This window comes from Ranitomeya imitator, chromosome 8 (genome assembly GCF_032444005.1).
Source record: "Ranitomeya imitator isolate aRanImi1 chromosome 8, aRanImi1.pri, whole genome shotgun sequence".
Lineage (NCBI taxonomy): Eukaryota > Metazoa > Chordata > Amphibia > Anura > Dendrobatidae > Ranitomeya > Ranitomeya imitator.
In genome coordinates, this window is record NC_091289.1 from 57,614,541 (window position 1) to 57,686,629 (window position 72,089).

The 72,089-nt window shown below is 44.6% G+C and overlaps 1 protein-coding gene across 1 annotated transcript; it reads right to left on the reverse strand.

The window, feature by feature from the left end:
- Positions 1 to 1,176: 1,176 nt before the first annotated feature.
- GCAT (glycine C-acetyltransferase) lies at positions 1,177 to 36,131 on the reverse strand. Its single transcript, XM_069736981.1, has 9 exons — positions 35,905 to 36,131; positions 25,685 to 25,815; positions 13,971 to 14,072; positions 13,536 to 13,682; positions 10,391 to 10,545; positions 6,212 to 6,294; positions 5,288 to 5,459; positions 2,380 to 2,501; positions 1,177 to 1,592 (listed from the first exon to the last, which is right to left on the reverse strand). Exons 1-9 carry the CDS (start codon positions 36,086 to 36,088, stop codon positions 1,441 to 1,443), a joined length of 1,248 nt encoding a protein of 415 aa, XP_069593082.1. The 5' UTR covers positions 36,089 to 36,131; the 3' UTR covers positions 1,177 to 1,440.
- Positions 36,132 to 72,089: the final 35,958 nt, after the last annotated feature.

Sequence of the window (72,089 nt, forward strand, 5' to 3'; positions counted from 1 at the left end):
GAGGAGATCTGCATGGAGGAATGGGCCAACATACCAACAACAGTGTGTGGCAACCTTGTGAAGACTTACAGAAAACGTTTGACCTCTGTCATTGCCAACAAAGGATATATTACAAAGTATTGAGATGAAATTTTGTTTCTGACAAAATACTTATTTTCCACCATAATATGCAAATAAAATGTTAAAAAAAACAGACAATGTGATTTTCTGGATTTTTTTTTCTCAGTTTGTCTCCCATAGTTGAGGTCTACCTATGATGTAAATTACAGACGCTTCTCATCTTTTTAAGTGGTGGAACTTGCACTATTGCTGACTGACTAAATACTTTTTTGCCCCACTGTATATATATATATATTACTTTAAAAGGATTCATGTCAAACTAATCCTGAAAGAAAGCAGTGACTCTTTGTGTAATCGGACAGTTGCACATGTCTGGGGTACATTCACATTCAGAGGCACATTTCACAGGTATGAATGCTGAACATGGAGCCCGATTGATATTCGAGTCATAGGACGCAGTCAGACATCTGTACAAATCAGTCGAGACTCGTGGCCAGTCCGTGCATTGGGGTTCGATCTTGCACAGCATGATAAAGGGGCAGGGATCCCAATTCTACAGCTTTATCACTTATTGAGCTACTTGCTTCAGCTTTGGATAAAAACTTAGGAGGATTTTTGCTGCAGATCGACCAGTTTTCTGAATGTGGAGCTCTGTGTAACACCGACCACAACGCTGATTGGTGTACACTGTGCATAGGCAGAAAGCTGCCAGTCAGTGGTGGGGGCCAAGTTGCACTACATAGCAGCTGGTTTACTAGCCCTCTAATGATAATCTCATGATGATAACAGTGATTTTAGTACAGCAAGCAGCCCAGTATGTGACATATCGCTGGAATCAGTGTCTGTGCCTCTAAATCATGGTGCTCTTAAATTAGTTAGCCAAAAATCTGGTGAAAGATTCCTTTTAATAAAAACACTGTTTCTAAGTGGAGAAGCCCTCAAAAGGTTTCCCCCATGCTAATAGTTGCTGTGAGTCAGTAGACAAGCGGTTGGCGTACAATGAGGGAGAGGACACACCCTGCGTTATTCTAGAACAGCTCCGACAGGTTTGGAGCAATTAAATAAAACATGTAAAGATCACATTATAAATCCAAAAAGCCATTAAAACACACGTCATAGAACAGATCTGCTTTTATTGAGGTCACTTTGATAGTAATGACTTGTCAAATGACTCCTGCGTCAAACTGCATGGCGCTGTGCTGCAGGGAGCTACACATGTACGAGGTGTTGGAGAGAGTTGGCTGTTGAGGCACTGTTTGCTTTGGCACAGAGTCACAAAATGGCCTATAAAGCTTTTTCATCAAATCTTGTTCTTCTGCACACAGCAACTTCTTTCTAGATAACATCACAGTTGAGTTGGTCAGGGATGTTCTTTGGTCCTTAGGGCACAACCCCAAATTTGCGGCCCACCTCTGTAAATGCCTGCACGCAATTGTCAATGTCCTCGTCACTGTGAGCTGCAGAAATCTGGACACGGATGCGAGCTTTCCCCTTAGGGACCACTGGGAAGCTAAATCCGATTACATAAATGCCTAAAGGGTAAAAAAATAAAATAAAAAATAAAACACAGAAGTACATTTACTATACCTTACTGGATATAGTGATGGCACACAGGACTGGGTGACATTCTGGGCAGTCACTTGTCCACCATATCATGTCCTGATGGCTGGATCTTCTGCACATGGTCCTTATTTAAGAAAAGGTCACACGAGTCATAAGGACCTAATTCTTTAATTGACTCTCCTTGTATGTAACAAAAAAACACAGACTTTTCCATTTAGAATATACGAAATGTATACCCAAACAGCCCACACTCCTGACCGGCAGCTTGCTTTGTACAATGCTCAATATCAGCAAGCTGCTAACCAGTAGTGGAGGCGGAGTTAATCAGATTAGCTGGACTACCTGGCACGTGACACCTAGTCCTATGATGATAATCTTCTGCTGATAAAACACTGATTGTATTGAAACTACAGCAAGCTACTAGGCAAGTGACATCCTTGGAACCAAGCTGTCTGCAACTATATAATACCGCTTTCAGATTAAATATCAGTGAAACTGCTGAAATTTTTCTTTTATATAGTATGCATCATCTCCGCATAACAAAGTGTTACGTTACAAATTCTAAAATGGGAAAAAAAAAAAAAAAGCATCCATACAATGTCATGTTCACACATACAAAAGAGGACGCAAGTTTTTCTTTTATACCCCTCAATTGTTTTACATCTACTCTGATGGCAAAAGTGTACATTAAAAACTGCCCTGTGAGCCAGACCCGTCACCATGCCCACTAGGTTTATTGCTACCAACGTCACTAACCTCTATCTAACATCTCATCCGCCATAGATGAAGCCAGTCTGGCATCACCAAGCATTACTGGACAGATTGGATGATCCTTCCCAGAAATGGTGAAGCCTGCAGCCGTCATCTTGGTACGGAACCTAAAAAGCACAAATAGGCACTGACAGACTCATATTGTAATTAACAGTCTAAAAAGTTAGAAGTATAGGAATGCCTGACCCGATTAAGCCGTAAAAAAATAAAACATTCTGGTGACTCTAATACCAAGGATTGTCTGTCTGCTGTCTCTAACATCATGTCCTCCCTCTATCTGAAACTAAATCTCTCCAAAACTGAACTACTTGTGTTTCTCCCTTCTACTAACCTCACTCTACCCAACATCGAAATTACCCTGGAGGGTTCAACCATAACTCCCAAGCAGCATGCCTGCTGTCTTGGGGTCATATTCGACACCGAACTTTCCTTTACTCCACATATCCGATCACACACTTGCTCCTGTCACCTGCATCTTAAAAACATCTCCAGAATCCGACCTTTTCTCACCTTTGAAACTGCTAAGACTCTTACTGTCGCTCTTATTCATTCCCGTCTGGACTACTGCAACTCTCTTCTGATCGGTCTCCCTCTTACCAAACTTTCTCCTCTCCAATCCATCTTGAATGCAGCAGCCGGGGTCATATTTCTGTCCAGCCACTTCACCGATGCCTCCATCTTGTGCCAGTCATTACACTGGCTACCCATTCGCTACAGGGTCTAGTATAAACTCATCTCTCTCACCCACAACACTCTCCACAGTTCTGCACCGCCTTATATCTCCTCTCTCATCTCCGTCTATCGCCCTACACGTGCCCTCCGTTCTACAAATGACCTAAGACTAACATCCCCCGTAATCCGAACCTTGCACCTCCGTCTGCAAGACTTCTCTCTTGCTGCGCCAGCTCTCTGGAATGCACTTCCCCAGACGATCAGACTGATACCTAGCCCCGACCTATTCAAGTGCGCTTTAAAAACCCATCTCTTCAAACAAGTCTACCACATCAACTACTCAGTAAACTAACTTGGTCCTGTTCCCTCCTTCCAAATATTATTTGCATCTGAATCTGCACCCTACTATTCATCTGTCTCCACACCCTCCATGCACATGATAACTGCACTTGATACTTGACTATTGCACTTAAACACACAGGCTGATGACCGGATCATGCAGCTTTATATGAAAATCCCTATTTTTTATAATTGCCAGACCTGAAATAACAAGCACTTTTCACCTATTGTGTCCCCCCATTTCCTTGTAGATTGTAAGCTTGCGAGCAGGGACCTCACCCCTAATATCACTGTTTAAATTGTCTTAACTTGTACTGAATTTATTGTCTGTACATGTCCCCACTAATTGTAAAGTGCTGCGGAATATGTTGGCACTATATAAATAAAAATTATTATTATTATTAGGTCACCTGCACCAACATCCAAAAAGAAGAAATATAGAGCAATGGATATTGAAGCTTTAGCACAATGTTTGCGAAAGGAAACCAAGAACATCTTTACACAAATATCAATCTGCATGAAATAAAACCATGAAAAATGGGGTGATAAGACTGATAGCTCTTCAACATACACGTGGATTCTAGGTCATTAATGCAGGGTCATAAATTGAAGAGCATGGGGCTGTCTATTCCAGATAAATTCTTTTCCATAGGGCATATTACGATATTATGAGAATTAAAGGTCCCCAGTTAGATTTAGCCAGGGCAGAGGGACACATATATACATATAAAGCACCCATTATGTTCTAGACCTTTGCCTTACGTTTGAGCACATTGGTTGTAAAAAGTATATTATATACGGTATATACTAGATGGTGGCCCGATTCTAACGCATCGGGTATTCTAGAATATGTATTTATGTATGTATATAGCAGCCACATAGTATATAGCACAGGCCACATAGTATATAGGAGCCATGTAGTGTATAGCAGACAAGTACTACATGGCCTGTGCTATATACTGTGTGGCTGCTATATACATACATATTGTAGAATACCCGATGCATTAATACAGGCCACGCAATATATTACAGTGGCCACGCAGTATATAACACAGCCACGTACTATATAACAGCCCACGCAGTATATAGCAGCCACACGGTATATAACACAGCCCACATAGTATACAGCAGTGTGTGCACCATATCCCTGTTAAAAAAGTAATTAAAATAAAAAATAGTTATATACTCACCCCCTGGGATCCACCGAAGCTCCGGCGATACGCGCGCGGCTGCCGCCATCTTCCGTTCCCGGCGATGCATTGCAAAATTACCCAGATGACTTAGCGGTCTCGCAATGCATCGCTGGGAACGGAAGATGGCGGCCGGCGCGAGCGGCTCGGCGGACTACGGAGGGTGAGAATCGCAGGTTTTTTGTTTTTTTATTATTTTTAACATTACATTTTTTTTTACTATTGATGCCGCATAGGCAGCATCAATAGTAAAAAGTTGGGGACACACAGGGTTAATAGCAGTGGTTACGGAGTGCGTTACCGCCGGCATTAACCCTGTGTGAGCGCTGACTGGAGGGGAGTATGCGGGTGCCGGGCACTGACTGCGGGGAGTAAGGAGCGGCCATTTTCTTCCGGACTGTGCCCGTCGCTGATTGGTCGTGGCTGTTTTCCCGTGACCAATCAGCGACTTGGATTTCCATGACAGACAGAGGCAGCGACCAATGAATATCCGTGACAGAAAGACAGACAGAAGGACAGACAGAAAGACGGAAGTGACCCTTAGGCAATTATATAGTATAGTATAATATATATATACTTGTAAGCAACAGTCATTATTTTCCAGTCCGTTGCCAAAAATCTAAAGGCTATTCCTATTATAGTGGCTATATGTTCTACCTGCAGCCATAATTTCTCCAAAGCTGTGTCCTTACCGTGTAGTTTTTGCAGCCATAGATTGTGCAATTTCATTGCTTTCCATCAGGAGGTCTAGTGCTTTGGAGGCGCTGCCAACCACAGCGGGAGGAAGAGTATTCGAGAATAGATAAGGTCGTGAGCGTTGACGTAGCAGGTCAATTAAAGGCTTTGGTCCAGTTGTATAACCACCTAGAAGGATAAAGCCGTATGTTACAGAAGATTGGACAAAGATATTGATAGTATGTAAACTACAAACTGAGAACTAACCTAAATAAAATGGATTGGCATACAACCAGAAAGGACAAGGCTGTCCATGCACATGGTTATGTAATTGGGCAGATGGGAAAAGTCCATGGCCAATAAGCTGATATCAGAGCATCCAGCAGACTTTAGGATGTCCGCTCAGCTTAGGGCTCATACAGACGAGCGTATCGGACTTGTGCTTTTTCATCAGACCGCATACTGACCAATGCTATTCAATAGGGCTGTTCAGTTGGTTGAGCCTTCTCTCGGCTTGACTGTCCATGTGGACAAAGATTGGCAGCATACACCACTTTCTTGTGTAGATCGGATGAGATTCACCCATTCAAGTCTATGGGTGTGTAAAAAAAAAAAAAAACAGATCCCTCGCAGAACATCGGTGTAACCTCTGATTTTTACAAAAAGACACTTTTCTATTATAAACCTAGGAATTTATTTGATCATATACATTTTTTTCCATGAAGATTTATGAAAACTGATCACACACGGAAGTGAGAAACAAGCACAAGGATGAAAATGAGTTGAAAGTCGTCCGAGCCAAGTATTGAAATTCGGACAATTTTTCACTCGCTCGTCTGCAGATAGCCTTACTTTCAGTCAATGTCAATGTGTTGTCCATGTGCAAGGGCAAACAGTACAAGGTACATTCCTGACAAAATGGAAGATTTAGGAGTGCTGACCTGCAGCTCCACCGAGCGCTTTCCCAAGAGTAGAGTTTACAATTGTCACCTGGTCCATGACACCCAAAAGCTCATCTGTGCCCCTGTCAATGAGAAAGGATGGATGAGTAAAAAGTGAAGATAACGCATCAGTGCTTCAATTTGTGGACTTCTCCTTGTGGCTGTTCAAACTAGGACACCCCTGTATGGCGAGAACCTGTTTGTTCAGTGGACATTGGGAATCTCATAAAGTACTTGAGTTGGGGTCCTCGGCGTCACTTGACCCTACAGCAGCGTCCTGGGTGGCTATCGGGGTACGGATGTGACTTGTATACGGGCTGCTGTCTACATAAATAGAAGGGCAAAAGGTAAAATGTTCCCACTGAAAATCTTCCTTCTCAGAAGAAGGCAAGTATAAGTTTTGAGAACATCGAATGCCATGTTGGATTATTCCAGGCCCGGGTGTAGAACACAACGACAGCTCTCTTGGGCATAGCTGCCAGGGTTTATTCTTAATCTGTAGTTGCTCCATCTAAATGTTATTTTATTGTGTAAATGCTGACCTGGAAAAGCCCGGAATAGCCAATGCCTCTGGCGGCCATCAGCAACGCTGCTGTTATCCTGCATTGGATATTGTAGATGATCCTTCCCCTTCACTATAGCTCATGCTGAATGCCGGAAGTCTACAGAGATGCAGATGGCTGCTGTCTGCTACAATTAGCTCACAGTCCTTTGAGGGAGGACATATTGGGCTGTGTTCCCACGATGGGTATTTGGTGACTTTTTGATGTTGCAGATTTTATGCACTTATTATTAGTTTATTTTTAGGTGCATTTTCGTCTCTTTTTGGTGCGTTATGCCTTTAAAAACAAAGCAGTTTTATTTTTGGCTTTGACAAAACTTTGATACAGTCATCTTCAGCAAACGTATGTTTTTAGTGCATTTCCGCAACATAAAGGCGTATCGTAATTTATCTGCAGATTTTCAGCATCTGATGCAATTATATGGGGAAAATCTGCATAGAAATGCTGTATATTCACAAGAGAAATTGACATGTTGCGGATTTCAAAACACGAATTAAAAAGGAAAAGAAAAAAAACATAAACCCCATCCACTTTGCTGGAACTGTGAGAAGCAAGAAATACACAGCGTCAAAAACTCACCAAAAATACTGCGCATAAACTTAGGCAATCCGGAAATTGAGGTTATTTCTACTTTGTAGCCTGTGAATGAAAATGTACGGATGGGAGAGAGCGCACTGCACTCACAGTACGGCTTAGGCGTTAGATAGAACACAATAAAATGATGATAAAGAGGTGATGAGCAGATCTGGCATATAGAAGGCCAAAGGGAGACTGCAATATTAGGCTGGGGCTAAACTGCGATTTCGGCTGTCGCACCAGTTACGTGGCCAAAAATCACTCTGCACTGCTGCAATAAAACAGCATAATGCAGGAGAATGGGGGTCACATTGTGACTCAAAAAGGTACTGAACCCGCAACAAGCAATTTACAGAAAGTCAGAATCAGCTGAAATATTTTCAACCAGCTTGTCGCAGTACCGTGTGGGTCCCGATGTGACCCCCATTCACCTGCATTACACTGTGAGGTAGTGAGTCGCCCAGCCAGGGTAGTAGGGTACTCGGTACCGGTTCTTAAAAGGGATATCATGGTGGCTGCGACCTAGTCCGTGGCCCTGGGACTCAATTAAAGGGGTTTGGTATGATGTAGTCTATTTGTGACGCCACCTGTGGTTTTCGGTCATTAGTGGGACAGACGCTGCATTGAAGGGGTGCCCCAGGGGATGTTGAGGCAGCATGGGTGTTACGTTTCCCACAGGTGAATCGGGGTCCCCAGGGGTCCTATTGTGTGTGGCCAAGATGATGGTATGTGCCAATGAATAAATAGAGGAGACAGTTGTAAGTCTTTACCTGGTTTACTGTAGTTGGCTGGCCACAGTCCAGGGCACCAGGCACAGGTCTGGTATGGCCCATCCAGCCCAGAGGCAACGGAGAGTCCCCTTCTCCAGGTGAGGTCCGTGAGCCTTTCCTCGAGCGCTGTTAAAGGTGAGGTCCCTGCTGCCTGAAGCTTCCTACAGGATCCTCCAGTTTCCCCCTGTCCTGGTACAGATACCTGAACGACGGGCAGCTTCAGCCTTTTTACAGGAACTCCATCATGCCCCGGGCTCCTTAGTTGCTGCTGCGTCTCAGGCGTGGTGTGGAGCAATTTCATACAGTCCTCGGCCCTCCAGTTCTGCTCTGTGTCCTAGAGTCGCACAAAAGCCTCGGGCTCCCGGTACCGGTCCTGCGCTTTGGCTCTGAGGGTGCCCGGTCACAGTTCCCCTCTGAGCCCTGTTCCTCTCATTTGCTCCTTCCCTTTCCGGCTACTCCACATACAACCCTTCCAGGTTATTTCTCCTTTCCCAGAGGCTGCAGCTCCCTCGTGGCTGCCAGGCTTCTCACGTCTGCTCCAGACATCCTTCCACTTCAGTGTCTCTCTCACTACACTCCCCCTCCTCCAGACCAGCACATATATCCATATTTGAGGGAAGCTCCCCTGAATCCAGTTCTATAGCTTCCCCTCCTGGCCTGGATTCAGAATGTGTTGCATGTGTGTTCCTTACCTGGTGAAGAGAACTCCATTGCCTCTAAGCATGACATTACCTTCCTCGAAGGAAAAGCAACATCACTGCAGCAACCGGTCACCTGGGGTGCTACAGTAGTGGCTAGAGTGATTATTGTCTGTGCAACCTGTGTCACATTACAATTTTTTCAATTTCTCCAGTGAGCATGCTGCCAGCTCTATATATCTATATTGTAGGGATTCACAATCTCTGATACCATTTGGAACACAAAGCCACTGGTTTTTTTTTTAATCATAAATGGAATAGTGTTTAGTTCCATGGGTTTTACAGTATTAAAACCATGTATAACACGTATTCCTATAATTCAATAATAAAGCCTCAAAAAATATGAAAAAAAACACAATTCCCATATATGAACATGGAAAAAATAAAGGCAAAATGAAGAAAATAAAATATAATATTCTATTACATCAAACAAACAGTAATTTTTGAACATGACCACAACAACTATTAAAAACAAGGTGAATCTCCATAAAAACAATGGAGGCGGCTACAGGGCGATAATAGATGAACACCAAATATGTCTAAACAAGGTTTTGCTCATGAAGTTGAAAAAAGTACTGGTATATATATATCTAGCGCCAAATAATAATGAATGCACAAAAAAGGTGCCGAAAAACTGGCTACCATTGATGAAAAATAATAGGGCAGCAAATATATGGAGCCATCCATACAGAGACTATTGGTAAGGTGCAAAAGTGCTAAAGACACATAGCCATATGAAAATAAAAACCCAAAAAGAATAGGAGCAAAATGAACCTATCAAATAACTTCCAAAGTAAGACCCAAGCGGACAACTAAACATAAATAAAAAAGAACCACTTGAAAGAATAATAAATCCAAAAACCATAATGTACAAATATCAATATTTTTATTAGAGACACCAATCCAGACTAACACAAAGACATAATAAAAAACATATAAACGATATCGTTTATATGTTTATGTCTTTGTGTTAATCTGGATTGGTGTCTCTAATAAAAATATTGATATTTGTACATTATGGTTTTTGGATTTATTATTTATTATTCTTTCAAGTGGTTCTTTTTTATTTACATAGCCATATGAAGGCTAAATGGCCACCAAAACGTTAAGCTCTCTGTGCATGCGCCTACAAAAACAGCCCCACAATACACTGCTGTGCAAACATTAATGCAATGAAGACACTAACAAGGCAAGAAATGAAGCATAAAAAAAAACAAATGATACTTACATAGTAAAAGGCACTTGCCCCCATTTGGAAGAAGCCTGGTAGGCGAAATGGCGCTGTCGAGTTGGCGGCACGGGCGGTATATAGAACCTTTTACTATGTAAGCTCAAGACAACTAGTCCTGTGTGATAATCTCCTGCTGATAAAATACTGATTTTATTGAAACAGCAACACAGTCTATTAAGTGATACATCCCTGGAATCAGGGTCTCTTCCTCTATATCATACTGCTCTGAGGTTACATACAAAAACCGGTTGACAGATTCCTTTTAATGTGCCTGCAAATAGCACTCTGGTCATGTTCAACAAACCCAAGAAAACGCTCTTTGCGTATTATCAGTGCCTTACCGTCCATTTGGTCCCATAAAGCCAGTGGCATGGCACTCATCGATGAATACTAAGGCATTATATCGCTTCGCAAGGTCACAAATCTCACGAAGAGGAGCGATATCTCCATCCATAGAGAAGACGCCGTCTGTGACTATGAGACGCAGCCGGTGTTTCTGGAAACAAATGAGAGGTTAGTGTGTAGAGACATGGAACCGAGAGTGGAGCGTGCGTTGTACTGACCCCAAGTATGGACGGAGCCGCTATAACAGAGCCGCAGTGCACAGCATGCTGCAAATGGGAAAAAGTGTCATCTACAAGGCGTGGAGAAAAGGAATCGTGCCGACCCTGAAAGCAGAGAGCCTGCAGGAAATCTCCACTTCAGCGCATACGTGCGACTGCAGAACTCTATAGATTACATGTCTAACAATTCATACACTGAGCAAACGGCATTTTCCATTGCTAGACAGAAAAATACCAGAAAGCGAGAATTGTTTTTCTAAACTATAGGTGCAGTAGTTATTCGGCATATGTCCACGTTATAAAGCGGCAGCACCTTGCACTGTGACTTCACCATTTGTGATGGTGTTTGTCACATTAATTTATATTGTTATTTATTGTTTATATTATGCATTTTTTATATTGTTAATTTAGATTGTTATTTATTGTTTATATTATGTATTATTTCTATTGTTATTTAGATTATGTATTTTTATATAATGTATTGTTTATACTGTTAATTTATATTGTTAACCAGATACTGATCACAAAATATCAAGGCTATGTGCACACGTTGCAGATTCTCTGCGGATCCGCAGCGTTTTTTCCGTGCAGAAACGCTGCAGAACCGCAAGTGATTTACAGTACAATGTAAATCAATGGGAAAATAAAAATGCCGCGCTAATGGTGCGGAAAATTCAGCACGGAATCCGCAGCGGATTAAAAAAAAGGACCATGTCAATTCTTTGTGCGTTTCTGCACCCATTCCATTATAGGAAGATGCAGGGGTAAAAACGCATGAAATCCGCAGTAACAACACACAAAATCCGCATAAAAAACGCACAGATTCTGACCTGCGTTTTCTGCCAAGAGATGCAGAATACGCACAGAAAATACCACAGGCAAATCCGCAACGTGGGCACATAGCCCAAAAAGAAAATGCAAAAATGTCCATTATGGATCCCTGCGATTCCACTAAGCTTAATGTAAGTCACCCCTGTAGTCACGGCTAAGCCGGCCGCGGCAGATTTCTGCCCATACCTGAATGCAGAAATAAAATTAAGGGCAAGATCACACCAGAGTATAAAAAAAAAATCTTCAGAATTACATCCAGATTAGTAAGATGATTTTCTGGTCACTTGTCGTCCATCCCTGTGCAGCCCGGTTTTCTACAGCAGCAGTTATTAATCAGAACCAATTTTCATTTTTCTAGGTTATAGAATTGTAATGTATCTGTAAAAATCAGATGTTGTATTGTGTCTGCGTGACATCTGATTTTTTTTTCTTGCACCCATGAACTTGAATGGGGAGTCACATCTGATTTCCGGGATCAAATCATGCATGCTGCAATTTTTTTATTTATTTTTTTCCCCCACACGCCGAGTCGGCATTAATAATGCTGTCTTCATAGCAATAATGACTTCCCCCTAATTCTAGCTGCCCTCTACAAGTATCTAATTTTACTACAGAGAGGAGCTGCCTCTTACAGAAAATCTGCCACCTAATCTGAGAGCAGTTGAGGCTACATGCGCACGTTGCGGATTTTGTTGCGGATCCGCAGCAGCTTTCCATGCATTTACAGTACAATGTAAACCTATGGAAAATGCAATCCGAAGTGCCCATGGTGCGGAAAAAAAACGCGCGGAAACGCTGTGGTTTACATTCTGCAGCATGTCAATTCTATAAGCGGATTCCGCATTGGTTTACACCTGTTCCATAATAGGAATCCGCAGGTGTAAAACCGCAGGTGGAATCCGCACAAAATCCGCGGTAAATCCGCAGGTAAAACGCAGTGCCTTTTACCTGCGGACTTATGAAATCCGCTGCTGAAAAATCCGCAGAGCTCAAAACTACATGTGCACAGACCCTGAATGTAGAGACAGAGACCCTGATTCCTGCAATGTGCCACTTACTGTGCTGCTTGCTGCAGTTTGAATAACTCACTGACTTATTAGCAGGTTATTATCACTAGAGGACTAGTAAAACTGCTGCCAGGTAGTCCTCCATATTCATAAGCTCTGTACAGTTCTGCCACCACCAATGAATTTCAGCTCTCGTTGTGCACTGTGCATAGGCAGAAAGATGCCAATCAGTGGTGGGGGTAGGGTTATACAGAGTTCATTACTCCGAGAACTGCTATATTTGTATCATATAAAACAGGGATTTTTTCAAAACTGCAGCAAACAGCTCATTAAGTGACACATCAATGGAATCAGGGTCTCTGCCCCTACATCACGCTGCTCTCAGATGGAGTAGCAAAAACCTGATGACAGATTCCCATTAATTAGTTCTCAGAATAGTCTATTATTACCTATCCAAATAGGTGATAACTGTATGATTTATGAAGCACTGAAATCTGGGAGCCTCAGCGATCACCAGATGATTGGTAACAACTAAGCGTCATGATTATAGTCATCCGATAAATTAAATATAAGTAGTTTGTGACAAAACAAAGTATTATCCATCACCAAAACATCAGAGACTTGTTTCCAGAGTCATCCCACAATGAATAAGGAGCACTAACCACTGTGCTGCATTATTGCATGGACGCTGTATGGCGGCATTATATGTACTAGCTGTGACTGGTAAGTACTAGAAGATGCCTAATTTTTAGGCCATCATAAAAGATTCAACCAAACTATGAGATTTTCACTGACGCCATGTTTCGGCTCTGTTCACACATAGTCCTGAGCCGCTGTGATCTTTCTGCCGTTTCCTGCCCAATCATTTACCCTTGCAGAGAAACGGCCGTTTTATTTGCAGGGCCAGGCGGACCATCGTACTGACCAGGCAGTCTGGGAAAACAGCAGTTTCTCTGCAAAATTAAGTGACCGTGCGAGGATCACAGCATTGTAGTGTTCAAGGATTAGCAAAAACCTCACTAATGATCGTATACGGCACACGGCTACAGCCAGGGGCTAATCAAGTGGCCGGATATCATTGCTACCTGCGCTTCTTTCAGTTTGGCCTCTAGATCCTCCAAGTCCATGTGTCTGTACCGGTACTTGTTGGCCTTGCAGAGGCGGATGCCATCGATGATGGAGGCATGGTTCAGCTCGTCTGATAGCACTGCATCTTCAGGGGTCAGCATGGCCTGGAGAGGAAGCGGAAAGAAAAAAAATAAGATACCGCATAACCAATAATATCCTTATGTCAACTATGTCCATCAGCGCCATACACATTGCATGAAGCAGCAGCTCTATTTCTGCACAGAATCTGCACGGATTTTCCCCACGGCACATAGAGGAGATTTGGTCAAATCTTAACCACTTTATTGGGACTTCAAGCTGCCATTTGTCAGCACCATGTGAACAAACCAAAAAGCGATTATATCCACTGGGAAGCGCATGATGAAAACCAGATTCCTACTGCAATCACTCACCTCAAATAGGCCAGCGTTGGCGTCAAAGCAGCTTATATACAAGATGGCGTCTTCTCTTTGGTGGAACCGTGCAATCTTCTCCTCAAGGCGTTTGTGTATGTTCTGGGGAATGAAGGCAACACTCATAAGACAATTCAAGTAGAGCGCACCCGGCCATGGATTTTATCACACATCTGTGTGCGGTCCTTTACACCACGGACCCATTCATATCAGGTATACTCTTGGTCTGCGAATACGACCAAACTGGGACAGGGTTTGGGGCTTTTTTGCAGACCATCAGTCCTTAAAATGTAAATAAATACAAAAAAATGTCAATCTGTATGTCTACACTATAATGGGTACCTGTGTTATCAGTGAAAAGCACAAACAGGACAAATATGCAAAACATGGATGCAGTGTCGGACTGGGGTGCCAGGGGCCCACCAGAAACCAAGTCCTGGGCCCAACTTATTATCCACATGTAAATGTGGCATTATCCTCAATCACAGCTTTATATAGCAATGAGCTGGGTAGATTGGTAAATTAGCAAGATGCCGCCTGTGTCTGTATATAATGATTCCAGTGTATTGTGCCAAGTGCTGCTCATACTAGAGGGTGGTGGCCACTCCTGCACAGGGGCCCACCAGAGGATTCTCCTGTATTCCTGTGGGCCAGTCCGAGGCTGCATGGATGTGCGAATGGGGGCTTTTTTTAACAACATCCCCAATATTGTAGATTTTCACCTTTAACCTTTTTTTCCCTTTTTTGAGGTCTGATAGAATAAAACAAGAAAAGAAAAAAAAAAAAACAACAACTGAGACATGACAGTTTCTGATCTGCTCTGTGGACCAAATTTTCCCATCCAAGTGAATGAGTCTATAAAATAAAAACAAAAACAATATGTGGATGGATCATCCTAGTGTCACGGTTTTTCACTGAGCAATTGATAGAAACTTTGAAAAAAAAAATAATTGCATATACAGTGTGTAGATATAGATATAGATATAGATAGATAGGAAAAAAATGAGTGCAGCACAACGCTCACCAATGGGTGCCAGGCCTCCTGGAAAAGACCATCCTCATGTCCATCCAAGTAATATACCAAACAAAAAACGGAAGGCAGCACTCCAATGGATAATGAAGGTGAAAAAAGCTGTGAAGTTTATTTCAGACCCACATCTCGCGACGTTTCGGCTCGCACTGAGCCTTTCTCAAGCCAAAAAGAAAGGCTCAGTGCGAGCCGAAACGTCGCGAGATGTGGGTCTGAAATAAACTTCACAGCTTTTTTCACCTTCATTATCCATTGGAGTGCTGCCTTCCGTTTTTTGTTTGGTGTATATATGTATATATATATATATATATATATATATATATATATATATATATATATATATATATATATATATACACACACACACACACACATATATATTACACACACACACACACACTGTGTGCAGAATTATTAGGCAAGTTGTAAGTTAGAGGATTATTATTATTGATCAACAACTATGTTCTCAATCAACCCAAAAAATCAAATATCAAAGCTTAACCCCTTCATGACCTTGGGATTTTTTGTTTTTCCGTGTTCGTTTTTCACTCCCCTCCTTCCCAGAGCCATAACTTTTTTATTTTTCTGTCAATATGGTCATGTGAGGGCTTATTTTTTGCGGGACGAGTTGTACTTTTGAACGACATCATTGGTTTTAGCATGTCGTGTAATAGAAAATGGGAAAAAAATTCCAAGTGCGGTGAAATTGCAAAAAAAAGTGCAGTCCCACACTTGTTTTTTGTTTGGCTTTTTTGCTAGGTTCACTAAATGCTAAAACTGACTTGACATTATGATTCTCCAGGTCAGAACGAGTTCGTAGACACCAAACATGACTAGACTATTTTTTATCTAAGTGGTGAAAAAAAATTCCAAACTTTGCTAAAAAAAAAAAAAGAAAAAAAAGCGTCATTTTCCGATACTCGTAGCGTCTCCATTTTTCATGATCTGGGGTCGGTTGAGGGCTTATGTTTTGCGTGCCGAGATGATGTTTTTAATGATAGCATTTCGGTGCAGATACGTTCTTTTGATCGCCCGTTATTGCATTTTAATGCAATGTCGCGTCGACCAAAAAAACGTAATTCTGGCGTTTCGAATTTTTTTACCACTATGCTGTTTAGCGATCAGGTTAATGCTTTTTTTTATTTGATAGATCGGGCGATTCTGAGCGCGGCCATATCAAATATGTGTAGATTTGATATTTTCTTTATTGATTTATTTTGATTGGGGCGAAAGGGGGGTGATTTAAACTTTTTTATTTTTTTTATTTTTTTCACATTTTTTTCAACTTTTTTTTTTTACTTCTGTCATGCTTCTATAGCCTCCATGGGAGGCTAGAAGCAGGCACAACTTGATCGCCTCTGCTACATAGCAGCGATCTGCTGATCGCTGCTATGTAGCAGAAATGCAGGTGTGCTGTGAGCGCCGACCACAGGGTGGCGCTCACAGCCACCGGCGATCAGTAACCATAGAGGTCTCAAGGACCTCTATGGTTACAATGGAGACGCATCGCCGACCCCCGATCATGTGACGGGGGTCGGCGATGACGTCATTTCGGGCCGCCCGGCCGGAAGCGGTAGTTAAATGCCGCTGTCTGCGTTTGACAGCAGCATTTAACTAGTTAATAGCGATTCTGCCCGCGCCTATTACGGGCACATGTCAGCTGTTCAAAACAGCTGACATGTCCCGGCTTTGATGCGGGCTCACCGCGGAGCCCTGCATCAAAGCAGGGGATCTGACCTCGGACGTACTATCACGTCCGAGGTCAGAAAGGGGTTAATATTTTTGGAAGTTGGAGTGTTTTTTTTTTTTAGATTTGGCTATCTTAGGAGGATATCTGTTTGTGCAGGTAACTATTACTGTGCAGAATTATTAGGCAACTTAATAACAACTAAATATATTCTCATCTCACTTGTTTATTTATTTTCACCAGGTAAACCAATATCACTGCACAAAATTTAGAAATAAACATTTCTTGGAGTAGGACAACATATAGAAAAAGTATCATGTGATCAAAATACAACTTGCTTAATAATTCTACACAGTGTATATATTTACAGCTTCTGTAAATTTTTGGCACAAAGATCCACAGAAGATTTATTGTTAGTGACACAAAATACATAATAGCAACAATGGTGACATTTTCTGCCAACTTCACAAAATGGTGAACAATAACAATAATTGTTATTATTGTAAAATATATATATTTTACACTGTCGATTTTGCAAGTTTTCCCACCTACAAAGAATGGAGAGGTCTGTCATTTTTTATTGTAAGCACACTTCAACTCTGAGAGACTGTTAACAACTAACTAATTCTAGTGTGCACACCTATGCATGAAGGGAGGGAATGTACGGGTGCCGTCATGGAATCAGAGAAATACCGTTATCGGTAAGTAACTATGATTTTCTCTTTCCCCCATAACAGCAACAGATTTACATAGATTGTACATTAGGGGGGACCACCGCTTCCAGAACCCTTTTCCGGAAGGTGAGGTCTGAAGAGGAGGTCAGGTCTAGACGGTAGTGCTTAAAGAATGCAGAGGGAGAAGACCAAGTGGCAGCTCTACATATCTGCTCTATTGAAGCGCCAGCTCTCTCCGCCCAGGATGATGCCACCGCTCTGGTTGAATGGGCCCTTATCTCCTCCAGGACGGCTGCTCCACAGGAGGAATAGGATAGGGTGATGGTGTCTCTTATCCATCTCGCCACTGTGGCCTTTGATACTTTTTGTCCCTTTCGTGGACCCTGAAAACAGACAAACAGAGCCCTATCCTTTCTACACTCCCTAGTAGCCATCAGGTATTGGACCAGGCATCTCCTTACATCTAAAGTATGTGATACTTCTTCCCCTTCACTTTTGGGATTGGGGCATAAGGAGGGTAAAGAGATTTCCTGGGTTCTATGGAATTGTGATGCTACTTTCGGGAGGTAAGCTGGGTCGGTTCTAAGAATGACCCTATCATCCAGTATTTGCGTAAAGGGTGGGTATGCTGACAAGGCTTGCATATCACTAACGCGACGGGCTGAGGTCAAAGCTACCAGAAGGGAGGGCTTAAGGGATAAGATTTTTAAAGGGACCTCAGGTAGGGGTTCAAAAGGAGTTTTAGTGCATTCAGGACTAAGTTTAGGTCCCAGGGAGGAGTATTATGTAGAGAGATAGGCCTAGATCTACTTGAGGCTCTAATGAATCTTGCTATCCAACGATTTCTAGCTAGATCATGGTTGTACAATGCTCTCAAGGCCGCCACCTGGACTTTTAAAGGTGCTGGTGGACAGACCCTGCTCCAACCCTTTCTGTAAAAACTCCAAGATTTTGTTTATTGGAATTTCCCCAGTCAAGTCAGAACCGGATACTGACATGAATCTTTTCCATACCTTCCTGTATGCTTCAGTGGTTACAAGTTTTCTACTCTGCCGTAGAGTGGATACTAAGTTTGAAGAAAACACCCTACTGCTTAGGAGTTCCCTCTCAAAAGCCAAGCTGTCATGTGTAAATTTTTTTAAGAGTGGGTGATACACTGGTCCTTGGGACAAAAGATCTGTAATGTCCGGCAGGACCCACGGGTCTGAGATAGACATCACCCTTAGCCATGAGAACCATATTCTCCGAGGCCAGAAGGGCACTAATACAATCACCCTTGCTTTGTCTTCTCGAATCTTCCTCAATACTAAGGGGATTAGGGCTATTGGTGGAAAAGCATAAGCAAGATGATGATTCCAGGGTACTGTGAAGGCGTCTAGAGCTACTGGGCCCCCCCAAGGGTCGATTGAACAGAAGGTTTCTATTTTCCGATTCCGACTCTTCGCAAATAAGGCTACTTTCACACTAGCGTTGTGTGACGTACGTCGCAATGCGTCATTTTGGAGAAAACGATCTAAGATCTCCCATTGTAGATCCTGTGTATAGGCTTGAGCCCACTGCACTGCCGGCATGCAGGCTGTCATTGATCCCAGCAAGGGCATGGCCTTTCTTAGTGTAGTGATCGGGGAATCTCTCAGATGCGATACCATCTGTATCATATTCTGAATCTTCCCTGGTGGAAGATTGCATTTTTGGTCATTCGAGTCTAGAATTATCCCCAAGGACTCCTGTACCTGATTCGGTACCATTTTGGATTTGGGTAAATTCAATATCCACCCTAGACTCGTTAGAGATCTCATGACCGCATCCAACTGTTTGCAGTGATTGGAGGAGACGCCTATTACCAAGAGATCGTCCAGATATGGGACTATTAAGATGTTCTGTTCTCGTATGTGGGCCATCACTTCCGCCATAATCTTTGTAAATACTTTCAGAGCTATGGCAAAGGCCGAAGGGGACTGCTTTGAATTGGTAGTGTTTCACCTCCCCCTGTATTGTTACTGCAACTCTGAGAAATGTCCGATGGCTCTTGTGGATGGGAACATGATAGTACGCGTCTCTTAAGTCTAGTACAGTCATGAAACATGATGGAAAGAGCATTTTTACACAAGATTTTATTGTTTTCATTTAGAATGTTGGACCTCCAGAAACTTGTTCAGTTTATTTAAATTTATTATTGTCCTGTATGACCCGTCTGGCTTTCTGCGCAAGAAGAGAGGGGAGTAGAAACCTTTGCCTTTCTCCAGATAAGGGACTTCTTGTAAGACGCCTTTCCCCACCAGACTCAAGATTTCCCCTTGAAGTGCCAACTGCTCGTCCAATGTTTTCTTGGGAGTTATTATGAAAAGAATGATTTGGAAAAGTATGGAATTTTAATTTTAGGCTTTACCTTATTATGTCTAATACCCAAGAGCTCCAGGATATTTTTTCCCAGGCCAGGAGAAAGTCGGTCAATCTTCCTCCGACCCGGGGGAACACCTTCTTTATGGCTTTTTATTATCAGGGGTTTTATTGAAGATAAATTCTTTGTTTTTATTTTTTTTATCTTCCCATCCGTCTTTGTTTCCCTTTGGGGTCTTTCGTCGCATAAACCTTTTGTTCCGAAAAGGCCGCCTGTATGATTGATTGGGGAAACAGGGAAAGGATTTTTTCTTGTCCCCTGCTTTGTCTAAGATGTCATCCAAGGTCGAACCAAACAAGAACTCGCCTTCACACGGAATTGAGCACAATTAGTCTTAAGGTACCTTCACACATAACGATATCGTTAACGATATCGTTGCTTTTTGTGACGTAGCAACGATATAGTTAAGGAAATCGTTATGTGTGACAGCGACCAACGATCAGGCCCCTGCTGGGAGATCGTTGGTCGCTGAACAAAGTCCAGAACTTTATTTCGTCGCTGGATCTCCCGTGGACATCGCTGGATCGGCGCGTGTGACACCGATCCAGCGATGTCTTCACTGGTAACCAGGGTAAACATCGGGTAACTAAGCGCAGGGCCGCACTTAGTAACCCGATGTTTACCCTGGTTACCAGCGTAAAAGTGAAAAAAACAAACAAACACTACATACTTACCTACCGCTGTCTGTCCCCGGCGCTGTGCTTCTCTGCACTCCTCCTGTACTGGCTGTGAGTGTCGGTCAGCCGGAAAGCAGAGCGGTGACGTCACCGCTCTGCTTTCCGGCCGCTGTGCTCACAGCCAGTACAGGAGGAGTGCAGAGAAGCAGAGCGCCGGGGACAGACAGCTGTAGGTAAGTATGTAGTGTTTGTTTTTTTTTACTTTTACGCTGGTAACCAGGGTAAACATCGGGTTACTAAGCGCGGCCCTGCGCTTAGTAACCCGATGTTTACCCTGGTTACCCGGGGACTTCGGGATCGTTGGTCGCTGGAGAGCTGTCTGTGTGACAGCTCTCCAGCGACGCTGCAGCGATCCGGATCGTTGTCGGTATCGCTGCAGCGTCGCTAAATGTGAAGGGGCCTTTAGTCTGTAGGTCTCCTGGCCAACACTTCAGCCATAAGGCTCGCCTTGCAGCATTTGAGAAGGAGACAGATCTGTCGGCCAACCTGGCCGAGTCTACTTATGCATCCGCCAAAAAAGCTGCTGCCCCTTTCATTACAGAAACAGATTTTTGTATTGTTTCTCTGGAGACCTTCTCCTTTAGTTGGGAATCTAAATGATCCAACCAAACCATTAAGGCCCGGGCAATACATGTGGCCGCTATGGCTGGCTTCAATCCTCCCCGTGCCGCTTCCCAGGGGCTCTTTAAAAAAGTTTCTGCTTTTTTATCCATGGGGTCTTTTAATTACCCCATGTCTTCAAAGGGCAGGGCAAATTTTTTTAGAGGCCTTTGCTATAGCTACATCTAATTTTGGCTCTTTACTCCATGAGGAGCATGCTGGGTCGTCAAAGGGGTACTTTCTTTTAGGGGTTAGGAGAACTTTATCTGCTTTTTTCCATTCCTTTTTAATAAGGAAGTGGATTCTCTTGTTTATCGGGAAAGCTCGCAGTTTTTTTCTGTTCTAGGCCACTGAACATTAGATCTTGTGCTGTTTTCTTAGGCCGTTCGTCTACTAGCCCTGACAGCTTTTACAAGGGCATCTGTCTCTTCGATTGGGAACCAGCTACGACCCCCCTCAGAGGATGATGAAGAGGACTCGGAACATGACGATTTACTTGAGTCAGATAGTTCACTCTCTGACTCATTAAAGGCCCCGTCACACATAGCGACGCTTAAGCGATACCGACAACGATACGACCTGTCAGGGATCGTTGCTGCGTCGCTATGTGGTCGCTGGTGAGATGTCAAACAGTGAGATCTCCCCAACGACGCAGCAGCGATGCGGCGACCTGTAGCGACCTGTAGAACGATGCTATTTCATGACGATTCAATGGGACGTCCTGTCAACGAGGTCGTTGGTAAGGTGTCAAACACAGCGATGTGTGCTACCCAGCGGGACCTCAACGATCAAAAAATGGGCCAGGCCATTCCGACACGACCAGCGATCTCACAGCAGGGGCCTGGTCGCTGCTACGTGTCACACATAGCGAGATCGCTACTGAGGTCGCTGTTGCGTCACAAAACTTGTGACTCAGCAGCGATCTCGCTAGCGATCTCGCTATGTGTGACGGGGGCTTAAGGCTAGATTACAGAGACCTATGTCTGGGTTTACGCTTTTTCTTTGAGGTTTTAATGCCTTTAAGGGCGTCTTCTACCTGACTTGTTATCAGTGTCTTGAGGTCTAAGGCAAAATTTGGGGATTCTTCCTGGATAGTTTGTTCTATACATGTGCCACAGAACTTTTTCTCCCATGTAGTGGGCAGCTCTTCAGTACATATAGCGCAAGCCTTTGTTTGGATTTTGTTACACATTTCCTTCCCTGGGAAAAAAAAGATGATAACCCCTCATTAAAAAAAGCTTACTTTCACGGAGATCAATCACCCTCCTGTAGAAACAGCGGTACAGTCTCTGGCCTAGGGATTATATCCACCACTGGATCCGCAACTGTCCGTAACGTTTTGGTGGAGCTTCGGCTCCGCTGCGATCCTGAGCGACCGCTGCGGCTACGTTGCAGAGAAGAGGTGTCTCCTCTGCGCGGACGCTGTGGATGCTGGCACTGCTGGCGCTGTATCTGCCCCTGCTTAGGGGACTGCTGTACAGCCTCCTGTACGACTTGCTCCTCCTGGTCACTCATCATGACCCTAGACGCTTCTGATACCTTTCAGGGAGTTTAAATAGAGCTGTTCCCGCCTTATTGCCTGCTCAGGAAGCGCGACGGGGTGTATCCCAGCCATGCACCGCGCCACCGGCGGAAATGACGCTTCGCGCATGCGCACTGTGTCCCGGCAGAGTCCTGCGCTGCTCATTCTGTTGGGGGAAAGCGCGTGCACGCACGCGCGGTGTGTGTCAGTGTTTCTGCTCTGTCTGCCTCAGGGTTTGTCGAGAAAGACCGCGTTAATTGAATATAGAGGCCGCCGCCCCCGTTATGCTGAGCGGTCTGACAGTCCGCGCAAATTCCGGCGTCTCCCGCCCCCTCTCCGGTTCCAGGTATCTGCAGCGCTGAGTACCTGTGCCGCACGAATGCAGTGGCCGCTGTCACTCTTACGCTGTGCGGATGCTACGGAGGGCCCCTTTCAAGTGACCGCCGCCACTATGGGGAAAAGGTTTTTTTTTCTTCTTTCTCGGGAGAGGCAGACTTGTTCCTCCTTCACTGCCTCTTCCCACTCACCCTAAAGGTCCGCCGACCCCAGCGATGGTGCTTCAGGGGAAAGAAAGCTGCTGACCCAGCCAAAGCAGGGAGCCCCACTGCTTGTAACCGCACTGGATCGGCCCCCGGCATCCCACGAAGATTCCCAAGGTACGTGCTGTAGGTTCCCCATCAGGGACAGGAAACCAACTGATGTGGAAGAGAGGTACCGCCTTTTTCACTTGTAGGTTTCCTGTCCCTGAGGGCGGATCCCTCTCTCTCTCCGTGGTGCCGTCATGGGGGAAAGAGAAAATCACATTGTATGATTTTTACTAAATTATATTGAAAGAAATGAGCATTTGATCACCTACCAATCAAAAAAACACCAAAAAAGGACACATTCAAGAAAAAACACCAAAAAAACAGGCAAAGATGCTTACCTGTCTAAATAGGCCTCAATACAAATGCACAAGCAGGGTGCAGCGGAACCCAAACAAAATAGCAAGCGCACAGGTGCAATACCTAATGAAACAGCCAGCCTTCAATAAGGGTTTGGCCGTGTGGTACACCAATGCACTAAGATAAAATACTCTGTATGTGGCGTGTTCACACAAGGAATACAAAGCGTCTGGCTACAGCCTATTAATGACGCCATATGGCGGGCTGCCCAGTGCTAAAATGCATCCTGTGCGAACAGAGGCCACAGTGTACACAGTGTATTTTGTTTGGGTCCGCTGCACCCTGCTTGTGCATTTGTATTGAGGCCTATTTAGACAGGTAAGCATCTTTGCCTGTTTTTTTGGCGTTTTTTCACCTACCAATCAGCAAGAATTCTGTCTCTCACAGACCTGTTAGTTTTTCTTTACGAAGCCCTCCTACTCTGCACTCATTACCTGTATTAATTGCACTTGTTTGAACTCATTACCTGTATAAAAGACTCCTGTCCACAACCTCAATCACACTCCAACCTCTCCACCATTGCCAAGACCAAAGAGCTGCCTAAGGACACTAGGGACAAAATTGTAGGCCTGCACAAGGCTGGGATGGGCTACAGGACAACAGGCAAGCGGCTTAATGAGAAGGCAACAACTGTTGGCACAATTATTAGAAAATGGAAGAAAGATAAGATGACTGTCAATCTTCCTCAGTCTGGGGCTTCATGCAAGATCTTGCCTCGTGGGGTAAGGATGATTCTGAGAAAGGTCAGGAATCAGCCCAGAACTACATGGGAGAACCTGGTCAATAACCTGAAGAGAGCTAGGACCACAGTCTCAAACAATACCGTTAGTAACACACTACGCCATCATGGATTAAAATCCTGCAGTTCACGTAAGGTCCCTCTGCTCACACCAGCACATATCCAGGCCCATTTGAAGTTTGCCAATAACCATATGGATGATACTGAGGAGGTACAGAAGAATGTCATGTGCTCAGTTGAGATTAAAATAGTAATAGTATCAACTCCACTGGCGATATTTGGAGGAAGGATGAGGATGACTACAACCTCAAGAACACCATCCCAACCGTGAAGCATGGTGGGGGAAACATCATACTTTGTGGGTGCTTTTCTGCAAAGACGACTGCACTGTATTGAAGGGAGGATGGATGGGGTATTGTATAGCAATATTTTGGCCAACAACCTCCTTCCCCCAGTAAGAGCATTGAAGATGGGTCGTGGCTGGGCCTTCCAGCTTGACAATGACTCAAAACACACAACGAGTGCAACTAAGGAGTGGCTCTGTAAGAAGCAGAAGCCTAGCCAGTCTCCAGACCTGAACCCAATAGAAAATCTTTGAAGGGAGCTGAAACTCAATGTTGCTCAGCAACATCCCCAAAACCTGAAAGATCTGGAGAAGATCTGCATGGAGGAGTGGGCCACAATCCCTGCTGCTGTGTGTGCAAATTTGGTCCAGAACTACAGGAAATGTCTGACCTCTGTAATTGCAAACAAAGGTTTCTGTACCAAACATTAAGTTCTGTTTTTCTATTGTATCAAACACTTATTCCGTGCAATAAAATGGAAATTATGTAAAACTCATGCAATGTCATTTTCTGGCTTTTATTTTACGAATCTGTCTCTCACAGTTGACTTGTGCCTACGATAAAAATTACAGACCTCCACATTCTTTGTAGGGGGAAAACTTGCAAAAAAAAATATATATATATACATATAAATATATTTTATACACACACACACCTACACACACACACGATATATGGATTAAAAACAGATCCATTAAAATGAAGGGGGGGGGGGCTTTGTCTCTCTGGATTGTATTTAATCTCAAAATGACAAAATCTTGGAAATGGAGATTTTTTTTCTCCATCTATCAATGTTCTAAAAAAAAATTGTAATAAAGTGAAGGATGACTACCACTTTTGTAGCAGAATTTTGAAGTTTGCATTCAGCACCAGATCAAAGTGATTTCTACAATACTAAAGGGATAAAAATAGAAAGACAATTACCAAGAGATTTCTTGGAGAATGAATTCAGGATTGTTTACTCACCATGAACCATTTTCCTTTGTAATAGCTTCAACATATCCATCCCATCTCTCACCACCAGACAAAATAAAACAAAACAAAGTAAAAGGAACCTTACTGATACAAAAAGGATATTTTCATTCAATGCACTCACCTGGGTGCCACAGATAAACCTAACAGAGCTTAACCCAGCGCCATAACTATGCAGGGCCTCATGTCCTGCACGAATGACCTCAGGGTGACTGGAGAAACCAAGGTAGTTATTGGCACAAAAGTTTAAGATGCCTAAAAAAAAAAGTTTAGAATTAGAACAATTAAATGTATACATAAAATAAAAATAACTCAAACCTCCCACTTGTGTCCTCATAGCTTGCAAAAAAAGAAGGCTAAGGAGGAATCTTAACCCCTTCATGACCCAGCCTATTTTGACCTTAAAGACCTTGCCGTTTTTTGCAATTCTGACCAGTGTCCCTTTATGAGGTAATAACTCACGAACGCTTCAACGGATCCTAGCGGTTCTGAGATTGTTTTTTCGTGACATATTGGGCTTCATGTTAGTGGTAAATTTAGGTCAATAAATTCTGCGTTTATTTGTGATAAAAACGGAAATTTGTCGAAAATTTTGAAAATTTCGCAATTTTCACATTTTAAATTTTTATTCTGTTAAACCAGAGAGATATGTGACACAAAATAGTTAATAAATAACATTTCCCACATGTTTACTTTACATCAGCACAGTTTTGGAAACAAAAATTTTTTTTGTTAGGAAGTTATAAGGGTTAAAATTTGACCAGCGATTTCTCATTTTTACAACGAAATTTACAAAACCATTTTTTTTAGGGACCACCTCAAATTTGAAGTCAGTTTGAGGGGTCTATATGGCTGAAAATACCCAAAAGTGACACCATTCTAAAAACTGCACCCCTCAAGGTACTCAAAACCACATTCAAGAAGTTTATTAACCCTTCAGGTGCTTCACAGCAGCAGAAGCAACATGGAAGGAAAAAATGAACATTTAACTTTTTAGTCACAAAAATTATCTTTTAACAACAATTTTTTTATTTTCCCAATGGTAAAAGGAGAAACTGAACAACGAAAGTTGTTGTCCAATTTGTCCTGAGTACGCTGATACCTCATATGTGGGGGTAAACCACTGTTTGGGCACACAGCAGGGCTTGGAAGGGAAGGAGCGCCATTTGACTTTTTGAATCAAAAATTGGCTCCACTCTTTAGCGGACACCATGTCACGTTTGGAGAGCCCCCGTGTGCCTAAAAATTGGAGCTCCCCCACAAGTGACCCCATTTTGGAAACAAGACGCCCCAAGGAACTTATCTAGATGCATAGTGAGCACTTTGAACCCCCAGGTGCTTCACAAATTGATCCGTAAAAATGAAAAAGTACTTTTTTTTCACAAAAAAATTCTTTTAGCCTCAATAGTTTCATTTTCACATGGGCAACAGGATAAAATGGATCCTAAAATGTGTTGGGCAATTTCTCCTGAGTACACCAATACCTCACATGTGGGGGTAAACCACTGTTTGGGCACATGGTAAGGCTCGGAAGGGAAGGAGCGCCATTTGACTTTTTGAATGAAAAATTATTTCCATCGTTAGCGGACACCATGTCGCGTTTGGATAGCTCCTGTGTGCCTAAACATTGGCGCTCCCCCACAAGTGACCCCATTTTGGAAACTAGACCCCCCAAGGAACTTATTTAGATGCCTAGTGAGCACTTTAAACCCTCAGGTGCTTCACAAATTGATCTGTAAAAATGAAAAAGTACTTTTTTTTCACAAAAAAATTATTTTCGCCTCAATTTTTTCATTTTCACATGGGCAGTAGGATAAAATGGATCATAAGATTTGTTGGGCAATTTCTCCCGAGTACGCCGATACCTCATATGTGGGGGTAAACCACTGTTTGGGCACTCGGCAGGGCTCGGAAGGGAAGGCGCGCAATTTGACTTTTTGAATGGAAAATTAGCTCCAATTGTTAGCGGGCACCATGTCGCGTTTGGAGAGCCCCTATGTGCCAAAACATTGGAGCTCCCCCACAAGTGACCCCATTTTGGAAACTAGACCCCCCAAGGAACTTATCTAAATGCATATTGAGCACTTTAAACCCCCAGATGCTTCACAGAAGTTTATAACGCAGAGCCATGAAAATAAAAAATAATTTTTCTTTCCTCAAAAATGATTTTTTAGCCTGGAATTTCCTATTTTGCCAAGGATAATAGGAGAAATTGGACCCCAAATATTGTTGTCCAGTTTGTCCTGAGTAGGCTGATACCCCATATGTGGGGGTAAACCACTGTTTGGGCGCACGGCAGGACTCGGAAGGGATGGCACGCCATTTGGCTTTTTAAATGGAAAATTAGCTCCAATCATTAGCGGACACCATGTCACGTTTGGAGAGCCCCTGTGTGCCTAAACATTGGAGATCCCCCAGAAATGACCCCATTTTGGAAACTAGACCCCCAAAGGAACTAATCTAGATGTGTGGTGAGGACTTTGAACCCCCAAGTGCTTCACAGAAGTTTATAACGCAGAGCCATGAAAATAAAAAAAAAAAATTATTTTCTCAAAAATGATCTTTTAGCCTGCAATTTTTTATTTTCCCAAGGGTAACAGGAGAAATTTGACCCCAAAAGTTGTTGTCCAGTTTCTCCTGAGTACGCTGATACCCCATATATGGGGGTAAATCAGTGTTTGGGCACATGCCGGGGCTCGGAAGTGAAGTAGTGACGTTTTGAAATGCAGACTTTGATGGAATGCTCTGTGGGCGTCACGTTGCGTTTGCAGAGCCCCTGATGTGGCTTAACAGTAGAAACCCCCCACAAGTGACCCCATTTTGGAAACTAGACCCCGAAAGGAACTTATCTAGATGTGTGGTGAGCACTTTGAACCCCCAAGTGCTTCATAGAAGTTTATAATGCAGAGCCGTGAAAATAATAAATACGTTTTCTTTCCTCAAAAATAATTATTTAGCCCAGATTTTTTTATTTTCCCAAGGGTTACAGGAGAAATTGGACCCCAAAAGTTGTTGTCCAGTTTCTCCTGAGTACGCTGATACCCCATGTGTGGGGGTAAACCACTGTTTGGGCACACGTCGGGGCTCAGAAGGGAAGTAGTGACTTTTGAAATGCAGACTTTGATGGAATGGTCTGCGGGCGTCACATTGCGTTTGCAGAGCCCCTGGTGTGCCTAAACAGTAGAAACCCCCCACAAGTGACCCCATTTTAGAAACTAGACCCCCCAAGGAACTTATCTAGATATGTGGTGAGCACTTTGAACCCCCAAGTGCTTCACAGACGTTTACAACGCAGAGCCGTGAAAATAAAAAATCATTTTTCTTTCCTCAAAAATTTTGTTTTAGCAAGCATTTTTTTAGATTCACAAGGGTAACAGGAGAAATTGGACCCCAGTAATTGTTGCGCAGTTTATCCTGAGTATGCTGGTACCCCATATGTGGGGGTAAACCACTGTTTGGGCACACGTCAGGGCTCGGAAGTGAGGGAGCACCATTTGACTTTTTGAATACGAGATTGGCTGGAATCAATGGTGGCGCCATGTTGCGTTTGGAGACCCCTGATGTGCCTAAACAGTGGTAACCCCTCAATTCTACCTCCAACACTAACCCCCCCACACCCCTAACCCTAATCCCAACTGTAGCCATAACCCTAATCACAACCCTAATCACAACCCTAATTCCAACCCTAACCCTAAGGCTATGTGCCCACGTTGCGGATTCGTGTGAGATATTTCCGCACCATTTTTGAAAAATCCGCGGGTAATAGGCACTGCGTTTTACCTGCGGGTTTTCTGCGGATTTCCAGTGTTTTTTGTGCGGATTTCACCTGCGGATTCCTATTGAGGAACAGGTGTAAAACGCTGCGGAATCCGCACAAAGAATTGACATGCTGCGGAAAATACAAAGCAGCGTTTCCGCGCTGTATTTTCCGCACCATGGACACAGCGGATTTGGTTTTTCATATGTTTACATGGTACTGTACACCTGATGGAACACTGCTGCGAATCTGCAGCGGCCAATCCGCAGCCAAATCCGCACCGTGTGCACATGGCCTAATTCTAAAGGTATGTGCACATGCTGCGGAAAAGCAGCAGTTTCCCATGAGCTTACAGTTCAATGTAAACCTACGGGAAACAAAAATCGCGGCATACATGCTGCGGAAAAACTGCACGGAAACGCAGCAGTTTACATTCCGCAGCATGTCACTTCTTTGTGCGGATTCCGCAGCGGTTTTACAACTGCTCCAATAGAAAATCGCAATTGTAAAACCGCAGTGAAATGTGCAGAAAAAACGCGGTAAATCCGCCATAAATCCGCAGCGGTTTAGCACTGCGGATTTATCAAATCCGCAGCGGAAAAATCCGCAGAGGACCAGAATACGTGTGCACATGCCGAAACCCTAACCCTAGCCCTAACCCTAACCCTAGCCCTAACCCTACCCCTAACCCTACCCCTACCCCTATTCTAACATTAGTGGAAAAAAAAAATTTCTTTATTTTTTTATTGTCCCTACCTATGGGGGTGACAAAGGGGGGGGGGTCATTTATTATTTTTTTTATTTTGATCACTGAGATATAATCTATCTCAGTGATCAAAATGCACTTTGGAACGAATCTGCCGGCCGGCAGATTCGGCGGGCGCACTGCGCATGCGCCCGCCATTTTGGAAGATGGCGGCGCCCAGGGAGAAGACGGACGGGACCCCGGCAGGATTGGTAAGTATGATGGGGTGGGGGGGACCGCGGGGGGGGGGGGGGATCGGAGCACGGGGGGGGGAAATCGGAGCACGGCAGGCGTGGAACGGAGCACGGGGGGGCTGGAACGGAGCACGGGGGGGGGGGGTGGAACGGAGCACGGGGGGTGGAACGGAGTGCAGGGGGGGTGATTGGAGCACGGGGGGGTGATTGGAGCACGGGGGGAGCGGACAAGAGCACGGGGGGGAGCGGAGCACAGGACGGAGGGGAGCCGGAGCAGTGTACCGGCCAGATCGGGGGGCTGGGGGGGGGCGATCGGTGGGGTGGGGTGGGGTGGGGGCACACTAGTATTTCCAGCCATGGCCGATGATATTGCAGCATCGGCCATGGCTGGATTGTAATATTTCACCCGTTATAATGGGTGAAATATTACAAATCGCTCTGATTGGCAGTTTCACTTTCAACAGCCAATCAGAGCGATCGTAGCCACGAGGGGGTGAAGCCACCCCCCCTGGGCTAAACTACCACTCCCCCTGTCCCTGCAGATCGGGTGAAATGGGAGTTAACCCTTTCACCCGGCCTGCAGGGACGCGATCTTTCCATGACGCCACATAGGCGTCATGGGTCGGATAGGCACCGACTTTCATGACGCCTACGTGGCGTCATGGGTCAGGAAGGGGTTAATATCTGAAGGGATGTAACAGTGTAGAGGGATCATCATTATTCTCATTTGCACATGGCAACACGAGAAGCAATGGAATGAAACTGAAAAGGGAGAAGATACAGATTAGATATAAGAAAAAACTTTTTGACAGTGAGGGTGATCAGTAAGTGGAACAGGCGGCCACGAGAGGTGGTGAGTTCTCCTTCAATGGAAGTCTTCAGACAGAGGCTGGACAGTCATCTGTCTGAGATGGTTTAGCGAGTCGTGCATTGAGCAGGAGGTTGGACACGATGATCCTGGAGGTTCTTTTCAACTCTAGAATTCTATGATTCTATCATCCCCACCCCGATTATATGTGAGATAGTCCCACCCCGCAATCATTTAGTAGACAGCATTAAATAAAGAGTTGTGTCGACTGAGAGAAGAGGGAGTCCAAGTGCTTCCAGCCCTGCTGTACCCAGCACCCCTCTGGGCAGAAATCTAGCAATTACCGTAATTTCACAGTGGGTATACAGTGCACCCACGCTCTATGATGACCCCCACAGTAGTCCTCTTGCTGTATAATGGCCCCCACAGTAGTCCTCTTGCTGTACAATGGCCCCACACAGTAGTCCTCTTGCTGTACAATGGCCCCCACAGTAGTCCTCTTGCTGTACAATGGCCCCCACAGTAGTCCTCTTGCTGTACAATGGCCCCCACAGTAGTCCTCTTGCTGTACAATGGCCCCCACAGTAGTCCTCTTGCTGTACAATGGCCCCCACAGTAGTCCTCTTGCTGTACAATGGCCCCCACAGTAGTCCTCTTGCAGTATAATGGACATCTGATTAGCCCTCCTGCAATGTATGATGGATCCCATAAGTACTATTAAAATAAAAATCTCATATACTAACCTAACCCCGGATCCTGGTGAATCCACCTGCAAGCAACGAAAAAGCAGGAGCAGACCAATCTGGTGATGTCAGTGCACCAGGGCAAGCGCAGGACATCAGAGTCCCGGTGAGATTACATCGTTCCATCTTGGGTCCATCCCAACAGTGAAAATTTTGGAGCTTAAATAACATTTTGATTAAAAAAAAATATATATATGTAAATTTGCATTGTATTGTTTCACAAAAAAAAAAAAAAGTTTTGTAAATATCCTTAAAAGAACAATAGCTTCTAAACTTTGGAGCATTCTAGCATCTAAACAAAAGGATGTTTGAAAACCGATGTCAACGTCAATGGGTTTTTTGAGGCATGACTATATCGTTTAAGGGCATAAAATATTAAAGGTTTTAAAATTGTTATTTTAGTTACATAGAACTATATATTTTTTTCCCAACCTATCAAGTTCAGACTTTCTCCACCAGTTATGCCTTTTCTACTGCTAGATTATTGATAACCCAAAGTGCCATTTGTTTTGAGAAAAGCCTTCAGTCCTTTTTAAAATGCCGATATAGGTTCTGCTGTCACTACCTCTTGCAGTCAGGCATACTACAGTCTGGCTGCTCTAACTGTAAAGAACCCGTTCCTAGTTAGCTGCTGGAATCGGCCTTCTTCCATACTTGAAAATTTCTCATGGTTCTTACACAAAGCAGGATGACTACGTTGCATGAGAGAACTAGTCCACTTGTGATAATCTCCTGTCAATAAAACACTGATTGTAATGAAGCAACAGCGCAGTAAGTGACACATCGCTGGAATCGGGGGGGGGGGGGCTCTGCTTCTACATCATGATGCTCATAGATTACACAACAAGAACCTGCTGACAAATTCCCTTGAAGAGGCTCCCGATTCATAAGGATCTGTGACCTTTTGTCCCAATCATGTCCCTGTCCCACCCCAGCAAAATTGTTGAAACTGGTGTGAAAAAGTTGGTAAAAAGTTTGCACAGCGCTACATGGCACAAAAACTTTGACACAGGCGAGTCCTCAGAGCACGCAGTGCGCACGATGTGAGGATTCACAAGTCTGCAGTCACATAGACTGACTGCAGACTTGTCGTTTTAGACCGGACAACACTGTAAATAATGTTGGTTGTTAAATCAATAGGAAAATATGAGACGATTGCAGTGGGCTTTTTGCCACATTTTTGTTGCATTTTTTTGAAGTCTAATGGTTGTTTTAGGTCTGTTTTTTTGTTCCCGTCTTTGGCTGGTTTCACACTTGCGTTTCAAAACGCATGCGTTTAAAAAAAAAAAAAACGCATGGTGAAAAAACGCATGTAAATGCTGCGTTTTTTTGACGCATGCGTTTTTGCATGTGGTGAAAAAACGCGGCGTTTTGACGCGTTTACATGCGTTTTTTCATGCGTTTGCGTTTTTTAAACGCATGCTGAGAAATGTGTGACAGCTGCCAATCATCAAAATAAAGTAAAAAACCCACTATAAAACAGAAATAGTTAGGGTTAGGGGTAGGGTTAGGGGTCATAACCCTAACGGGATCCTAACCGTAACCCTAACCCTAAAGGGATCCTAACCCTAACCCTAAAGGGATTAGGGTTAGGGGTAGGGATAGGGATAGGGTTAGGATCCCTTTAGGGTTAGGGTTAGGATCCCGTTAGGGTTAGGATCCCTTTATCACCTTTATGGTGGGGGGTGGCATATCAGTGTGTTTTCTGTTTTTTTTAATAAAAAACGCATGCGTTTTTAATGCAAACAAACGCATGTGCTTAAAAACGCATGCGTTTACATAGACATCAATAGGTTTTTTGCGGCAAAAAAAAAAAGCCGCAAAAATTACTACATGTTGCATTTCTGCAACACAACGCATGCAGAGAAAAAACGCATGCAGAGAAAAAACGCATGCGTTGCAAAAACGCATCAAAACGCATGCAAAAAAAGCATGCATTTTTAATGTTAAATATAGGGGAAAAAACGCATGCGCTTTTTTGCGTTTTTCACCGCAAAAACACACAAAAAAAAAAAACGCAAATGTGAAACCAGCCTTATAGGGCTCATATAAATTAACATGGGCACAGGCCTTATGCTATGGTCGAACAGAATGAGGGCGATTCATCAAAGTGTTTTCCACAGAAAACTGGAGTAAGAAAACTTGGAAAAAAAGTCACACCAATTTTTGTTGCGCAAAAATTCAGAAAATTTTTGCATTTTCATGCCCATCAAAATGGATGGAGCTGGACGGGGCATAGCTACACCCGCTAGACAAATATGCTGGCGATTTGTATACTAGAAATGAGTCCTTGCAGATGTTCTGTCCCACGAGACAACTTCAGCCAACGATAAGGTGTTGTGGTCACAGGGGAACGGAAGGATGGCGCAGGAGGCCGGGAATCACATACGCTACTCCTCCCTAAGTAAGTCTGCAGCCGGATCCACACAGTTTTGCGCAGGTGGACAATGCTGACTTTACTGCGGATCCTTGCGGACATACTCCAGAATGCGTGAGCAGAACATTTGGACTGGGTAAACGTCCCTATAGTGCGTATTCACACAAGGCAGGTTTTTTTCAAACATTTCTTCCACTGAAATGTCTGCTAAGTACATCTGAATGAGGTTTCTGAGACAGGTGTATCTCTGAAAAGCTTATACTTATGTATTGGGTAGCTGTAGAAATCTCTGCTGCAAATCGTATCAGTGTGCACAAGTTCTAACAGCAATGCATATTTCACTTGTAAGAAAAGTATAAAAATTGTAAGTTCACCACATACAAGTCTGCAGAGATTCCGCTTCCATAAAGTGCTGTAAAACCTCCCCCAGATGACAGCAGAGAGGTGAACTGGTGAGAAAAATGGCTTCTGGTATCTAAGTTTCCATTGCAAAACACAAGTTTTACCAGCTGAGTGCGAGTTCACATGTGGGAAAATGTTTTCCAGGTTTTTGGACTCATTGAGACATCCGTGCAAATCGGTCCAAGCACGGACCGGCCGCGGCTCTCCTGACCGAATCATGACACCTTTGTGTATTTCTATGAGGCTGCCACACTCTGGTCAGTCTGTGCATTGTGATAAGACCAGTCTGAATGAGCCCTTAGGAAGTTACAGGAGACTATACCCCAAGGCTGCATTTCCCCTGTGCGGCTGCAGAATTTCCATTGTTTCCCTGTATAATCACTTTATCTTGCAAGGAAACAGCAGTTTCACCTGTAAAACTGAAGGACAATGTTGATCATTTGTTCAGTTCACAAGAGAAACTGGAAATATCACAGCGGCACAGGACTGTTGCAGTTTTCAGCTGCAGTGTGAACAAAGCCTAGGGGCTCACAGTCATCTGCATTTAATACATAGTTTCCATGCTAATCCCGAAAAGCAGGACGAGTGTCATGGGAGTACAATGTGATTTTTCTCACCTAGCATCTGTATGACATCTATATCAGGGGTGTCAAACTGCATTCCTCGAGGGCTGCAAACAGGTCATGTTTTCAGGATTTCCTTGTACTGCACAGGTGATAATTTAATCACCAACTCATTATTTGTGTAGGTGATTAAATTATCACCTGTGCAGTACAAGGAAATCCTGAAAACATGACCTGTTTGCAGCCCTCGAGGAATGCAGTTTGACACCCCTGATCTATATCACTTGCTTATGCAATGCGTTTTTTTTTTCTCTGCAACTATTATTCTACAATCATTTACAGTGTTCTATGCTACAGAATGGTAATGTATTCATAAAAATCGGACATTTTTTTCTCGCACCCGTTGACCTTTATATACGTGCCCTTTTTCTCTGCGATCATCAGTGCCATTGCCCAGATTATGTTTTTCTGCGTTGTGTGTTTAGCACAGCAGAACATCAATATTTGGCTATGACAATTCCACTATTAATATTCACATGACCATAACCCCATTTTTCAGCCGTGCGTTCACATTGTGCTCGTTCTGCAGCCAGGATCACAACAGAGCAGCGATAAGTCACTAGTGCAGACGTGTATTGTACAAGTAACCTCACACGTCGTACGCAGAGACAGGGTCACATTTTGTGCTGGTGGCTTTTGAGGACACACCGTGCCCGGGGATTGTATAGTCAGACATGCTGTGTGTTTTGGGATACCTGTGTTCTTGCCATCTACTGTGATGTGCGCTCCTTGCATTGAGGTGATGATCCTCTCGCTCTTCCATGTCCCAGCTTCCTTTATGGTCTCAATCTCCTTCTTCAAAATCCCTCTAAAGTGGGCAACAGTGGACTGTGCACGTCCTGGCCCGAGGGGCAACCTGGAAAGCCATGTAGTCCACATCACTGCAGCTCCTCAGTACAGACAGTCACATCATGTGGACAGGAGGTGTGTACCGCTGCAGCCAATCAACAGCCAGACCATCTAGTGTGCCTCCCATTACTGCTCTCCTCTGACAGCGCCTCCTGCTTAACCCCATACTGTCCAGTGCAGCCCACGTCATGCAGGAATGGAGACAAATGCTCTGAATTCGGGCTCATACTCACTTGCGAGAAACTCGGATGAGTCTTGCACAGCAATACGCTGTCCTGGATCTGATTTTCATCAGTATTTGGTCAAAGGGGCCAATTTTTGCCGTGAGTGATTGCAAAGAAAAAAAAATAGCAAAGTTTCTCCTACCTACAGTTTTAAAAATGGATAGCACCCATGTGCTGTTCGTGATTTTCACGGACCCGTAGGCTTGTATGGGTAAGTTTCAGCCTTGACTCTGATAACTCTGTGATATTTTTGAAGACTGACGGTCTGCAAATAAAACAGGGACGTGTAAACCACACCATAGACTATAATGGGTATGTGGTCTATCCATCCAAAACACAGGGAGAGCTCGTACATGACTCAGACGTCTGACTGAGACACTTTTGTGGCATAGAAAAAAAATCACTGACAGCAAAAACAGACACTGTCCAAACCCTGGTGAGAATCTGATCCAGCACACTGATAAGGGCATCTGAATGAGACCGTAGGCAAACAGGATCATGAAACTCCTGGTCCAGCATGCAGTCCGCTGCTCCTCTGTGCCCAGCATCCTCGGCACCGCAGGCACCGACCAGGCCCCGCTGTGTTATTACCAGACACCAGGGCCCGGACAGTGTGAATCAAATTGCTCATTTCTATTACATACATGCTAGCCACCTTAGGGAGAGACCCAAGTTGGGCTAAATGTAGCGGGACGAAAGAGACCGAAAAGCCCTCTACTTAAAGGAAATACATAGTGGATGCTTTCCTGAAACGGAAAGTACTTGCAAGCAGCATAATACAAAGAATAGCAGGTTTACCCAGAATCCTTTGCAGTAGGCGGAGCTATGCAAATCATCTCTTTCCACCCCTGTCTAATCCACAGCGCTTGGAATCGCCAAGCGTGCAATGCTGCGGATTAGTTTCTAAATTTACACAGCCAACCAATTCCTACCTGTGGACACGTGTTTCGGGCTTTAGGCCCTCATCAGCACAGGGCTGGAATTGGTTGGCTGTATGGAGTGGGGCTCGGTGAGCAAGCGATACATACATGCTAGCCACCTTAGGGAGAGACCCAAGTTGGGCTAAATGTAGCGGGACGAAAGAGACCGAAAAGCCCTCTACTTAAAGGAAATACATAGTGGATGCTTTCCTGAAACGGAAAGTACTTGCAAGCAGCATAATACAAAGAATAGCAGGTTTACCCAGAATCCTTTGCAGTAGGCGGAGCTATGCAAATCATCTCTTTCCACCCCTGTCTAATCCACAGCGCTTGGAATCGCCAAGCGTGCAATGCTGCGGATTAGTTTCTAAATTTACACAGCCAACCAATTCCTACCTGTGGACACGTGTTTCGGGCTTTAGGCCCTCATCAGCACAGGGCTGGAATTGGTTGGCTGTATGGAGTGGGGCTCGGTGAGCAAGCGATACATACATGCTAGCCACCTTAGGGAGAGACCCAAGTTGGGCTAAATGTAGCGGGACGAAAGAGACCGAAAAGCCCTCTACTTAAAGGAAATACATAGTGGATGCTTTCCTGAAACGGAAAGTACTTGCAAGCAGCATAATACAAAGAATAGCAGGTTTACCCAGAATCCTTTGCAGTAGGCGGAGCTATGCAAATCATCTCTTTCCACCCCTGTCTAATCCACAGCGCTTGGAATCGCCAAGCGTGCAATGCTGCGGATTAGTTTCTAAATTTACACAGCCAACCAATTCCTACCTGTGGACACGTGTTTCGGGCTTTAGGCCCTCATCAGCACAGGGCTGGAATTGGTTGGCTGTATGGAGTGGGGCTCGGTGAGCAAGCGATACATACATGCTAGCCACCTTAGGGAGAGACCCAAGTTGGGCTAAATGTAGCGGGACGAAAGAGACCGAAAAGCCCTCTACTTAAAGGAAATACATAGTGGATGCTTTCCTGAAACGGAAAGTACTTGCAAGCAGCATAATACAAAGAATAGCAGGTTTACCCAGAATCCTTTGCAGTAGGCGGAGCTATGCAAATCATCTCTTTCCACCCCTGTCTAATCCACAGCGCTTGGAATCGCCAAGCGTGCAATGCTGCGGATTAGTTTCTAAATTTACACAGCCAACCAATTCCTACCTGTGGACACGTGTTTCGGGCTTTAGGCCCTCATCAGCACAGGGCTGGAATTGGTTGGCTGTATGGAGTGGGGCTCGGTGAGCAAGCGATACATACATGCTAGCCACCTTAGGGAGAGACCCAAGTTGGGCTAAATGTAGCGGGACGAAAGAGACCGAAAAGCCCTCTACTTAAAGGAAATACATAGTGGATGCTTTCCTGAAACGGAAAGTACTTGCAAGCAGCATAATACAAAGAATAGCAGGTTTACCCAGAATCCTTTGCAGTAGGCGGAGCTATGCAAATCATCTCTTTCCACCCCTGTCTAATCCACAGCGCTTGGAATCGCCAAGCGTGCAATGCTGCGGATTAGTTTCTAAATTTACACAGCCAACCAATTCCTACCTGTGGACACGTGTTTCGGGCTTTAGGCCCTCATCAGCACAGGGCTGGAATTGGTTGGCTGTATGGAGTGGGGCTCGGTGAGCAAGCGATACATACATGCTAGCCACCTTAGGGAGAGACCCAAGTTGGGCTAAATGTAGCGGGACGAAAGAGACCGAAAAGCCCTCTACTTAAAGGAAATACATAGTGGATGCTTTCCTGAAACGGAAAGTACTTGCAAGCAGCATAATACAAAGAATAGCAGGTTTACCCAGAATCCTTTGCAGTAGGCGGAGCTATGCAAATCATCTCTTTCCACCCCTGTCTAATCCACAGCGCTTGGAATCGCCAAGCGTGCAATGCTGCGGATTAGTTTCTAAATTTACACAGCCAACCAATTCCTACCTGTGGACACGTGTTTCGGGCTTTAGGCCCTCATCAGCACAGGGCTGGAATTGGTTGGCTGTATGGAGTGGGGCTCGGTGAGCAAGCGATACATACATGCTAGCCACCTTAGGGAGAGACCCAAGTTGGGCTAAATGTAGCGGGACGAAAGAGACCGAAAAGCCCTCTACTTAAAGGAAATACATAGTGGATGCTTTCCTGAAACGGAAAGTACTTGCAAGCAGCATAATACAAAGAATAGCAGGTTTACCCAGAATCCTTTGCAGTAGGCGGAGCTATGCAAATCATCTCTTTCCACCCCTGTCTAATCCACAGCGCTTGGAATCGCCAAGCGTGCAATGCTGCGGATTAGTTTCTAAATTTACACAGCCAACCAATTCCTACCTGTGGACACGTGTTTCGGGCTTTAGGCCCTCATCAGCACAGGGCTGGAATTGGTTGGCTGTATGGAGTGGGGCTCGGTGAGCAAGCGATACATACATGCTAGCCACCTTAGGGAGAGACCCAAGTTGGGCTAAATGTAGCGGGACGAAAGAGACCGAAAAGCCCTCTACTTAAAGGAAATACATAGTGGATGCTTTCCTGAAACGGAAAGTACTTGCAAGCAGCATAATACAAAGAATAGCAGGTTTACCCAGAATCCTTTGCAGTAGGCGGAGCTATGCAAATCATCTCTTTCCACCCCTGTCTAATCCACAGCGCTTGGAATCGCCAAGCGTGCAATGCTGCGGATTAGTTTCTAAATTTACACAGCCAACCAATTCCTACCTGTGGACACGTGTTTCGGGCTTTAGGCCCTCATCAGCACAGGGCTGGAATTGGTTGGCTGTATGGAGTGGGGCTCGGTGAGCAAGCGATACATACATGCTAGCCACCTTAGGGAGAGACCCAAGTTGGGCTAAATGTAGCGGGACGAAAGAGACCGAAAAGCCCTCTACTTAAAGGAAATACATAGTGGATGCTTTCCTGAAACGGAAAGTACTTGCAAGCAGCATAATACAAAGAATAGCAGGTTTACCCAGAATCCTTTGCAGTAGGCGGAGCTATGCAAATCATCTCTTTCCACCCCTGTCTAATCCACAGCGCTTGGAATCGCCAAGCGTGCAATGCTGCGGATTAGTTTCTAAATTTACACAGCCAACCAATTCCTACCTGTGGACACGTGTTTCGGGCTTTAGGCCCTCATCAGCACAGGGCTGGAATTGGTTGGCTGTATGGAGTGGGGCTCGGTGAGCAAGCGATACATACATGCTAGCCACCTTAGGGAGAGACCCAAGTTGGGCTAAATGTAGCGGGACGAAAGAGACCGAAAAGCCCTCTACTTAAAGGAAATACATAGTGGATGCTTTCCTGAAACGGAAAGTACTTGCAAGCAGCATAATACAAAGAATAGCAGGTTTACCCAGAATCCTTTGCAGTAGGCGGAGCTATGCAAATCATCTCTTTCCACCCCTGTCTAATCCACAGCGCTTGGAATCGCCAAGCGTGCAATGCTGCGGATTAGTTTCTAAATTTACACAGCCAACCAATTCCTACCTGTGGACACGTGTTTCGGGCTTTAGGCCCTCATCAGCACAGGGCTGGAATTGGTTGGCTGTATGGAGTGGGGCTCGGTGAGCAAGCGATACATACATGCTAGCCACCTTAGGGAGAGACCCAAGTTGGGCTAAATGTAGCGGGACGAAAGAGACCGAAAAGCCCTCTACTTAAAGGAAATACATAGTGGATGCTTTCCTGAAACGGAAAGTACTTGCAAGCAGCATAATACAAAGAATAGCAGGTTTACCCAGAATCCTTTGCAGTAGGCGGAGCTATGCAAATCATCTCTTTCCACCCCTGTCTAATCCACAGCGCTTGGAATCGCCAAGCGTGCAATGCTGCGGATTAGTTTCTAAATTTACACAGCCAACCAATTCCTACCTGTGGACACGTGTTTCGGGCTTTAGGCCCTCATCAGCACAGGGCTGGAATTGGTTGGCTGTATGGAGTGGGGCTCGGTGAGCAAGCGATACATACATGCTAGCCACCTTAGGGAGAGACCCAAGTTGGGCTAAATGTAGCGGGACGAAAGAGACCGAAAAGCCCTCTACTTAAAGGAAATACATAGTGGATGCTTTCCTGAAACGGAAAGTACTTGCAAGCAGCATAATACAAAGAATAGCAGGTTTACCCAGAATCCTTTGCAGTAGGCGGAGCTATGCAAATCATCTCTTTCCACCCCTGTCTAATCCACAGCGCTTGGAATCGCCAAGCGTGCAATGCTGCGGATTAGTTTCTAAATTTACACAGCCAACCAATTCCTACCTGTGGACACGTGTTTCGGGCTTTAGGCCCTCATCAGCACAGGGCTGGAATTGGTTGGCTGTATGGAGTGGGGCTCGGTGAGCAAGCGATACATACATGCTAGCCACCTTAGGGAGAGACCCAAGTTGGGCTAAATGTAGCGGGACGAAAGAGACCGAAAAGCCCTCTACTTAAAGGAAATACATAGTGGATGCTTTCCTGAAACGGAAAGTACTTGCAAGCAGCATAATACAAAGAATAGCAGGTTTACCCAGAATCCTTTGCAGTAGGCGGAGCTATGCAAATCATCTCTTTCCACCCCTGTCTAATCCACAGCGCTTGGAATCGCCAAGCGTGCAATGCTGCGGATTAGTTTCTAAATTTACACAGCCAACCAATTCCTACCTGTGGACACGTGTTTCGGGCTTTAGGCCCTCATCAGCACAGGGCTGGAATTGGTTGGCTGTATGGAGTGGGGCTCCATAGGTACCTTCACACTGAGCAACGTTTGAACGATAACGATAGCGATCCATGACGTTGCAGCGTCCTGGATAGCGATCTCGTTGTGTTTGACACACAGCAGCGATCAGGATCCTGCTGTGACATCGCTGGTCGGAGCTAGAAGTCCAGAACTTTATTTCATCGCTGGATTGTGTGTGACGTCACCGCTGTGCTCTGCTTTACGGCCGGCACTCACACTCAGTGCGGGAAGCTGACGGCGGGGGACGTGACAGACATCGGAATGTAAGTATGTAGTGGTTTTTTTTTTTTACATTTACAATGGTAACCAGGGTAAATATCGGGTTACTAAGCGCGGCCCTGCACTTAGTAACCCGATGTTTACCCTGGTTACCCGGGGACTTCGGCATCGTTGGTCGCTGGAGAGCTGTCCGTGTGACAGCTCTCCAGCGACTACACAACGACTTACCAACGATCACGGCCAGGTCATATTGCTGGTCGTGATCGTTGGTAAATCGTTTAGTGTAACGGTACCTTTAGGGTATGTTTCCACGTGCAGGAAACGCTGCGTGTCTGACGCTGCATAGAGCCGCAGCGTCAGACACGCAGCGTCCAGATGTTACAGCATAGTGGAGGGGATTTAATGAAATCCCGTCTCCACTATGTGTGGTAACACGCACGCGGAGGCCCTGCGACACCGGACATGCTGCGCGTCTTTTCAGATCGCAGCATGTCCGTATATCTTGCGGCGATGCTGCGTCGCCGCAAGATATAGCACAGGGCCCTATGCGATGGGTGCGATGATGCCGGATGTGTGCTGTGAACACATCCGGCATCATCGCGTCCCAGAAGGTGGCGGGGCTTAGCGCAGAGCGGCAAAGCCGCTCCGACGATACCGCCGGCCATCCTGACCGTGGACACGCAGCCTTAGGGTATGTGTCCACGCTCAGGATTGCATCAGGATTTGGTCAGGATTTTATGCAGGTAAATCCTGACCAAATCTGCACCTGTGGTCACTGGCAGGTCACCTGCGCTGTCCTTGCGTTGTTTCTGCAATGTAAGGACATGCTGCGTTCTTAAAAGACGTGCCGCATGTGCGTTTTCGCGGGTCTGCCGCATGCGACTTTTAATGCATAGTGGAGACGGGATTTCATGAAATCCCCTCCACTATGCTGTAACATCTGGACGCTGCGTGTTTGAAGCTGCGGCTCAACGCAGCGTAAAAAACGCAGCGTTTCCTGAACGTGGAAACATACCCTAAGGCCAGTCTCACACGTCCCGATTTTTCCGGTACGTGAAGAAATGGTCCCGGAGCTATCAGTGTCGGTGTGTGCACGTAGGCCATCCGTGTGCTATCCATGTGTCCATGTACTGAAACAATTTGTTTCAATTTTAACCCTATGACTTTAAAAAAAAGCACACGGACGGCATCCGTGTGCGGTACGTGTTTACACGCATCCATTGACTTTAATGGGTCCGTGTGATCCGTGCGCTCCCACGAACACTGACATGTCTCCATGTTTTGCACACGGACACACGGTCCGTGAAAACACGCTGACATCTGCAGAGACACATTTATCTTAATATGTCTACGTGTGTCAGTGTCTCCAGTACATAGGAAACTGTCAACACACGTACCGGAGCCACTGACGTGTGAAACCGGCCTTACATGGATCTTCAAAATAAGTTCACCACCCTCATCAGGTCTGAAATGTTTTTTTTTTGTACTTTTTATTTTTAAAGTGGTTTATTTTATGAAATCTGATGACAAAGCCTTGTCATTGCATGTGGGCTCACACAATTAGATCAACATGTGTTTTAGTTGGGGTACAAAGACATAGCGTGGCTTAGGCCAGGATCACACATGCGAGAAACACGTCCGTGTCTCACATGTGAAATCCAAGCTCTGGCGCCGGCACTTGGGAGCGGAGCGTGCGGCCGTATAGCAACACATGGAGCCGCACGCTCCGCTCTGGAGTGCCGACGCCAGAGCTTGGATTTCACATGCGAGACACGGACGTGTTTCTCGCATGTGTGATCCCAGCCTTAGATGTAGGATGAAAATCATAAGGTTGTTTGCCAATTTATTGCTTACAGTAAAATATACTGACATTTTATCTACAAAGCTGTAGTATCATTAACTATAATCAAGTAACAATCAATTTTATTTATTTTAAACATCACCCATAGAATGTATTGGACACAGTTCAATGACCACATGCAGATTCACCTGCGTTCAAAAGACAGCAGCGCTTTGGGGCAGAAGACATGTGCTGCGTCCAGAGCCCTGCCTGTTCTGTCTCCGCCATCTAATATTGTTACCCTGATTATTTGCTTGCATAATTGCAGTTTCCTCAGTATACAGTATTGATATATTCATGCCTTTATTCATCTGTGATGCTTTGGCTCCCTCTAGCGGTCAGAGTTATGTTGGCAGTTCAATCTTGTTTTTGTATTATCCATGTCTGATTCTCCTCCTCCTTTGCAATGCATTATGGTAGCTCAGCCTCCATTTCCCTCCATTTTTCCTTTCACTTTCTTCAGTTTGCCTTCAAGGAAAGACGCTTCACTTCATCCCCCTTGCGATTGCATTGCCAGTATGTCTTTATGCTTCATATAGATATTCCTGCTCTATATTAGCTTAGTTTAACCAGTTGTACTCCTAGTTTAGTCACTAGCTTTCTAAATGTTATGCATAATGTATATCATGTGTATTATGTATCTTCTATGCCATGCACTGATTCTATGTATATCATTGTTCACAGTTTCACCGCATCAATATACCACTACGTTTAATAAAGCACAGACTCAACCACAGTCTCCTTATTGGACCCCGGTATAGCGGTTTAGCTGACTGTATAGCTACGTATGAGCCTGCCTCAGCTAGTGAGGACAGAACAGTGAAACGGCAATCATCCAACTAGTGGGATTCAACAGTGAAACGGCAGCCATCCAACTAGTGGGATTCAAGTCACCGGCTACACAGAGGCTGAATACAGCTGCAGCAATCTCTGCACAGCCAAGCACTCTCCCAAGACACCATGTCTCACAAATCACATAGGACAAGATCTGTTACTTCCGTCTCCTCAAAGACAACATCCATCAGCAGCGCGGTCGCCATTGCCCGCGCAAATGCTGAAGCCGCCAAAATACGAGCGAGCTTTGCTGACCAAGAGATGCAACTTAAATTAGAAAAAGCACGCCTAGATGACGAAGAGAGAAGGTCACTCTTAGAGAGAGACGAGCAAGAGAGAAGGTCACGCTTAGAGAGAGCCGACCAAGAGAGAAGAACGCAGTTAGAGAAGGCACGTGTGGATGCCGCCTTAGAAAGCCTAGCAGCAAAAAGGGAAGCTGCCGCAGCCCTCGCCGAAGCAGAATCGCTAGAAGCCGCGCAAAATCCAAAGCTGCATAGCCAAAGCAGTATGTCGAGTCTGGAGTTCCCACTGCAAGACTCACCACAACGCACATCTCAGTATGTTAATGAACTTCCTGATCCAAACTATAACCCTGAACCAGTACCAAAACCAGAATACGACACCTCCAGCGAAGTGAGCAAGAGTCGTCACGAGGCTCAGGACAGAAACAAACTCGAAAATGTGAGGCAAAACAACTCTGCTAATGACTACCTTGCCCCTCATCAGGTAACCAACGTGGATCACCCTGCTGACGCACCGTACATCAGGCCGAAGCAATACGACACCGGCTGGCGCCACCATGAGGACACTAACAGGTACGAACGCACCTCACATCACTATCAGGGCGACCCATCACCAGTATACTCTGCTGACAACCGGTTCACGACAGAATTTGCCAAGTTCTTCACACGACGTGAACTGGTTGCCAAGGGACTCATGAAATTCACTGACCGAGCTGAAGGTTACAGAGCTTGGAAAGCTTCCTTCCAAAATGTCATTAGAGACTTGGGGCTACAACACAGGGAAGAGATAGACCTGTTAGTCAAATACCTGGGAGAAGAGTCAGTCAAACACGCAGTAAGGATCAGAGACATTAATATAAACCGCCATGAGACTGGCCTCAAAGAGATCTGGAAAAGGCTGGATGAGTGTTACGGCTCAGCAGAAGTAATAGAAAGAGCCTTGTTCAAAAGAATCGATGACTTTCCTAAAATATCTAACAAAGGTCTCCAGAAACTTAGAGAGCTAAGCGACCTGCTAAAGGAAGTCCAAGTTGCCAAATACGAGGACGACCTACAGGGACTTGCATTTCTCGACACAGCCAGAGGTGTTAATCCTATAGTCCAGAAGTTGCCCTACAATCTACAGGAGAGGTGGCTCACACATGGTTCCACGTACAAATACAAACACAGCGTTCCATTCCCTCCCTTCTCCGTTTTTGTAGACTTCATACACCAACAAGCGAGAATTAGAAACGATCCCAGCTTTGACTTTGCAATACCATATGCCACACCATCACCACCTGCAAATCCATGCAGAACATCTGTGGCAGTACACAAGACTTATGTTTCTTCTCCAGGTTCTAATTACAGGTCTACTGGCTGCTCCCAATCAGAGACAAAGGTGCAGGACCCTGACAAGCAGTGCCCACTTCATCAGAAGCCTCATCCTCTCCTGAAATGCAGAGCCTTCAGAGGAAAATCTATGCCAGATCGCAGAAGCTTCCTGAAAGAAAACGGTATCTGCTACAAGTGCTGCTCGTCCACAGCTCATCTCGCCAAGGATTGCAAGGTCAGTGTAAAATGCACAGAATATGGCACCAAAGATCATAACACCGCTCTACACCCTGGCCCAGCTCCATGGAGTACACAAAACACGCCAGCTGACAGTGAGCATGGCGGGGAGGAAAGGAGCACTGATACAGCTACGCCAGAGATCACTTCACAATGTACCGAGGTCTGCAAAGGGACAATAGACAGTAGGTCCTGTTCAAAAATATGCCTCGTCAAAGTATACCCGAAGGGCCATAGAGACCAAGCTGTAAGACTGTATGCTATCTTGGATGATCAAAGTAATCGATCCTTGGCTAGATCAACGTTCTTTGACCTATTCAACATCAAAGGGCCAAGCACTCCCTACTCCTTAAAGACGTGTGCAGGTACTGTGACAACAGCAGGCAGGAAAGCTACTGACTACCAGATCGAGTCCTTAGACGGACAATTCTGCCTACCGCTACCCACGATCATCGAATGTAACCAGATCCCAGACAACAGATCTGAAATCCCTACACCAGATGTAGCAATCCATCACGCTCACTTAAAACGAATAGCACACCTTATACCGGAACTCGACCATCAGGCCCAGATAATTCTGCTGTTGGGGAGAGATATCCTGCAAGTCCATAAAGTGAGACGTCATATCAATGGTCTTCACAATGCTCCCTATGCCCAAAGGCTAGACCTAGGATGGGTCATAATTGGCAACGTATGCTTGGGACGCATGCATGCCCCATCTTCTGTGACAGGCATGCTGACAAATACATTGGAGAAAGGACGTCCATCTCTGTTTCAACCTTGTAACAATGAGTTCCATGTCAGGGAACTGCCACACAGCATCCAACTGCCCAACCATCTAATAGACTTTACTCACGACAGCAATATAGTGTCGGGAAGCTATGAGGAGCAGTTAGGGTGCACAGTCTTCCAGAGAACTAAGCAGGACAACCAAGTTGCAATGTCGGTAGAGGACAAGTTGTTCTTAGAGGTAATGGACAAGGGACTCGTTAAAGATGAGACCAACAGCTGGGTCGCACCTCTTCCCTTCAAAACCCACAGACCACGTCTACCGAACAACAGAAATCAAGCATTACAACGTTTCTCCTCTCTCATTCGTAATCTGCAAAAGAAACCAGAGATGAAAGATCACTTTTTCTCCTTCATGTCAAAGATTTTTGAAAACTGTCACGCAGAACTAGCTCCCACTCTCAAAGACTCTGAAGAATGCTGGTTCCTACCCATGTTCGGAGTATACCCCCCTAAGAAACCAGGCCAGATCAGAGTCGTGTTTGATTCCAGTGCTAAATTTAATGATGTCTCCCTGAATGACGTTCTGCTGACAGGACCAGACCTCAATAACAAACTACTGGGTGTACTTATGCGCTTCCGTAAGGATTCCATTGCCTTCATCGCTGACATCCAGCAAATGTTCCATTGTTTCCTTGTGAGAGAGAGAGACAGGAACTTCCTAAGATTCTTCTGGTACAGAGACAATGATCCTACTAAAGAAGTCACAGAGTATCGCATGAGAGTGCACATCTTTGGCAACAGTCCTTCACCTGCAGTCGCCATTTACGGACTCAAAAGGTCAGCTCAGGAAGGAGAACCAGAATACGGAGCAGATGTCAGACAATTCATAGAAAAGGACTTTTATGTCGACGACTGTCTAAAAGCCATGCCTTCAAATGAGACTGTCATCAGTCTTCTCAGGAGAGCTCAGGACATGCTTGCCTACTCGAACCTTAGGCTTCATAAAATAGCCTCAAACAGCCAAGAACTCATGGAAGCGTTCCCTTCTCAAGACCTATGTAATGGTCTCAGAGACCTGGACCTGGGGTCAGACCCCGCACCAATGCAACGCAGCCTCGGGCTTCTCTGGAATCTACAATCAGACACTTTCACCTTTCAGGTCAGCCAGGAAGAAAGGCCTTTCACACGTAGAGGCGTCCTGTCTACCATCAACAGCCTGTACGACCCCTTGGGTTTCGCAGCTCCTGTTACTATACAAGGCAAGGCCCTACTAAGAGACTTAACTAGGGAAACATCTGACTGGGATGAACCTCTGCCACCTGATAAGAGGATCCAGTGGGAAGAGTGGAAGAACTCGTTAGCGGCACTCTCCAACTTGCATATGCCAAGACCATACACCCCTGTGCCATCTACTGAGATACAGAGCCAAAGACTGTACATATTTGCAGATGCTTCTGTCAAAGCAATTGCCGCTGTTGCCTACCTCAAAACTGTAGACTCCAAATATCAGTGCCACATTGGTTTCGTCATGGGAAAGGCCAAACTCGCACCACAACCAGAGCACACTATACCCAGGTTAGAGCTTTGTGCCGCAGTCTTAGCCGTTGAGTTAGCGGAGTTCATCGCATCCGAAATGGATATTGACCTGACACAAGCCAAGTTCTACTCAGACAGCAAAGTAGTCCTGGGATATATCCACAACGAAACCAGGCGATTCTACGTTTATGTCAATAACAGAGTGCTACGAATCAGGAGATCAGTTCACCCACAGCAGTGGCATTACATACCCACAGACCAGAATCCCGCAGATCATGCAACTAGAGCAGTTGACGCAAGTCGACTAGGAAGCACAACGTGGCTCTCTGGACCAAAACTATTGTACATTGAGGAATGTTTTCCAGACACCTTCGAACTTGTAGGAGAGGACTCAGATGCTGAAATCCGCCCTCAGGTGTCTACACTACATACAATGACCTCTGTTATCCAGCTTGGATCTTGCAGGTTCGACAGATTCTCAAGTTGGAAGTCACTTACTCGAGCCATTACCTGCCTGACACATATAGCTCGCTCATTCAGGACCACCAGAACTCGTGACATGGAAAAATGTAAAGGAGCAGCGAGGCTTACCCACGAAAGTCTCATCACCTTCATGGCTGAAGCTGCAGCTATAATTAACGCAAGACCCCTAGTTCCAGTTCCTAACGACCCGGAGGAGCCTTTGTTATTGACTCCAGCTATTTTACTTACCCAGAAAACAGGACTGTCCAGTGCCCCTCCAGGAGGATTCGACGTGAAGGACCTCTACAAGCGCCAATGGAGACAGGTACAAAGTCTTGCAAATACTTTCTGGGACAGGTGGCGCAAACAATATTTGTCTACCCTGCAGCCACGGACGAAGTGGCAATCTACTAAACCTAATCTGAACATAGGTGACCTGGTTCTTGTGAAAGACTGTCAGATTCACCGGAACCTGTGGCCACTTGGTCTAGTTACCGCAACGTTCCCGAGCAAGGACGGCAACGTCCGCAAAGTTGAGCTAAGGATGACCAAAGGGAATGAACCTAAGACATTTTCCAGACCGGTATCTGAACTGAAAGGAGTAGTGACATCCGTTGATGCCAGACGGGGAGTGTTCTGTCTCCGCCATCTAATATTGTTACCCTGATTATTTGCTTGCATAATTGCAGTTTCCTCAGTATACAGTATTGATATATTCATGCCTTTATTCATCTGTGATGCTTTGGCTCCCTCTAGCGGTCAGAGTTATGTTGGCAGTTCAATCTTGTTTTTGTATTATCCATGTCTGATTCTCCTCCTCCTTTGCAATGCATTATGGTAGCTCAGCCTCCATTTCCCTCCATTTTTCCTTTCACTTTCTTCAGTTTGCCTTCAAGGAAAGACGCTTCACTTCATCCCCCTTGCGATTGCATTGCCAGTATGTCTTTATGCTTCATATAGATATTCCTGCTCTATATTAGCTTAGTTTAACCAGTTGTACTCCTAGTTTAGTCACTAGCTTTCTAAATGTTATGCATAATGTATATCATGTGTATTATGTATCTTCTATGCCATGCACTGATTCTATGTATATCATTGTTCACAGTTTCACCGCATCAATATACCACTACGTTTAATAAAGCACAGACTCAACCACAGTCTCCTTATTGGACCCCGGTATAGCGGTTTAGCTGACTGTATAGCTACGTATGAGCCTGCCTCAGCTAGTGAGGACAGAACACTGCCAATTCCAGAATGTGTCCACATACAATTAGGCCCTATTCACACGTTACGTATTCGCCCAGTATTTTACCTCAGTATTTGTAAACCAAAACCAGGAGAGGAACAATCAGAGGAAAAGTATAATAGAAACATGTCACCATCACCACTAGTGGCGGGCGCACCTGCTTGGATAACGCCTTATCTGAGTACGCTCGGGTGTTCTCCAAGTGTTTTAGGCGTGCTCGCATATTATGTTCCAGTCCCTGTGGCTGCATGATTTGCAGCTGTTAGACAGCCTGAACACATGCGAGGATTGCCTGTTAGGCTACTTTCACACATCAGGTTTTCAGTGTCAAGCTAAATCCGGCGAATGTTGCAAAAACTGGATCCGGCACAGATTGTGAAAAACTGATGCGACGGATCCGTTTTTTTACAGATCCGGCTAGCCTATCTAGATTATTGGATAAAGAAAAAAATTGGAGCATGCTCAGTTTAAAAAACCGGATCAGGCCGGCGTCACACTAGCGAGTTTTACGGACGTATGAGTGCAAAAAATACGTCCGTAAAACACGCCTAACAAACGTCCCAATTATTCTGTATGCCCCTGCTCCTATCTGCCGTATTTTACTGATCAGTATTATACAGTGTTCTACGGCCGTAGAAAATCGCAGCATGCTGCGTTTCTCACCGTATTGCGCAAAAAAAACGCCAATGAAAGTCTATGGAAGCCAGAAAAATACGGATTACACACGGACCAGCAGTGTGACTTGCGAGAAATACGCAGCGCTGTTAGAGAGAAAAGCCGGCAATTCAGTGCGGTGTACAGTAAAATCACACTGACAGCTTACAGTAGAATAGGTAGAATAAATGTGTACACATAGAATAGGTATATATATATATGTCAGTGAGACACATATATGTATATATATTATTACTTCATACAGCGCTAGATAGCTTTAAAGCCGGTAATTCAATTGCCGGCTTTTGCCATCTCCTTCCTAAACCCGACATGATATGAGACCTGGTTTACATACAGTAAACCATCTCATATCACCTTTTTTTTTTGCATATTCCACACTACTAATGTTAGTAGTGTGTATATGCAAAATTTGGCCGTTCTAGCTAGTAAATTAAAGGGGTTAAATGGCGGAAAAAATTGGCGTGGGCTCCCGCACAATTTTCTCCGCCAGAGTAGTAAAGCCAGTGACTGAGGGCAGATATTAATAGCCTGGAGAGGGTCCACGGTCCACAAAAAATGACCACAAAATCAGAAAAAGACATACACTGTGCTCACACATAAACACTTAATAAAAATGGAGTAACTAGGTGTCCCTAATGTATGCTATTCTCGCACCTTCCTACCTGTGGGGGTTGGCACCCTATAAGGGAAACGATATGGCGCCCCCACTCCACGGCGGCTATCCCTAGGGGCCCTGTAATACCCTATATCCCCTAGGGAAACCCACTACACACAGACTAGGGAAACCGCTGTAGATAGACAGAGGTGCTCCTATGCTAAAGGAACCCTAGATCCCCACAAGTATAAAAACAGAATAAGGAACACAGTAGGCAAAAATGTTGGCATTATCGGCGATAAAGGAGAGGGATATTTGGCCTAAATGCTTATAGGGCCATAATATCTGTGATAGGAGAGTCAATTGTAGTACCCCAATACGGCTACAGACATGTCCATATATTAAGTATCTCCACTATAGCAAAGGACTGAAAGCACTTATCTCCCTTCGCCTGCAAGTTGCCATACAGATGAGCAGCGCCTCTACGCGTTTCGCCCAATTGGGCTCCTCAGGAGGCTCGATAGTAAGATAGGTAGTGTCCTGATGCGGTGTGATAGTAATCAAACGATTATATATTTTTGAGACCCTAGTCATACAATTTCTTTTTCTAAATATTATGTGCCGATTTTCCCCAATAGGCCAGCGTCACACTGGCGTTTTAAACGGCCGAGTGCAATGCGATAAAAAATCGCATTGCACTCGGACCAATGTTAAGCTATGGGGCAGCTCCCACCAGCCAACTTTTTGTCGGCCGTTTTCGCATGCTGTGATTGTCTCGGACCGAGGAAAACTCTCGACTCACTCGCACCCATATAAACCTATGGGTGCGAGTGAGACAGCGCACACCACTCAGATATCATCCGAGTGCTGTGCGCTATAAGCGGACCACAGCAATGGAGGAGATGGAGAAATTCATTTCTCCGCCTCCTCCGCAGCTGTGCTCCCATCCTCCCTGTGCGAGAGAATCGGAGCACAGACGCATGACACTCGGCTCCTGCTCTGCTGCAAGCAGGAGCCGAGTGTCATTAGCATATCGCATCCGATGATCTCGCATCGGATGCAATATTCCAGTGTGACGCCGGCCTAACTCAGCAAATCTGCAAACATTTTTATACCTGCATTTTGCTGCGGATTTGACTGACTCAATTGAAGTCAAATGAGTTAAAATAGCTAAAAATCCACGCAAAGAATTGACATGCATAGACTTGCATAGATGCAGAAAATCTGCAGGTAAAAACTGCACATTCATTTTTTAGTGCGTTTCTGATTGATTCAAAAAACGCATGTAATCCGCACCTAAGTATATCAATTAAGTTTTATCAAAGCCAAATACCAATAAGTATAAAAATCAAGCAGCTTTAATTAAAGCATGATCCACCAAAAGAGACAAAAAACTGCAGGATCAAAAACGCAATAAAAATGCATGTTAAAAAAAGCTATGAAAAACCACAAATAACTTAATTTAAATAATAGGTGCAGAAATTCACCAAAGGCCGGGGTCACACTTGCGTGTGCAATGCGAGAAGCTCGCACGAGTCTCTCGCATCAATACCCGGCACTGCCGCCGGCACTCGGGACCGGAGCGTACAGCTGCATGTATTTCTATGTAGCTGAACGCTCTGTTCCCGAGTGCTGGCGGCACTGACGGGTATTGATGCGCGAGTTTCTCGCATTGCACACGCAAGGGTGACCCGGGCCAAAAGCTCATTGTTGGAGTGTTACCTTACAGTTCAAGCAAAGTCTATGGGGTTTATAGAAATCTCATGCCCACTCTGTTTTTAATGCAGTGTAAATACGCAACATGGTAATTTCTCTTGCTGTTACGCTGAGTGTTATGTGCAGATTTTCCACATAGAACTGAATTCGGTAAGGAATATACCCAGGTCAAAAATACACATGCATTTTTTGTGCATCGTTAAACGTGCTTGTAATCTGCATATGACTGTCAATAAAGTTTTGTCAAAGCCAAAAAAAAAAAACAGGAAGTATCAAAAACAAAGCAGCCAGTCTGAGCTTAGCCAGAAGAATACGTGGCAGAACACAGCCAGCAAATAAATTACAATCCATGCCACATGTATTCCAGAAAGGGCAACTGAAAGAAGCAGCAAATTCATTGTGTCAACAAAGGAATTTGTTGCATCTTACTCCAGCGGATTCTTCATCAGGACTGGCATTTCTTAGGACAGTCTTTATGGTGTAAGCCCTGGGCAATGCTTTCTAGCATTTTTGACACCAATGCACAGATTCATCAAGATCCGTGTTTTTCACACTGGTTTTGATGAGGGGACGTGCTGGAGTCAGATGCTCCTCTTGAAGAATTTGGCGCGTATGAAAAGTGGACTGCAACTCGGTGAGCGCCTTGTCACAAGTCTTCCTCCAGTCAGTGACAGGAACAAGATTTGTAGTGTAAGGAACGCGAACACTTATTATGAACTAAATGGTGGCCTAATTCTAAAGCATCGGGTATTCTAGAATATGTATGTAGTTTATTTATGAAGATTTCAGAATAATGCAATGAATACATAGGATTTGGCCATCAGGGCGCGACCAATTAGCGAAGAGTGGTTCAAATCGGACTGCGCCTGTCACTGATTGTTCACGGCCGGCCATGTAGTATATAGCACAGCTACGTAGTATATAGCACAGCCCACGTAGTATATAGCACAGCTCAAGCAGTATATAACACAGCCCACTGAGTATATAACACAGCCCATGTAGTATATACCACAGCTTACATAGTATATAGCACAGCCCACGCAGTATATAACACAGGCCACGTAGTATATAACACAGCCACGTAGTATATTGCACAGCCATGTAGGATATAGCACAGCCCACGTAGTATACAGCACAGCAAGGTAGTATATAACACAGCCCACGCAGTATATAACACAGCCCACGTAGTATATAGCAATGTAGGCACCATATCCCTGTTAAAAAAAAGAATTAAAATAAAAATGATTTATATACTCACCTTCCGGCGGCCCCCGGATCCAGCCCAGGTCTTTAGCGATGCTCGTCACGACGCTCTGTTCCCAGTAATGCCTTGCGGCATTAACCCATGATGATGTAGCTGTCTCGCGGGACTGCTACGTCATCACGGCTCGTTGCCGCAATGCATTCTTGGGACCGGAGCGTTGCGATGAACGGGAAAGGCTGCCGCAGACAACGGAAGGTGAGACTATAATGATTTTTTTATTATTATTTTTAACATTATATGTTTTTACTATTGATGCTGCATAGGCAGCGTCAATAGCAAAACGTTGGTCACACTTACAGGGTTAATGCCACCGGTAACGGACTGCCTTACACCGCGTTATGCTGCGGCGTAACGCAGTCCGTTTAACGGACTTCTGAAACGCTATGTGGGCACTGACTGCAAAGAGTTTGTATGTTCTCTCCGTGTCTGCGTGGGTTTCCTCCGGGTTCTCCGGTTTCCTCCCACATTCCAAAGACATACTGATAGGGAATTTAGATTGTGAGCCCCAACGGGGACAGCAACGATAATGTGTGCAAACTGTAAAGCGCTGGGGAATATGTTAGCGCTATATAAAAAAATAAAGATTATTAAGATATTAAAGACTGGAGGGGAGTAGGGAGGGGCCAATTCGCGGGCGGACTGTGCCTGTCGCTGATTGGTCGCGACCAATAAGCGGCATGGGATTTCCGTGACAGACCAACAGACGGAAGTGGAAAACAGACAAACAGACGGACGTGGACCTTAGACAATTATATAGATAGATTAGATGAGTGGGAGTTGCCACAGCCCCACCCCAGCTAAACCCTTTTTGTCTGACCTGGGTAAAAATCGTTAAATCTAGCACAGCTTTGTGTTGTGCCAACATTCTGCAACTTTAGAAAAGCTTTTTATTCTAGAATTTTGGTGTAAAATTTTTGATGACTCAGCCCCCCAAGTTATAAGATATAGGATATATAGGTAAATTCTAGTGACGAGCAAACATGCTGGGATAAGGTGTTATCTGAGCATGCTCATGTGCTAACCGAGTGTGCTCTAAGGCTATGTACACACCTTGCGTCGGGTCCCTGCGGGTTCTCCCGCAGCGGATTTGATAAATCTGCAGGGCAAAACAACTGCAGTTCTCCCTGCAGATTTATCGCGGTTTGTTCCGCGTTTTCCGCTGCGGGTTTCCGCCTATACTATTGATGCTGCATATGCAGCAATATGCAGCATCAATGGTAATGTTAAAAATAATAAAAATTGGTTATACTCACCCTCTGATGTCCGGATCTCCTGGGCGCTGCACCCGGCGTTCCGGTTCCAAAGATGCTGTGGGAGAAGGACCCTTCGTGACGTCACGGTCATGTGACCGCGACGTCACCGCAGGTCCTGGTCGCACAGCAACTCTGACCGGACGGCCGCGTGCAGCGCCCAGGAGCTCCGGACATCAGAGGGTGAGTATAACCAGATTTTTTATTTTTTAACCCCAAATATGGTTCCCAGGGCCTGGAGGAGAGTCTCCTCTCCTCCACCCCGGGTACCACCCGCACATTATCCGCTTACTTCCCGCAACGTGGGCACAGCCCCATGCGGGAAGTAAGCGGTTCAATGTATTCCTATGGGTGCAGAATCGCAGCGATTCTGCACAAAGAAGTGACATGCTGCGGGTTGTAAACCGCTGCGTTCCCGCGCGGTTTTTCCCGCAGCATGTGCACAGCGGTTTGCGGTTTCCATAGGGTTTACATGTTACTGTAAACGCTATGGAAACTGCTGCGGACCCGCAGCATCAAAATCGCGGCGGTTCCGCGGTAAAAACCGCTAAGTGTGAATATAGCCTTATACTATGTTCAAGTCCCAGCGGCTGCATGTCTCTTGGCTGTTCAACAGACGCAACACATGTAGGGATCACATAACAGTCAATCCCTACATGTGTTGTGGCTGTTGAGCAGCCGCGAGACATGCAGCCGCTGTGACTCGCGCATATTTTTTGAGAAGGTCGAAGACACTCGGTTGGCACCAAAGCATGCTCAGATAACGCCTTATCCAAGCATGTTCGCTCATCACTAGTACATTCCTCTTTTATTGCATTTTAGTATTATCTCCCTCTCACATGTACAACGGGTTCTCATCAGAGGAATGACCTTTTTTTTTGCATATTTCAGGAAATAATTATATGTGGGAGGCATCACCCGAAAAAAAGAAAGTATCTGACTGAGAAATCCTCCTCCCTGTTTGTGTCCTAAGAACAACCTCTCCAGGGACTTATCGTTACAAGAGCGCCCTCTGCTGCTTCTAGCACAGACATAAACCTGTAAGCAGAGAGTAGGTTTCTCATGTTCCCCAGCAGTTTTCACCCACAATCCCAGGATATAGGTCTTAAAAAAAAAAAGTCAAATCACATCTGCATCAAAATATTTTCTATCGCATCATTTGGGAAAGCATTTAACATCTCACAGCACAGTGCAGCCACTAGCACTACATGGACAGGCATGCTGATGATGCACCTAAGTGCAATGCTCTAATTGATGCAGATGCACGACTGCTTGTACTTCAGATTCACAGTCATTGCCCTGCAACTCCATAAGTCTTCAGGTTTTCATTTCCAGCAGCCTTGTGGTCCATGAGCTGAGATGTAAAGCCTAGATCCTTCTAACTTCAGTTGTTGGTGTAAATGGCTAATTTAAATGAATGTCAGAATCTATAAGACGGGTCTGAATGGTGTGACAAAGTCACTGGCAAAGTACTGGAGGGGAGGTATGTTTCACTAAGGCTGTTAGCTTCAGTGATGGTGACCTAGGAAAAAGCTCCAGCACACCAAGTGCTGAAAGAGGTTAATCGTCCATGTTTGGAGCTAGGTTGATTGAACAGTTGTAGAGTAGGAGGAATCCAGAGGATAAATCCCCAGCCTTCTAGAGCATTCAGTGTGGGGTGAGCTGGAGGTACAAGCTCTGGAGCTGAGTTTTCAGGTTAAAGAAAGCTGAACCTTTTGTTGTTTGTTCCTGAGCAGGCAGATTCTCATAGCAACAAGGTCTGTGCCATACTTTGTTTCTGTTTTTCTATCAGGCCAGGAAGGCCTGTTTGTGTTTGCTAATGTTGCACTGGTTTATGCAGTACTTTTAATAAACCAGTGGAAGATTTAAAGAGACAGTGTTCCTGTGTCTACCTCTATGTGCAACCGAGTGAGCCGATCGACCACTATGGTTAGAAATCTTTCTGTGTAAGGTTTCATGTAGACATCTGTGGATTTCGGTCCAATTAAAGACCGCACTGTACAAACTGGCATAGCCCACCTCAAAGTCGCGACATGCCAGCTGTTGAAAACAGCTGACATGTGCCCGCAATAGACGCCAGTGGAATCATGATCCGCTCGCGCCTATTAACTGACAGCGGCATTTAAGAAGCGTTTCCGGCCACCGGGAAATACGCGCACCACTGACCCCGTCATGTGATCGGGGGTCATGGATGCATAGCCATCACAACCACAGGTTTCCTGGAGACCTCTATGGTTGTTGATGACTGATTGCTATGAGCGCCACCCTGTGGTCGGCCCTCATAGCAATGCTGTAATTCAGCTACATAGAGGTGATGATCTGTACATCACCTCTATGTAGCAGAGGCGGTCGAGTTGTGGCAGCTTCTATTGAAGCATGCCAAAAGTAAAAAAAAAAGTGTTTAAAAATATAAACAAATAAAAAAATATAAAAGTTCAAATCACCCCCCTTTCACCTCATTCAAAATAAAACTATATTAAAAAAAAACCTACACATATTTGGTATTGCCACGTTCAGAATCCCCCGATCTATCAATAAATAAAAGTATGAACGCATGCATGTCTATGGAAGAACGACATGGCTGTACATATGTTCAATCTTTGGTTGATTCTTTTAACTGCTTCAGGGCTCGGAAACCCTGGTGAAGTTAAAAGAAGTAACATTTTCATTCTTCGGACAGTTTCTGATGGAAAGGCGCCTGCTCACTTGATAGAAGATATAGTAAAAAAAAAAAAACGCTAGCAGCAGAGCCGTCACAAAAATGGCGGCAAACCCACTAGTAAAAAACACTTCAAGAAAAAAGATGCTGTCTTTTCCTTGATGCGGCTTTGTAAAGGACTGCTCAGGTGGCTCCGTTGTCTGATTAAAGGTGTTGTGTGTAAAATGATAATCTATGGCAGAAATCTGCACATAAAACTCAGCGAACCCGCAAAAGAAATTGACATATTGCGGATTTGAAACACGCACCACAGGTCACGTTAGTCAGTAAAAAAAAAAAGCACAGAGGCCATGAGATTTGTATAAATCCCATCCACTGTGCTGGCACTGGAAGAGGCTGCGTAAAAAATGCAGCATCAAAAACTCATTGTGGGCACACAGCCTTAGGAGAGCGGACCACACTCCAGCAACAAATCAAGGGAAGTCACAAGTCAAGTACCAGAAACAAAAGCATCTTTTGAAAACCTCCAACAATGTTACCTTACTGTCATCAGATCATATATTAAATCTCGTTTACAATGCTACAGAATATGTCAGTACATTTTTTTGCAATTTTGTTTACATTTTTTTACTGCAAAATTACTGTATCAAAAATGTACTTTCAGACAAAAAAGAAAGTTAATCATTGTGCATGCATACAACTCCTTCCTCCCACTGTTTATCCCTCGCGTGGAAGAAAAAAAACAACAAAAACTGACGAGCCGCACTTTAATACGGCAATTTTAAAAGTCGACCTGTATTGATTTTTACCTTCATCCGCAATAATTTTGAGACATTCAGTATTTTATTGCAATAGCGTTCGTATCACTGAATAAAGTTTCTGATACTTCTTTTCGAAGTTGTTCAACATAAATGTATCACATCTTTTTGATATTAGGAGAGTGCGTTAATTTCAGTATGTCACATTGTGAGCCTATGAAACACATAATATACACTGCTCAAAAAAATAAAGGGAACTCTAAAATTCTATATCCTAGATATAACTGAATTAAATATTCCAGCTGTAAATCTTTATTCATTACATAGTGGAATGTGTTGAGAACAATAAAACCTAAAAATGATCAACGTAAATCACAACTAATATCTCACCGAGGCCTGGAGTTGGAATGATGCTCAAAATCAAAGTGGAAAATGAAGTTACAGGCAGATCCAACTTCAGTGGAAATGCCTCAAGACAAGGAAATGATGCTCAGTAGTGTGTGTGGCCTTCACGTGCCCGTTTGACCTCCCTACAATGCCTGGTCATGCTCCTCATGAGGCAGCGGATGGTCTCCAGACCAGACTGAAGCAGAACGTATAGCTGACAAAGAAACCCAGCTAGGAGTAAGTATAAATACCCCTCTCATCTTGAAAGAGAGAACAACCATATTAACCCTGAGAGAACAGGAAATTAACCATGTCCTAACCATGACAAGACCATCCTCATGGAGTTGATTTCTAACCGTTTGTGCAGACACATGCACACTTGTGGCCTGCTGCAGTTCATTTTGCAGGGCTCTGGCAGTGCTCCTCCTGTTCCTCCTTGCACAAAGGCTGAGGTAGCGGTCCTGCTGCTTGGGTTGTTGCCCTCCTACAACCCTCTCCACATCTCCTGGTGTACTGGCCTGTCTCCTGGTAGCGCCTCCAGCCTCTGGACACTATGCTGACAGTCACAGCAAACCTTCTTGCCACAGCTCGCATTGATGTGCCATCCTGGATGAGCTTCACTACCTGAGCCACTTGTGTGGGTTGTAGAGTTTGTCTCATGCTACTACGAGTGTGAAAGCACAACCAACATTCAAAAGTGACCAAAACAGCAGCCAGAAAGCATTGGTACGGAGATGTGGTCTGTGGTCCCCACCTGCAGAACCACTCCTTTATTGAGGGTGTCTTGATAATTGCCAATAATTTCCATCTGTTGTCTATTCCATTTGCACAACAGCATGTGAAATTGATTGTCAAACAGTGTTGCTTCCTAAGTGGACAGTTTGATTTCACAGAAGTTTGATTCAATTGGAGTTATATTCTTTGTTTAAGTGTTCCCTTTATTTTTTTGAGCAGTGTAGAAATCATTATACACAAATACACCTCTATATGATGAAGTCTTTCAGGGCACATGGTCATATAAACACCAGTCGAAGGCTTAAAGACTTTGCTCCGTCATTTTCCAGGATGTAGCCTGAGTTCACAACTCTTGTTTTAAACATTTGCAATTTTTCTTTTGTTTATTTTTCTTCCATGTAAGACATGAGCAAATTAAAGCAAGAAAAGGAAAAAGGTTTCCAAAGGTATTGTACTCATGGTCTGCTGTAATCTTCAGTGTTTTCCTGGGAAGTCGGCAATTTCTAACACTATTATTTATATACCAGATACCTAAGCTTACTGAGGATAAGTGCTCCAACAGAGCCACTAAGGAGGAAGACCATCTGTTGCTTCCTATGGACAATAATCATACCATTTACAGAGAACTTCTCATTGTGACAAATTTCAGCCTAATCCTAAAGAAATACTGTGCATTCTGTTATCAAAACTGAAATACTTTTGACTATTTTTTTTTGCTCATCCTTCCAGCGATAGTAATCACCGTGCTAAATGGTTGCAGCAAAATGATTCTCAATAGTCTACCAAATGTCATAATTAATTACAACTCCTGAGATAGGCGGGCTATATTTTATGTAAATGTACAGGGTGGGCCATTTATGTGGATACACCTGGGTGGGCCATATATAAAGTTGGATCCAAAATGGCCAACTACAAAATGGCCGCCATGGTCACCACCCATCTTGAAAAGTTTTCCCCCTCCCATATACTATTGTGCCACAAACAGGAAATTGATATCACCAACCATTTCCATTTTATTGAGGTGTATCCATATACATGGCCCACCCAGGTTAATCCCCATATATGACCCACCCTGTATATATCTATAGAAATGCATATCATGCACAATCAAAATAATAAGTTACATTAATATTTAAGGTAGGCTGTGATTTCTGGCAGAGGAACTGAACTAACGCAATGAGCGGGTGTTTACTGAGATAGTCATATTTCACGTAAAGAATCGTAATGTGTATTTTGAAGGGGTTGTCTCAGTATGTTGTCTCAGTACATGTCAAGTATTCAAATAACTATATTACATACATGGACATTTATAGTCACAACTTGCAGCCAATGAGCTCTAAGAATTTGCATCTTCAGGGATAGATACTTGGCATCTAAAGGGCTTTCACTCCAAGACTAAATTCAAAACTGTCCCCAACCAACATCATTATTGCCATACACATTACAAAATAATGGCACATCACAGAATAAATCTTGGGCGCTATCATTACATTTTGGCTAAGAAAGGCTCTGACCCGTCGGCCCACCCTACAGTGGTCCAGCAGCTATGGTGTTGGCTTACCTCTGGGAGAACAAAAGGATTAAGCGTCTAAATCCAAACTGCACAATCCTTTTTTCCACCTCCAGGGAATCAGGACACTCCTATATACAAATAGTTGGCTGACTCTGCCCAAATCAGATGGTTTGGAGGTCTGTAATGAGTATGGAGTTTTAGCACATTAAACTTGTTTTAAATATAAATGAGGATCACGTGGATGATCACAATACTTGGTGTTTAAAGTATTTGCAGTACATTGCATTAATTTAATAAAATCAGCTCCAATTTCAGCACAGCATTGTGGAATAACAAGATTTCTTGATTTCTTATATACCTACATGCTGTAGGCGAAAGACAGGGAAGATACTGGACGGAGTGTATATCTCTTCCAGAAAGTTAAGCCGGGTGAGATATTAAAAGCCGGGTAGTAATGGTTGGTGCAGCAGCTTAGATGTTGAGCTGTTTCATTTATGACCATACCAGCTGCGTTTTATTGGAGTGATGAGGAGGATTTAGTGGTGGGACTCATCACTCCCACTCCCTCTTCAGTACAGGTAGTACTGGAGCCTTAGCCAGCTCAGCTGGGAGAGCTTCAGAGGGTCACAACCTCCAAACTCATATGTGTTCCCGAGGAAGAAATGCACAGTGGTTAAATGTGCTAAATGCTGACTTACTGGAAAGCCAAGCCCGCATACATCTCTGATAGTGTGAGTCAGCGATATGTTAGTTAGCGCCTAGCTGGGCAAGTCTTTGTTGTTTTTGGTTTCTTTACTGTTCGTTACCTTTTTGGCTGAAAATAAAGCCCCACGCTATGTCACTGCCGTGATGACCTATAACGCCCTAGCACGTTACAATGCCTAATCTCAGGCTCAGTAAATATATGGCCAGCATATTACTGATTTATTATAAAATGTATTAGATTATTGAAGCCTGGAAAGCATCCATCTTAGGACTGACAAGCAATGATGATGGAATGTTAAGTATCTATCACACACTGTAGAAAACACTTCATTACTATCCTTTAATAACACTGCCAAACCCATGCAAGATATTAAGCCATACTATTCATCTTAACCCTTCTCAGTCCAGACTAGTGTCAGGGAGTACGGTAAATCAAATTATCGTAATTGTCAGTTCCTCACACATTTGTCATGTCCGATCACCTGAAAATAATTCTTTAAAATTGTCCTTGAGATTCCCACATTTTACACTGCACTTTTACAGTTTGTCTATTCTATATGGAAAAAAAATGTGTATTTTCCGTATACTGAACGAAGGAGGTCAAAAGAAGACTCTTTAGGTCTCTGTTGTCTTCTAGCCATTCCAACATATTTTTACAGCAAATCTGTCTCACTGAGATATGGGTCACAGGAAGTTATTACGGTATACCATAATTAGACAAGTTTACATACATTATCATAATGGAGACCTGAACCGTACACCCAAATATTTGCATGGAAAGGACTGTTTATGAGATCAGTTCACTTGTGCTAATGCTCTGGCAGCCATTGCTGCTGTGGTCGGGTGGTGGTCTGACCCAAGGGGCTTTGCCTGGCAGGAGAGATGTCTCTCCCTGAGGGTGCGGCGCTGCACTTAGTAGAGGAGGGACCCCCTTATAAATAGTTCTCCATAACATGGCGGTGGGTTTATACAATTTGATCAAAATGTTAACTAACAACATCATATTCAGTTTTGAAAAATGTCGCTTAGCCACAAAAAATATATGTAAAATATTTGCATATGCAATCACTGTCTTATTTTTCTACAGTTATTACATAATTAGACCTTTCAGGGGGCTGGGAAAGTGGAAAAACAATACCATGTAGCAACTGAAAACATATTTGTTCTCAAATTTGCCAGAAGCAGAAACAGAGGGTCTATATTTTAAGCTGAATAGGTGTCTGTGGAGGTCTTATTGTAGGCTACTCCTGAAGTCAGCTGCATGCACATACAGAGTCATTTCCTATATAGGTTTCCTTTTAGGTTAATGACTACTGATGCCAAACCAGAAACCATTAATAGGCCACTCGGGATAGTGTAATTTAGATATTAAATCTTTCATATATTGCCTGCAGCATCCCTTTAAATATTTCTCTCTGGAGGAAAAACTACATGCTGTCAAGGTCTCAGTTATACCACAAGTAACAACAACGCTGTCCTCGATAATGTGTACTTTACATCATTGGGTCTATCTTTTCAGCGATCGATACATATATTTAGTTCTTCAGGGTTTGCAAACTGTTTTCTGCATATTTTACATCAGTGAAGATTTGGACTTGCAATCTCCATTTGATGTGACATATCACATTATATTTCCAATTTGAAGCTACATTATGATTTTCATACTACAGTCCATATTACCCGCCAGACTAAAGACCCTAATACGCATTACAGTCCTGGCCGAAGTGTTGTCACCCTTGAAATAGTTCCAGAAAATGAAGTGTTTCTCCCAATTATTGTAATTACAGATGTTATACACATGTTTATTACCTTTGAGTGCATTGGAACAACACAAAAAAAACTGAAAAAAAAGACAAACTGGAAATAATTTCACACAAAACCCCCAAAATGGGCCGGACAAAATTATGGGTAAACAACTTTGCTTCAAGCTTGTGATGCTCGATCAAATGCACATGTGGCAAGGAACAGGTGTGGGCAATATGAAAATCACACCTGAAATCAGATAAAAAGGGGAAAGGTTGACTCAATCTTTACATTGTGTGTCTGTGTGTGCCACACTAAGCATGTAGAGCAGAAAGAGGGAAGAGAACTGTCTGAGGACTTGAAAGTTAAAATTGTTGATATTTTTAACAATCTCAAGGTTACAACTCCACCACTAGAGATCTTGAAGTTCCTTTGTCCACGGTGCACAATATAAACAAGAAGTTTACAAACCATGGTATTGTAGCTAATGTCCCTGAACGTGTAAATGAGAAAATTTGATGAAAGGTTGCAAGGCATGATGGACCATATGGTGGCTAAGCAGCCCCAATCAAGTTCCAAAGGAATTCAATCTGTCCTGCAGGCACAGGATGCATCAGTGTCAGCGTGAATTATCCGTTGACATTTGAATGAAATGAACGCTATGGCAGGAGACCCAGCAGACTGCAGTTTGCCAAAACGTACGTGAGTAAACCAAAATCTTTCTTGAGAAAGCATTGTGTGGGCAAATGAGACCAAAATAGAGCTTTTTGGTAAAGAATAGTGATGAGCAGTAGCGTAGCTACCGGAAGGCAGAGGGTGCGGAGGCCCCGGGCCCGGTGCTCTGAGGGGGCCCACCCAAAGCTACGCTACAGTTAACTTCTGCGGAAGATCAGGGAGAATCGATCTCCCTGCTCTGCCGCTATGGGGCCCCTGAATAGGCGGAGGGGCCCGGTGCCAGCAGTGGGCCCCCCCACCTGTCATCGCAAGGTCAGCTGTACCGGCATTTAGCCGATACAGCTGACCACAATGATGAGGGAAGGAGCGCTACGCTCCTTCCCTCATCATCCCCGTCAGCGTCGGTGACGCTGACAGGGGGCGCGATGAGTCACTGCCCGGCGCCAAGACGAGCGGGAGCTCAGAGCAGCGCAGGAACCAGGAAGAAGAGAGGTGAGTATTTATTTTTTTAATTGGTGCTGCCTTATAGTACAGAATCTGCCTATTGGGGGGGTCTGCCTAAGGCCGGGATCACACATGCGTGAAACACGTCCGTGTCTCGCATGTGAAATCCAAGCTCTGGCGCCGGCCCTCCAGAGCGGAGCGTGCGGCCACATAGCAACACATGGAGCTGCACGCTCCGCTCCTGGACTGCCGGCGCCAGAGCTTGGATTTCACATGCGAGACACGGACGTGTTTCTCACATGTGTGATCCCGGCCTAATACTACAGGTCTGCCTATGGGGGTCTGCCTAATACTACAGGGTCTGCCTATGGGGGTCTGCCTAATACTACAGGATCTGTCTATGGGGGGGTCTGCCTAATACTACAGGGTCTGCCTATGGGGGTCTGCCTAATACTACAGGGTCTGCCTATGGGGGGTCTGCCTAATACTACAGGGTCTGCCTATGGGGGGTCTGCCTTATACTACAGGGTCTGCCTATGTGGGGTCTGCCTAATGCTACATGGTCTGCCTATGGGGGGTCTGCCTTATACTACAGGGTCTGCCTATGGGGGGTCTGCCTAATGCTACATGGTCTGCCTATGGGGGGTCTGCCTATTGCTACAGGGTCTGCCTATGGGGCATCTGCCTAATACTACAGGGTCTGCCTAATGCTACAGGGTCTGCCTATGGGGGGTCTGCCTTATACTACAGGCTCTGCCTTTGGGGGTCTGCATTATACTACAGGGTCTGCCTATGGGGGGTCTGCCTTATACTACAGGGTCTGACTATGGGGGTGCTGCCTTATACTATAGGGTCTGCCTATGGAGGTGCTGCCTTATACTACAGGGTCTGCCTATAGGGGTGCTGCCTTATACTACAGGGTCTGCCTATTTGGGTGCTGTCTTATACTACAGTCTGCCTATGGGTGCTGCCTTGTGCTATAGAGTCTGCCTATGGGTGTTGCCATGTGCTATAGTCTGCCTATGGGGGGTGCATTATACAATATAGAGTAGGCCTATGGGGAGTGCATTATACTATATTGAGGACTATCTGGTACATTATACTATATTGAGGACTATCTGGTGCATTATACTATATTGAGGACGATCTGGTGCATTATACTATATGGAGGCTATCTAGAGGGGTATCATACAGTGTGGGGATTACAGTGTTGGGGCCATCAGTTTGGAGGCTACTAAGGGGTCAGTATACTGTTTATAAGAGAGCATCATGCTGTGTATAGGGGAGCTGTACAGGGGGAGACTCGGGACATTATTAAATGTAAAGTGGGCACTTATTGTTATAGGGGAACTCCGGTTACTGTGACTATCAAAGGGGCACACAGGACAATATTACTTTATAGGGGGCAAAATATGGGCACTGTTTTCTAGGGCATTTGCACCTGGCATTGCTATATTATAGAGGAGTGCCTTAGAATTTAGAGGGCACAGAGAACCACATAGCTGGGGCAGTAATAGGGACAAATACGGCATCAGCGGTTCAGTATCGGGGTATCAGGTGTAGTAATAGGGACACATACGGCAGCAGCAGCTCGGTATTGGGAGTATCAGGGGCAGTAATAGGGTCACATACGGCAGCAGTGGCTCAGTATTGGGGTATCAGGTGCAATAATAGGGACACATACGGCAGCAGCGGCTCAGTATTGGGGTATCAGGGGCAGTAATAGGGTCACATAGGGCAGCAGCGGCTCAGTATTGGGGTATCAGGTGGAGTAATAGGGACACATACGGCAGCAGCAGCTCAGTATTGGGGTATCAGGGGCAGTAATAGGGTCACAAGGGCAGCAGCGGCTCAGTATTGGGATATCAGGTGCAGTAATAGGGACACATACGGCAGCAGCGGCTCAGTATCGGGGTATCAGGTGCAGTAATAGGGACACATATGCCAGCAGCGGCTCAGTATTTGGGGTATCAACAGGATGAGGAGTTTGTGCAGGTTGGGAATAGATGGTGATGGGGCTGGAATATGAGAAGTGAAATGTGTCTTTGTTGTATTCTCTGCAGCCATGTCATTGCTGGAAGAAGTTGTCATGTCGGTCTGGGCCAGATGGAAAAGACGGGAAAAGTGATGATTCCATCAGAAAGGACGTCAGCGGTAAGACATTATCTGTAACTTTGCTGTGATTTATGTTCTGTAGGACTGGTATCTACCACTGACCATATGGCGGTAATATCCATGTTGGTAGTTATATAGAGATTATCTTCAGTAACAGTGCTGTCATCTGCTGAGGTTCTCCTCCACTATTAGGGCGCGTCACCGAGTTGTAATCAAGGTTACCTGGTTAGGGGCCCACTCAGAAGCTTCGCCCCCCCCCCCTGAACCCCTGAACCAAAACCCTAGCTACGCCTCTGGTGATGAGCGAACGTGCTTGCATAACGTGTTATCCGAGCATCTTGAGCGAGCATGGATAATAGATCAACACATACAGGGATTGCCAAACAAACACGCAATCCCTGTCTACCTCTGCATGACATGCAGCCGCAGGGATTGGAATATATTATCGTGCACACCCAAGATACTTGGATAACATCACAGAATGCTCGGCTAACATTTCCGAGCATGTTCGCTCATCACTAGTACAGAACATCATTCTACCGTTTACTGAAAACGGAATGAGGCTAACAAAGACAAGAACACAGTACCTACAGTCTTAACTGTGTGCAAGGAATCATGAAATCTGAAAATTACCAACGGATTTTGGGTCGCAATGTAGTGCCCAGCGTCAGAAGGCTGGGTTTGCGTCCTAGGTCATGGGTCTTCCAGCAGGACAATGACCCCAAACTTCAAGAAGCACCCAGAAATGGATGGAAACAAAGTGCTGGAGAGTTCTGAAGTGGCAGCAATGAGTCCAGATCTACAGTAAATCCCGTTGAACACCTGTGGAGAAATCTTAAAATTGCTGTTGGGAGAAGGCGCCTTCACATGAGACCTGGAGCAGGTAAAGGAAGAGTGCTCCAAAATTCCAGATGAGAGGTGTAAGAATCTTGTTGATGGTTACAGGAAGCGATTGATTACAGCTATTTATTCCAAAGGGTGTGCAACCAAATATTTAGTTGAGAATGCTTTTTTTGTCTTGTTCCACTACACACAAAAGAAATAAACATGTTCATAACAAAACATGTGTAATTGCAATAATTTTCTGGGAGAAATACTTCACTTTCTGGAACAAAATCAAAAGGTGCCAATACTTTTGGCTATAACCTGTAGATGAACGTTGGGCTAATCGTTCTCCTGGCAACTATGTGCCCAACTCTCCCATACACAGGAGCGAGCGCTCTGCTCTGGCATTCTTTACAAGAAAGCCTCTGCCAGAAATCTCTGGTGGTAGATTATCTGTAGAGAACAAAAGGATCTGCAGTCCAAGATCAGACATACCAGAACCTTATTTGGACAACCCCTATGTTTCCCCCCTTGTAAATTAACACCTATACTCACCTCAGATGCTGACGCCGTTCCAGCAGTGTTGTCACTGCCTCTCCAGGGGCTCACTTGACATTATGTCATGCAATCTCTGCAGCTTATTAGCGTCCACTTTACTCTCCTGTCCTTCGGAAAAATCAGACATCCGGAGTAGGTGAGAGCAGCTACAGCTCGGACTCCCCCTTAGCAAGGGAAAACCCCTTTAAGTGTCGGTTTACACAAACTGACCGGCGACTACCGATTGGTAAATATTTACCGACTGTCAGTCATTTAGCAGCCTATTTACACAGGCTGACCACATTAACCGAAGAGTACTCAATGATCTGTAGATTGATCAGAGCGCGTTGGCTACCATTGTTATCAGCAGTGTGAGTCCTGTTTACACCTGACATTACGCCACCAAGCAAGCACAAAACTCAGTTCTCCTGATGAATGACTGTTTTGATCATTTATTAAGTGAATGCCAGCTTGTTTACACTGCAAAATTATCATAAGGAGTCTTATGATAATTTGTCAACCTTAACCCCTTACTGACCTCGGAAGGGATAGTACGTCCGAGGTCAGCTCCCCTGCTTTGATGCAGGGCTCCGCGGTGAGCTCGCATCAAAGCCGGGACATGTCAGCTGTTTTGAACAGCTGACATGTGCCCGCAATAGCGGCGGGTGAAATCGCGATTCACCCGCCGCTATTAACTAGTTAAATGCCGCTGTCAAACACAGACAGCGGCATTCAACTACCGCATCCGGCCGGGCGGCCGGATATGAGCGCATCGCCGACCCCCATCACATGATCGGAGGTCGGTGATGCTTCTCCATTGTAACCATAGAGGTCCTTGAGACCCTATGGTTACTGATTGCCGGTAGCTGTGAGCGCCACCCTGTGGACGGCGCTCACAGCACACGTGCAATTCTGCTACATAGCAGCGAACAGCAGATCGCTGCTATGTAGCAGAGGCGATCGGGTTGTGCCTGCTTCTAGCCTCCCATGGAGGCTATTGAAGCATGGCAAAAGTTAAAAAAAAAGTAAAAAAAAAATGTGAAAAAAATAAAAAAAATATATAAAAGTTTAAATCACCCCCTTTCGCCCCAATCAAAATAAATCAATAAAAAAAAAAAAATCAAACCTACACATATTTGCTATCGCCGCGTTCAGAATCGCCCAATCTATCAATAAAAAAAGCATTAACCTGATCACTAAACGGCGTAACGAGAAAAAAATCGAAACGCCAGAATTACGTTTTTTTGGTCGCCTCGACATTGCATTAAAATGCAATAACGGGCGATCAAATGAACGTAGCTGGACCGAATTGGAATCATTAAAAACGCTAGCTCGGCACGCAAAAAATAAGCCCTCAACTGACCCCAGATCATGAAAAATGGAGAAGCTACGAGTATCGGAAAATTGCGATTTTTTTTTTTTATTTATTTTTTATTTTTAGCAAAGTTTGGAATTTTTTTTCACCACTTAGGTAAAAAATAACCTAGTCATGTTAGGTGTATATGAACTCGTAGTGACCTGGAGAATCATAATGGCAGGTCAGTTTTAGCATTTAGTGAACCTAGCAAAAAAGCGAAACAAAAAACAAGTGTGGGACTGCACTTTTTTTGCAATTTCACTGCACTTGGAATTTTTTTCCCGTTTTCTAGTACACGACATGCTATAACCAATGATGTCGTTCAAAAGTACAACTCGTCCCGCAAAAAATAAGCCCTCACATGGCCAAATTGACGGAAAAATAAAAAAAGTTATGGCTCTGGGAAGGAGGGGAGCGAAAAACGAACACGGAAAAATGGAAAATACCAAGGTCATGAAGGGGTTAAAGGGGTTGGTCACCTTTGGGGACAATTTTCTTCTTTTACAGAAATGTATGTATTTTATCATTTAGCCATTTTTGTAATTGGGTTTCATCACAAATTTTGCAGTTTTGCCTTTTGTAGGCCTTTTATCTCCCTGCACATTCAACTTTAATGTGATCTGTGATCACAAATCCGCTGAGAAATCAGAAAATGAAAGATAAAGAAGAGTTCCAAACTATTGTTAGTCTATCAGAACGAGCACACCGACGGATTCTCACTTTCTAAGGCCGGGATCACACATACGCGAGCTACGGCTGAGTCTCGCAGGTGAAAACCCAGCTCTGGCGCCGACACTCCGGAGCGTGCAGCTCCATGTATTGCTGTGCTGCTGCACGCTCCGCCCAGGCAGGTTAGTAACGCTATTGACCTGCTCTATTATGGGTATACTTTGGCGATTGGTGGAGCAGCTTAACATACTTTTTTTTGCAAGAAAACGTATTAACTACTGTAAATACCCTGCATTTTTTCATCTTTTGACTAGTAACACTATTGACCTGCAGATAATCCTCATATCTGCAGGTTGGTAGCATTTTTGGTGACAGGTTCCCTTTAAGGATAAGTCTGTGTATTGTAGTGTAATTGTAAAGAAAAAAAGCATTGTACAAAAATGTAGCAAAATGTAACTAAAACACAGCTGGAAGGAAAAAAATAGTGAAAAGTAAATCTGCCTTTGGGCAGTTACAGGCGGCTATAATAAGGACTAGCTGAAGAGCCCGGCGTTGCCTGGGCATAGTAAATATCTGTGGTTAGTTATAGCACCTCACTTCTCTTATTTTCCCATCACGCCTCTCATTTTCCCAATCACATCTTTAATTTTACCCCTCACATCTCTCATTTTCTCCCTCACACCTCTCATTTTCCCCCTCACTCCTCTCATTCCCGCCTAACACTTGTCATTTCGACCTCACATCTGTCATTTTCCGATCACTACACTATTTTCCCTCACTCCTCTCATTTTGCACTCACACCTTTTCATTTTCACCTCACACCTCTCATTTTCACCTCAGTATATACATGTTTGTCATCTCCCTTATATATAGTATACATCTGTATGTCATCTCCTGTATATAGTAT

Coding starts and splice junctions, on each gene's coding strand:
- GCAT (XM_069736981.1), bottom strand. CDS start 36,088: ATGTGGACTACATGGCTTTCCAGGTTGCCCCTCGGGCCAGGACGTGCA. Junction 25,816..35,904: donor AGTAGATGGCAAGAACACAG/GTATCCCAAAAC, acceptor TTTTTTTTTTAG/GCATCTTAAACTTTTGTGCC. Junction 10,546..13,535: donor CCAAACTGAAAGAAGCGCAG/GTAGCAATGATA, acceptor ATTTGTTTCCAG/AAACACCGGCTGCGTCTCAT.